Source organism: Sorex araneus, chromosome 10 (assembly GCF_027595985.1).
Source record: "Sorex araneus isolate mSorAra2 chromosome 10, mSorAra2.pri, whole genome shotgun sequence".
NCBI lineage: Eukaryota > Metazoa > Chordata > Mammalia > Eulipotyphla > Soricidae > Sorex > Sorex araneus.
The window spans coordinates 59,394,347-59,464,505 of NC_073311.1; the positions used below are offsets into that span (position 1 = coordinate 59,394,347).

Sequence of the window (70,159 nt, forward strand, 5' to 3'; positions counted from 1 at the left end):
AGGGGATCAAGCGTGGTGCTCTGAAAATTTTAAATTTAAATTCGGGGGAAAGAGGAGGGGATCAATAAAGGGGTCTTCAAGTATGGTTTTTTTTTTTTTCCCCCTTAGTACAAAGTTCCGAAGGGGATGTGGCACCAGGGTATTAAAAGCTGCGAGGTATTTCGAATTCATTGGCTGTGTTTGAAACAGTGAGAGAGGAAATACTGATCGCGGGCTGGTAAAAACTGTGACGCGTCCCTGGAAACTGCCACGATTTTCGCGGGATCGTTCCTTGGGCGGGCGCGGGAGCGGAGAAGTTTTGACAGGCGTGATGCTGGCTGGGAGGCGGTGATGCAACCTCCGGGGTCAGCTGAGCACCGGCGACTGGGCAGCAGGCGCCCGCGTGCGTGGCCGACAGCGCCCCGGAGCCCCGCCGCTGCCCGCGGGGCCGCCCGCCCGCCGCCCGCGCCGGAATGAATGAGCCGCGCGTGAGAACCCGGAGGGCGGCTGAAATCCCCGGGCCGCCGCGCGCGGCCGCTTCCGCCCGGGGAGGGGAAGGCGTGGGAAGGCCCGCAGGAAGCGGCGCGGGGCGGGGCCGCGGGGGCGGGGCGGGGCTGCAGGGGCGGGGCGGCGCAGGCGCGCCGCGTCCCGGCCGGCGCGCGCGCGCCCAGCGCCTGTCCCCGCGCGGGCTCCGTAGCGCGTGTGCGGCTGACGCAGCGCGCGGCCCTCCTCCTGCTGTGCGGCGGCGGCGGCCGCCGAGCGCGGGGCGTTCGCGAGGGGGCGCGGGAGCCGGAGCCCGAGCCGGAGCCCGAGCCGGAGCCGAGCGGCGGCGGCGGCGGCGGCGGCGGCGGCGGGGCGGGGGCCGAGGAGGAGGAGCGCGCGCCGCCATGGCCGCCGCTCTCGCCGACATGGCCGACCTGGAGGAGCTCTCCCGCCTGAGCCCTCCGCCCGCCGGCCGGCCCGAGCCCCCGCCGGAGGAGGAGGAGGAGGACGAGGAGGAGGCGGCGGCGGCGGCGGCCGAGGCCCAGGCGGTGGCGGCGCTGCTGCTGCAGGGCGGCGGGGGCGGCGGCGGCGGCGGCGGCGGCGCGGGGGGCGGCGAGGCGGAGACCATGTCGGAGCCGAGCCCCGAGAGCGCCAGCCAGGCCGGGCTGGACGAGGACGAGGACGAGGACGACGAGGAGGACGAGGAGGAGGAGGAGGAGGACGAGGAGGAGGAGGAGGAGGAGGAGGACGCGAGCAGCAGCAGCGGCGGCGCCGAGGAGGAGAGCAGCGCCGAGAGCCTGGTGGGCAGCAGCGGCGGCGGCAGCAGCGGCGACGAGACGCGCTCGCTGAGCCCCGGCGCCGCCAGCAGCAGCAGCGGCGATGGGGACGCCAAGGAGGGCCTGGAGGAGCCCAAGGGACCGCGGGGCGGCGGGGGCGGCGGCGGGGGCGGCAGCAGCAGCAGCAGCGTCGTCTCCAGCGGCGGCGACGAGGGCTACGGCACCGGGGGCGGCGGCGGCAGCGCGACCTCGGGCGGCCGGCGGGGCAGCCTGGAGATGTCGTCGGACGGGGAGCCGCTGAGCCGCATGGACTCGGAGGACAGGTCAGTGCCCGCCCGGGGGTCCGCGCGCCCCCCGCCCCGCGCCCCCCGCGCCCGCGCCCGCCCCCGGGCGGCGGCCGGCCCCCCGCGCCCCCTCCCCGCGCCTCTCTCCCCGCCCTCTCCCCGCACCCCACCCCACCCCGCGCCGCCGCGCTCCCCTCGGACCCCGGCCCCCGCCCCCCCAGTAGGCCCCGAGCCGCGGGCGGAGCAGGAGAGGGCCTGGATGCGCGCCCCCCGGGACCCGAGGTTAGCTGCGTGCAGCCGCGGGCCCGACACTTGTCACCGCCGTGATTGACAAGTGTTTCCCAACATGGCTGGGCCCCTTCGCCTGCGGTTTTTCTCTTTTTTTTCCTTCTTTTCCACAAACTTAGGCGTGCGCCCGGGGAGACCCACGGCCCTCACTTGGGCCGGCCTGGAGTTGGGGTGCGGGGTGTGTGTGTTTGGGGGGGGGACGGGGGCTGGAGGGAGGGAGGGACGGGGTGGGGGATGCAGGGAAGGGGGGTAAAAAAAAAACCGCAACCCCCCCCCCGAGCCCACCCCCGGGCTAGTCCCTGACCCCTCGTGGGCGCTGGCGAGGTGCCCCGCGTGCGGCCGTGCATGTGGTCCCCGGGCCCCGCGGGCCCGCGCCGTGCCTGCCGCTGCAGCCCGGGAGAGAGTTGGGAGCCCCGTGCCAGTCTGGGGGCCGCGGGCGAGGAGGAGGAGGAGGAGGAGGAGGAGGAGGAAGGGGGGTCCTGCAAAAGGGAACTTGGCGGAGGGAGCCGCGCGCCTTGGGGCGCCGCGGGCCCGGCACGAGGTGGCCCTGCGAGTCGTTAAGGCCGTGGCCCTGCGCGCGGCCCCGGGGTGGGGGCAGGGAGGCCCCCGAGGGAGTCGCTCTGGTGTTCCCGGGGAGCCTGACCCCCCCCCCCCCCAGATTTGCCCTCCTGCCTTCAGGACTCTGGAAGAACTTGTCATGGTCACGTTGTTGCCGCGATCGTGGCCCCCCCCCCAGCCCCCGACCTTTTATTTATTTATTTATTTATTTTGGATCCCTTTGGGAAGCCTCATATTTTAAGTGACTTTTTTAATGTACTTCTCCACCAGAACCCCGTCCTGCGTGTCGCTTACACTGCTTCTGCAGTGTGTCAGCTTTTATTTTGACCATCTGCTAATGTTTGGATGAGCAGGAGATTTGACTTGAATCTAAAAGTTTAAATATTCGACATTTCTAGGAATTGCAATTGTTCGCTGACGAAAAGGAACGCTGGTTTATATTTTAATGTTTTAAGGGATAAAGCTCCAAATATTTTGAAAGTGCAGCGTTAGATTGGATCTGGCATTTCCTTTAATGTCTAGTCAAGGCAGAATCTTAGAGGCACGGAAATAGTACGAGCTTTAAACAGAGTTTTGTGCTGTGTAGTCATGGACAGGAAGGAGAATGTCTTCGAGAAAAATTGGAAATTGATGTGAGTCACCCAGAATGAAGCATGTGCCGTCCCCCACCTTCTACCCACTTCCATCAGTACCGATAGAGGTTCGGAAGTTGGTTCTCCTTTATAGGAACTGGACCCACTGAAGTTACTTACTTACCTCGTGTGTGCCCGTGCTGTGGATCTTTAAGTTGTGCCCGGACCGCAGAACTTAAATACCGCCATCATTTCATTCTCCCAGCTCTGGGCAGGAAGCTTCACGCTCCAGCAGTAACTACAGACTGGAAGTGGGGGAAGCTTGAACAAAGGTGAAGTTTCTGCTATTTCAACTTCACAAAAGTTTCAAACTTTAAATAAGGCAAGCTGTGTGTCAGAATCCTTCATTTGTTTTTGTAAAGTTGATATCAAGACCACAAGGTCCCTTTGGAAGAAATTGATTCATTGCTTAATATTTTGGTAATTCAGGTTTTGTCTTTATTTCCTGTTCAGTATGTACTTGAATAGCTAATTTTTGCATCGGGTTTCACAATAAGGAGCCAGTAATATTGTTGCCACGATTTCGATTCAATAAGATTAAAATTTCCTAGCCCATCATACAGCTTTTCTTCATGTGTAAGCATTATTGACTACAAATGTTGTCGTTTTTTTCCATTTCAGAGTAATAGAATTGTCATTTGTGTGAAGCCTTGTTAGTGAAACTGGTTACGAGCTTGAAAGATCTTAATTTTGAAATGCTTTTTGGTTGCTTTTTTTTAAGTTATTTTCAAACTGGAAAATACTCCTCAGTCTTCTGTCCTATAGGTTTTCTGATTACAACAATCTAATTGAACTTCATAGATTGATTTCATGGTAGGAAGTCTTTATTTTGGTAACTGATGGAAGGATATTGTGGTTTTAAAGTGCTTTTAAGAAAACTTGAGGCGTTCTATCACAATGATTTTATCTTTAAAATTTACTCTGTTATAATGCCTATTATGCCTATTCAGTTTTTCTGACTTTGAAATTACATCATGCTTTTTTTTTTTAAAGAAAATATTAATTGTGAAGTTTCATAAAAGTTGTGATCTAGGGTGTCGCGTTAGAAACCTGTATTGGAAGAGTTGTGTGGTGAAAAGTGACTCATTTATAAAATAATTAGGTGACACGGTGCAAGAAATATTGATTTCCCCTAGGAGAAAGTTACTCAAAACCAGTATAAGGGTCCTGGAGAGGCAGTACAGCAGGTACTTACACAGGACTGACCTGGTGCAGTCCCTGCCCAACATACAAACCCTGAGCCCTTCTAGGAGTGATCCCTGAGCACTGCTCCGGGTGGCCCTCCCCCCCTCCAAAAAAAAAAGCAAACTAACTCACCAGGACAATGTAAGCACACTGTGGTGTTTATTTAGTAAAGTTAGAAAACTTACAAGTTGATAATGGAGTTTTCTTTAATGTTTAGTTGAGATAGGTCTCTAAAGAAGCTTTTCTAGAATAGACATTTACTTCTAAATAACATTTTAGAATTTAAAGCTTTTTAAGTTTGCGCGTTAGCTGTAGCTATATTGAATCTGCTTCTATATGAAAGCTGTTGTTCTACCTATGTAGATAAGTTGATTATACCATTCTTTGTGTTTTTGATTCATACATGTATTCCAACTAGAATATGTTGTTTCATTTTATGAAAGCCACAGCTGCTTCTGTAGGTTTTTCTGGGTGAATGCGGGTGTCAGGTGGAAAGTACATTTTGTGTAAGGAGAGAGGAGGGTGTGAGTGTAAGGGAGGAGGGTGTAGGAAGGGTGCAGAAATGGAAGTTCATGGTCAACCAGGGCCTTATTTTTTGTGAGTATTGTCAGGGATTGAACCCAGGACTTCTCACTTGCAAACTAAGTGCTCTGCCTGTAAGCTGTCTCCCTGGCCCGGCCTTAGGCCCTTAACATTGCGTGGGGGGCCAGAGCCGTAGTCCGGTGGCTGGATGCTCGCCTGCATGGGCATGCTCAGGCTTGGTCCCCGCACTCCCACTCGTGAGCCTGCCAGGAGTGGTCCCTGAGCCCATGTCCCTACCAGGGATGGTCCCTTACCGCTTAGGAGTAAGCCCTAAGCACATCTGGGTGCAACCCGGCTCCTCCCCCCCCCCAAAGGGAAAAAAAAAAAACAAAAGAAATTTTGTGGGTCAAACTTTGAACTCCCAAAGTGTCACTTTGAACTTTTAAAGGTGAGCTCAAGTTGCTCAGGCATCGGGGGGAAAAAGTGCTACAAACCTCCTTCCAAGCCGTGTGATTGGGAAGATCTTTTGGCACAGAGTTTGGACTTTCAGATTTCCTAGCTCGTGAAGTCTGCACGTCGAGGGTATTTCCTGTACGTGTTAGGGATCTGTGTGCTCGAGGCAGTGAGACGCCTTCTTTGAAGGAAGGGTCGGGTCTTCTTCACGCCCCGGCTCCCCTTCACCCGCGTCTCTGTCAGCTCTGGCGCAGCTGCTGAGTCTCTGCTACGTTCTGAGTTTGATTGAATTTAGACTGCTAAGAGGTCTGTTTCCACTGGTGACACGCTGTATTGTGATTTACTGAAGAAGGACACGACCATCTTAAAAACCATTAACAGGCCACGTCACAGAAAGCGCCACGGGCTTCAGGATGGACTAGGTGGTGAGAGCCGAAGGAATCAGCCTTTCCCTTGGAAACAGGCCGGGCTGCTTGGCTGGGGCCCTTGCGAAATCCCCGGTTCAGACTGGTCCGACCAAGTGCAGGTGTCTGCAGCGGAGGATTGTGGGTATCGTGGCCGCCAGGAGAGAAGACATTCCGCTTTGTCACCTCTGATTCCTCGGCGTTAGGCCTGGCCAGAGCTCCTTCCCGGCGCTGGTGTACAATCAGGCACCACTCCTGCCGCTTTGTACTTTTGTTGGTGTAGAACAAATTCCCCCAAATTTAGCAGCTCAAAGAACAAGCGTTTGTTAGGAAATAGGTTTTCTGAGAGGTGAAAACAGAGTTTCCGTGGTTGGTTTCAGCTGGTAGCTGTGCTGGGGGGGTGCTGTGTTAGAGAGGGGCAGGGCCGTGGTGGCCAGTGCTGACCGGGCCTGGAAAGCCGGGTCCCAGATGCTCAGAACTTTCTCGGGGCTGCAGCTCTGTTCTCGGGACCTGACAGCTACTTCCCCGGGCAGCTCGCTTGCGGGAGAGCTGGACAGAAGCCAGTGTTCCAGCTTAGGATCTTTCGAAGTTTTCCATCTTTTTCATTTTTCCCCCTTTTTTATTACTTGGTTTTGGGGTCCCACCAGGGGTGCTCAGGACTTACCCTCTCTGGCTCTGCACTCAGGGATCACTCCTGGTAGTTTTTTCAGTTTTTCTTTTTATGGATACTGTTTGTTCCACAAAATTGCTTCACATTTGTGTTCACCGAGCAGCCTTTCAAAATTCAAAAGGCTCGAGTGAGTCTTTACTGTGGGATGGTGCTGGAGGCTTTGGGAGTGTGGGGGTGGGTGTTGGGGCATGCACAGGGCCTGTTCCTGGCTCTGTGCTCAGGGAGCACTCCTGGTGGGGCCCAGAGTGGTGCTGGGAATCCAACCCGGGTCTGCCAAGAGCACGGCGAGCACGCACCGTGCTTGCTGGACCTTTCTCAGCACGCTTTCTAGTCTTGGGCGCCCGGGCTTTCGTTTTTTCCTTTTAATTGTCCTTTTTTTTCCTTGGGTGCAGGGCTATCGATTGCCTCTGTAAAGGGCACACTGGGGTCCCGGGGCAGCTGGCCCGTGTTCAGGTGCAGGGCCCTCTGCTGGTCCCTCCCCACGAGCCCTCTGGACCCGCGCAGCTGCTTGCCTCTGGGGTCACGCACTTCCCAGCTGGCATCTCCGTGGTGGGATTCCTCCCTCTGTGCCTCCCTTGCTGTTACTTCTGCAAGAAAATGATTTTATTTCAAAAAATAACAGTATTGCTTCGTAAGTGAGGGCCTTTTTCGGGAGGAGGGTGGTGCTGACGGAACCCAGAGCTCTCTCGTGCAGCAGGAGCCCTGAGCCCACTGCCTGCCCCCCTCCCGGTAGGAATTTCAGGAATCTTTGAACCACTGCTCCTTAGTCCTCAGTTGCAAAACAGGCTGAAGTACTACTTATGTGGGTTTTTGTTAGAAAGCCTATGTTATTTAAATGTTTGCAACTGCTTTCTTATAGAATGGGTTTTTGTTTTTTTTTTTTGGGGGGGGGCGCTTTGGGGCTACACCCTGTGGCACTCAGGGATTTCTCCCTTCTGAGTTCTGCTCAGGGGTCACTCCTGGTGGTGTTTGGGAATCAAACTGGAGTCTGTGTGACCCAGGCAGTGTCTTAATTACCGCCCCCCCCCCCATTTCTGTAACCCTAGGAAGATATTTTGTAAACAGGGACAGTTTTAGCTCATTTTGATGTTTGTAGTACTTAATGCAGTACCTTGGGTATGGGAAGCGCTCAGTTAACATTATGCAGTGCTGGGGGCCCAGCATGTAGCTCCATGCTAGAATATTTGCCTTGCAGGGTGGGAGCCTGGGTTGATACCCAGCACCGCCACGGTAAAGAGTTGAAAGGCAAGGCTAGCAGTAGAATTATGTATAAATAAAACAGACTAAACAGAGCAGAGCTGGACCTGTCGGGTGTATTTGAACGAGGTTGCCCGTGAGCATCGGCAGGCTTTGGGGTGGCGTTTCTCTGAGCAGATGTCTAAGAGTTAAAGCTGCTGATTTGGGGGCCGGGGAGCTCAGTAGGTCGTAGCTCATGCTCTGTGTGTCGGGGGTCTGGGTTTGGCCCCCCAGGGCACATACATAAGGGTTCCCAGAGCCCAGAGTAGCCTCAAGACCAAGGGGAGCAGAACTGATTTACAGGTGATCTAGAAGTATGTAGTAAGTGTTAAGTGATTGGCGAACCCGGAAATTGTGCGTTTTGGTAAGATGTATATTAAAAACCCTGGGGGACCTGAGAGCAGGCTCAGTGGGCAAGGGTGCGTGGGGCAGCTTTGTCCCTACCTTCGAGGTGGTCCCTGGAGCACTGCTGGGAGTGACCTGAGCACCCCTGATGCGTCCCAAAACAGAACAAAAAAGGGGTGGAAAATCTGCAGTGAGTAACCAGAGGTGTTTTTGGTGGTTGTTAGAAGCCGTTGGCCCCAGGTTCAGACCCCACCACCGGCTGCCCCTTTGCGTGGTGGGCGTGGCTCCGGGCCCCCAGTTCCACATCTGGGCCCAACCATTGGGCTGCCTGGCCTGCCTGGCTAAAACTGCTTGGAAGCCCCTTTCTGCCCCGAACTGCGTGTGAAAAGAGTCAGAAGGTTTCAAGCTTTGAATCCTCGTTCTCAGTCTGGGTGTCCATGGGGAGTTACGGAACTTACGTGGTAGCTATTCAGGTTTCTGCTGCGGGTGTGGGGCAGTATTCAATAATCGTTTCTGTCTTGTAAGATGGTTGGGGGGGATTTACATGTCACATTTGACTTACACATTTATTGAGCAATTACTAGGGGGTAGGCATTTACTCTAGAGATGTCCGCAGACTTCCCCATTGTGTGCCGGCTTCTGTTCTCAGAGCTGAGTGCCTGTGGGAGTGAGTAAGACAAAGCCCCTGACCTCATGGTGGGGAGGCTGACTTCACAGATAACCGCTGGTGGCCAGTCATCTGCGTGACTGGTACAAAGTTGAGTAAGATCTAAAATGCCCCAAATTACTCTACCAACTGTTAAGTGTCTGACAAGTAATCTGTAAGTCAGCGCAGGCAGCAGAAACTTGCAAAAAAAAAAATGTTAGACCAAAATATTTTATTACAAAATGGGTACTTTCAAGCAATTTAACATGCATCTCAGTACCTCCTATTACCTTTTTTGCTTTCCTTTTTCCTCTTGCTGGAGCTGCAGATGAGCCCCAGGCTCCCCGCTGCGAGGGATGTACTCTGCTGTCAGCCAGATCCCCAGCCCGAGGCCTTTGACTCTGTTTGGGGCCACACCGGTGATGTTCCGGGCATGCTCCTGGGGTGCTTGAGGGACCATGTGGGGAGCTGGGCATAGAACCTGGCTTGGCCGTGTGCAAGGCGAGCTCTCTGCCCACTGGACTGTGCTCCGGCCCTATGACGCCTGTTTACTTTGAATACCAAGTGAAGCTATTCATGTATTATTAGTACAGCGTTTCGTGTTATGTCTTGGTAATGGCAGTGGATTTCAGTGACAGATTTTTATGACTAGTAGACTGCGTTTGTGGAAAACAGAACTAAGTGGAAACTGAACAGTTTGGGGCATGGATTGAAGATCAGGTGGATGATTTGATGTTAAAATCCACTTTGCTCAGGCGTCATTCCTGGCAGGACCATGTGGGATGCCAGGGATTGAATCTAGGTTGACTCTGCAGAGCAGTGACCTAGCTGCTGTATTGTCATTCGGTATCCGCCCCCAGATTTACTTCCTGAGGATTTGCTGGTGGGTGGTCACTAAGCACTGCTGCTTGTTCAGTGATAGGAGTGTTGGTGCCTTCCCAGATGTTTATTTTTTTTAGAGAAAACCAAGATGAATGTGTTGGGGCTGGGAAATGGATGACTCAAAGGGCTAACGTGCATGCGTCCTTTGCGGGAACATCGCTGGTGTAATCCTGGTGCCCCAACACCATTGGGAGCAACCCCCAAGCCTGGAGTACCCTCAGCTGTGGCCTTGAAGCAAAAAGATGAATATATTATTTTCTAGTTTTCTTTTTAAGTATTTTTTAACAGTACATTAAAATTAAAACTGGTGGGCCAGAGAGATGGCTCAGAGGGCCGCAGTGAATTTCTTTTTTTTCTTTTTGGGTTACACCTGCCAATGCTCAGGGGTTCCTCCTGGCTCTGCACTCAGGAATTACTCCTGGCAGTGATTGGGGGACCATATGGGATGCCGGGGATCGAACCAGGGTCAGCCGCTGCGTTCGAGGCAAACGCTCTACCTGCTGTACTAACGCTCCGGCCCCTGCAGTGAATGTTTTGTATTTGGAGCTCAGGTCTGCTCTTGTGCAGGGTCCAGGAGTGCTCCTGGTGGTCTCCCCAGACAAGGACCCGGGAGCTAGCATTGTATTGTAGTGGGTATGCTCCCCCGTGCGTGGTGCCCTGGGTGTGCTCCAGGCACTGCATGCGTGCATACGGGCACTCCCAGAATGAAAACGGAACATTGTCCTAATTGTGACACAGTTTAGAGAAGGGAACATGTTTTTAGTATTAGGTGGACGATGAAGAGAGATTTGTAGAAAACCTAGAAGGCACACAGGAAGACAGATGCCTGGCACTGCTGTGGGAGGTCCGTTCCTGAGTCCACGTTAGAGCAGGGGAGAAGGGTGGAGGAGGGAGTTTTCATGCCCACGCAAACGCAGCGTCTCGGTGTCTGTCGACGTCGCACTCCTAGGACCGTCGCACCTCACCTTGGGCGCTTGGTCTGGCAGACCAGCTGTGCATCGTGTTCCGATGCGGCCAGCAGCCCTCCAGTTGTTTGCTCTTCGCACAGACTGGCGCTCCTGTGTGCGCCCTGCCTGGGGTAGGAGCCCTGCCAGGGTGACTCTCTCTACGCAGAGTTCCTGGCACGGTGCTCGGCCAGATATGTGGAATTCCCAAGTTAATTTTGGGGGGATGATGAAACCTGTGAGTTGCAGGAAAATTAGCCCTATGTAGTAGAAGGCACCTGGGGAGTTGAGCAATTAGGAGGCGGGAGGAGCGGTACAGGTGTGAGCTGGAGACACGAGGGGCCGCAGGGGTGGGGCGGTGATCCTGGGAGCCTGCACCGGCAGGGAAAGTTAATTTCCTGAGTGGGCTATAAGAAAAATATTACCCTTTCTGAGTCACAGGGTTTTTTTTTTTTTCTTGGGGTTTTTAATTGAACAGGAACTTAAAGTATTTTTCCAGACAGATTCATAGTAAGGTAATGCAGGGAACATTGGCTTGCGAAGAGGATGGGCCTTAAGTCCGAAAGACGTGCATTGTATAGTTAGAGTTTAACGTCAGAGGTGGTTTCCTTGCTGTAGACTAGAAATGCAGCTTTCTGATGAGGTCAGACGGAACGTGCCACGGGCTCGGGCTGTCTCGGAGTCAGTCATCTTGCTTGAGCAGTGCTCGGGAAACTCCTGGCTCTGCACTCAGAAGCTAACAGTACACCTATTGAAGCGCATGGGTATTTTTTTCTTACCCCTTCTCTAAGTCCCTGGTTTTTTTATTGATTATCTAACTCAAAGATACTTAGCTTTTCTGAGTTAAGACATATCCTTAATTTCTATTTCACGTTTATGGTATTATGTTGAAGTACCCATCAGTTTGTTTTCTCTAGGCTGTGACTTTTTATTTTTGTGATGCGAAGCTCGAACCCAGGATCCCCCCACCTGTGAGGCGTGCGCTCTGCCGCAGAGCCCCAGCCCTTTAAAGATTAAAATCGGTTTTTGTCTCTTTCCCCTTCCAGCACTTGCTCTTTGCTCTGCTGGTGTTCCTAGCTTGGCGACTGTTTGGCTGGGCTTCCCTGCGGCAGTGTCCTGCGTGGGACAGCCACTCTGCGCTCCTCCCAGACTTCTCTCTAAGAGCACCCAGGAACAGAGTTTGAGTGATGCAAGAAAGTAGATTTGTAAAAAATAAGATTTTGTTTCAAATCTATTTTTGCAATCAGTGTTTTGTTTCTCTACAAAAACCGTTTCATGCTGTGTTAGGAGAAAGTCTGGTATTGGCCCCGGACGCTGAGAGCCCGTGCTGCAGGGGCAAGCCCGTGCCCTCACCGAGGACACCTGCCCGAGTGGCCCTGGACTAACCCTGACGGGCGTGGCTGGCCAGAGCCTTAGTCCAGGGGGAAGGCTTGCGGACCCTGATTTCATCCCGCACCCCAAGAGCCTCCTGAGCCCCCGGGCAGTGGTTGCTGAGTGCAGTCGGGAAGCTGGGCGCAGCTGGGTGTGGCCCAGGGACCAAAAGGGGGGAGATTATTTTATTGACTACACCCGTCAATGCTCAGGGGCTCGTCCTGGCCCTGCACTCAGGACTTACCCCTGGCGGTGCTGGGGGGCCCGTATGGACGCCTGCGATGGAACCGGGGTGGACCTTGTGCCTCTCTCCAGCCCTAGTTGCTAATTTTCATTCCCACCCTGTTTGTTCCTGTCTCTAGGACTTCTTTCCTTTGCACTGCTGAAGGCAGCTTGGGAGGTCGGGCCCTCCTGGTGGTGCTTCCTGCCGGATGCTTGGGGCTCACTCCCTGAGTGGCTGGCTGGCTTCTTCCCACACTGCCGTCCCGGTGTTTCTGCTCGCTTGTTCCGGGCTACAGCAGCGGTGCTCTCCAGGCTTCCTCCTGGGGTGGGCCTCGTGCGGAGTACTTGGCCCCCTGCACGGTTCCCTGGCGATGACCTCAGGTTGCTTGGTGTCGGGCAGTACCCTGTGATACTCCGCTTACTCTGGGCTCTGCTCAGGGGTCACTTGTGGCCGTGCTTCTGGTACTGTATGTGGTCCCGGGGATTCACCCGGTGACGAGCACCTCCACCCTGTCCTAAGGGTCAAGTTTTAACTGTCGTAGTCATACTTATTAGGGGAATAGAGTTTTTATTAGAATTTCACTGCTTTAGGTGAAATCATTTGGTTTGTGTGCACACCCACCTGTGCTCGGGTCTTCCTCCTGGCTTGGTGCTTAGGGTCACTTCTGGTGAGGCTCAGGGGACTGTCAGCAGTGCTGGGAGCCGGCCTTGGCCCACTGTGTGCCAGGCAATGTCTTCATCTCTCCCTCACTGCTTTAGTGTTGGTCTTCTCCCTGAGTCTCTACTTTGCAATTTTCAGTTATATTCCAAGTTTCCAGAGAGATGAATGAACTGTAGAACACAGCTTGTAGAAAGGTTTTAGATTTCTTCTTACATACGTGTATCAGTTCCGTTTTTAGTCATATATTCTTAGCTTTTTCTAACTAGCTGTGAAGTTCAGTGCCCACCCGTGGTCAGCGGCAGACTTCCAGGGTCTCTAGGTCACGCGGCTAATCAGCTACTTGAACATGCCCTTTCAGGTGTGGAAACACGTGTATTCAGCGACCAGAACTGTGTGCGTGGAAATAAATCAGAATCAGCGATATGATTCAATGCTGACTTCAGGATCACACCAAATGTCTGAGGGCTTCGCTGTAAAATGTTTATTATTCTTCATAGCAGATTTCTTAGGTCCTCTTTACATAAAGACTTTTATGGGAAATCTCTTTAGGAAGTTAAACTAGGACTCCCTACAGTTCTGTTTTACACAGTTCAGAGGTTGGATACTCCAATGTCCTGTGGTCTTTCTGAAAGCCAGGGTCTGGTCTCCGCAGCTGGCTGACAGTGGGTAGAGGCGCGCTGGGGGCGGGAGGGGGCGCCAGCGAGCCTGCTGCGGCCGTGGGCGGTTTCATCAGTGTTGCAGGAAGTCCCTTTTGGCCAATTTAGTGACTGCTGCTGGGTCTTGGGAAAGGATCTTTTGTCTTTATTCAGAGAAATAATTGTGGGGATAGAGAGTAGTCTTTTTCTTGATTAGAAAAATCCATTTTGGCTTTTTAAATTATAGTGATAATAGCTTGTAATTACGGTAATAATAGTAATAATAATATCTTGGTTTTGGCTAATGATTTTTAGTATGCCTCCAATTAATTTTTATGATTATCACAGTGTGACAAAGCTACATATTTTACTTGCCTTCAAAATCTTACTTGAATTTGTCACTAAAAACTCACTGTTTGCAGTGCCGCGCGGGGCTGGCAGTTCCTCGGACAGCGAGTTACCAGGTGATTGAGGTTCCAGCCGGCCCCAGGCATGTGGATCATGTAAAACGGGCAGCTCTTGGCCGGAGCGACGTGCAGCGGGGAGGGCACTCGCCTTGCACACACCGACCTGGGTTCAAGCCAGGGCATCCCATAGGGTGACCCCTGAGCATCCCCGGGTGTCCTTCTCCCTCTTAGGAAAAGGCAGCAGTGCTCTTTAATTTTTTCTCCTGTGTTTGTTTTGTGGATGGGGCCACACCCATCTGCTCTGAGGGATCAGTCCTGGTGAGGCGCGGGAGCCACACGGGTGCCCTCCCTGGGTGCGTTCCCCTGTCACTCCCTGGACTCGGTTTAGAGATCCACCAGCCGGAACAGCACCACAGGAGTTTGGATGCAAAGCCAGGGTAGGGCAGTCTTGTTGTTAGCTGAAGTGAAGTTTTGGGAGGTGGGTGGGACGTTTATTTGTCCACACCTGGCTTACTCACGGATTGCTCCCAGCTCTGCACTCAGGAATTACTCCTGGCAGGCTTGGGGACCATACGGGGGTGCCAGGGGTTGAACCCGGGGCCGCTGTGTACAGAGCCCATGCCTTTGCCCGCTGTGCTATTGCTCCGGGCCTTGTCAAATTCTGTTTCTAAGGAGTTTAGATCCTTCAGATTTCTGTGAAGACCAGGGTTATTGCTTGCTATTTGTTCCTGATAAGTGAAAACTAAAGTGACTCCTCCTTCGTCCCTGGAATGAGTATTCGGAACTGGATTTGTGTTGCCATCATTAGAATCTGATCTGTTTGATTGGCCTCAGGTTTAAATTTGGAAAAAGTGCTACTTGTTGGTAGTGGTGTCGTTTTCTGTGACTGCTCGCGCTTGCTCTCTCCCTCCCCCTCCCCCTCCCCCTCTCCCTCTCCCTCTCCCTCTCCCTCCCCCTCTCCCCCTTCCCCTCCCCCTCTCCTCCTTCTCCTTCTCCTCTCTCTCCCTCTCTCTCCCTCCCTCCCTCTCTCTCTGTGGGTCACACCCAGCTGTGCACAGGCTAACTCCTGGCAGCTCATGGGGGCACAGGTGCTTGGATTACTCTGGGTCAGCCACGCTCGGGGACAGCGCCCTGCCCACTGTACTGTCACTCTGGCCTCATGACAGTTCTGTTGCCATGTGGGGCCACACTGGTGGGGCATCAGGAATCGCCCCTAGCAGACTCGGGGATGGAACCCGGCTGGGCCAGTGTACCCGCTGTACTGTTTTCTCTGGCTCCTGCACTTAATTTTTTTTTAATCTCCAGCCGAGACAGAATGGATGATTTATCGTGCGCACATTACAGTTGGTCAGCCAAGAGCGGAATTAGTCCCCGATGGCAGGTCCGGGGCGGAGGCCGAAAGGGGACTGAGCTGGAGGGTGTGTCCCTCTGAGCGGCGGACGAGATCGCATGTTCCGGACCCAGAGAGCGTGTGTGAGCACGCGTGTTAGTCGTTCCTGCCAGTGTCCACGCCTCCGCCGGACCCGGCTTCTGTGGGCTCCTCGGGTGCAGGCTCGAGGTTCCTTGGCCTCCGCCCCGTCTCTGCCGCGGTCTCCTTCCTCCACTCGGCCCCCGGGAAGATGCGCTACAGCCCAAGTGCTGGGCCGTGTTTAATGGCCGTTCTGCTAGTAAGACTGCCCGCGGCTTTCTGTGCGGACATAGACGCTGTTGTTCCGACGGGTGGAGACCAGTGTGCCCACACCGGCAGGAGCCTGCGGGTCTGCGAAAACAAGCTTCTCTTTTCTGTTTTTTTTTCAGTTTTTGTGTCACATCCAGCAACACTCAGGATTTGCTCCCGGGTGGCTGTGTGCAAGGCACACGCCCTGCCACCGCACTGTTGCTCCAGCCCCGGAGTTAGTATCTGGTGCAGGGGGGCACACCTCTCTGTGTGGGACCACGTGTGGGCCGGATTCAAATCATTGTCACAGCTGCAGCTGCATTCGTGGCAAGTGCCTACACACACACACACACACACATACACACACACACACACACACATCCCACACACCCCCCCCACCCCCCCCCCAGGTTTCTTCACTGTAGAAACAGGAAAATTACTGCCAGTACTGTTTTGCATTGGTGTGACTTTTGGAAAGTCACTGAATTTTTGTGTCTGTGTCTTTCCGGTGAGGACATTAGGAGTATCGACTCAGAGTTGTTCATAGTGCTAGTTTCAGTGGCCGCACAGTGCTGCGGTCTGGGCCCGGCGGCGAGCCCGCCTTACGGGCAGTGCTTCCCAGGACGGCTCTGCGGCCGGCTGGGACTGGAGCAGCACTGCCCTGGGGGTTCTGGCGAGCGCCCCAGCCAGCCCCGCCGCTTCCCAAAGGTCAATAAACAAAGCAGGAACAGATAAATGTGTGTTGGGAGCAGTAAGAAGCTTTGCTTAAAAAGCAGGAACCGAGCAGACCGTGGCTGGGCTGGGTCTCCCCGGCCCTGTGCCGTGTCAGCCTCGGGCCACACGGGGCTGAGGACGTCTCTGGGACACTCCCTCCTGCCTGCGCCGGGGACACTCAAGACAGCTGGGTCCTGCCTCAGCGACACTTCCGCTTGGGGTCTTTGAGGTACAGAGGTTTCTTTGCAGGGCTCGAGGCCCCCAAGCCCCGTGTTGCAGGGACTCCCGGGAGACTGGGGTCCGGTGCCTTTGGCGGCGCTGTTGGGAGAAGAGAAGGGAAGACGAGGTGGGTGTGGGCGTCTTGGCCAGGCTGAGGCCACACCCCAGATTCCAGCAGGAGGTGCACAGCCGCCCTCAGGAAGTCTCAGCTCTACGGGAAAGAGTGGGAAGTTGGGTGGAATAGCCTTTTGGGAGAGATGTTTGGTGGCAAATGAGATGATTCCTCCTAGAAAGCCAGAAACAGCTGAAGGTTATCTTGTAGCCCCTGTTTCCTTTCTTAGAGGACCCCTCCCCCCGCCCCGATTTACAGATCAGTGCTTTGTCATTGGAATGACCATTTTCCATTTTCGGGCAGCCCCGGCATTGTCCAGGGCTGAGGCTTCACTCCTGCCGCTGCTCCACGCAGGGCCAGGGAGTACACCTGGTCTTCACGTGGGAGCCCCTGGAACCCGCTCCCTGGCCCCGAGCTGGATCGCCCCCAGCTTTTAATCCTGTTCTGCGGGTGTCTAGAATGAAGAGCTGGGCGCAGTCCCAGCAAATCCAGGTGAAGGGTGGTATGGATGGCCAGGAGAGTTCAGGGGTGTGGTCCCATCCTCAGAAAGGCAGCTCTTAAACGCTGGCATTGTTTTGGGTTGCACCCTTTAATCATTTTGACCGTGTGTATGGGAAATGCTAATCTTTCTAGTAATGACTGGCAATTTCCTTGGAGATGAAAGGGCCTCACCTGTCGGCTGATACTAGATTCTCCTCTGAAATTGGATTAGGACCCTGTGTGGTCGTGTGATGTTTACCTCCAATTGGATAAATACTTTGAAGACCGTATATGCTTGCTTTATCTGTAGCTCGTTGCCATTACAGAGCTAAACTTGGACCGCTTGCCCCGGCCCCGTTTAGAGTTCTGGAGCGGGGAGGAAGGTGAAGGGCTCTGAGCGCAGGGTCCCATCCGTGTGGCCCGGACGCTCTCCTGCTGAACTACCCCCAACTCGATTTTGCCCTGCTTCCTCTCAGGCTACTTTCTTTAGCCGTTTTGATTCTGGGCACCGTGATTTCACAGTGCTGTCGGTGAGAGGGGCTCACGCCCCACACCTTCCGCTGGAGAGTCCGCATCACCACTGATGCCTCAGTGTCCTTCCCCGCAGCTCCTGCTTTCTCCGCTCCACAGCGAGGACCACGTTCCCTTCTTCAGCAGTGAGGGTTCTCGGGGCCGGGTCGATAGTTCTGGCAGCAGAAGCCCTTGGTTTCCGGGCACCTCCCTCCCGCTGCTTTCTCTGCCCTCAGCCTTGGCCTGCAACTGCCAGTGTGGCCCCTGTTAAAATCAAAACACTGGGGGGCGAGAGAGCACAGGGCTAAGGTGCTCGCCGTGCACCGTCCAGGGACACGTGTGCCCGCTGAGCCCCGAGTACCACTAATGTGGCCCCAACTGCCCCAATAAAAAGTCACTTATTTATGAAATGTTTTTTATAGGGATTAGATACAAGCTATAAACTGAAAAGCTTCCTAAAGAAACTTAAAATTTTTTTTCCATTATTTTTATTTTTTATTTTTTTATTAGTGAATCACCATGAGTTAGTTACAAACTTATGAACTTTCATGTTTGCATTTTGTTTATATCCCTCTACCAGTGCCCAGTCCCCTCCACCAATGTTCCCAGTACCCTCCCACCCTCCCACCCCATCATCGGTTTTTTTTTCGGGGGGGAAACTGGGGGGAAGCAGCAGGGGGAACACACCTGGAGATGCTCAGGGCTTTCTCCTGGCTCAGCACCTTCCTGGTGCTGCTCAGGGGACCGTGTGGTTGCCGGGGATCCAGGGCGAGGCCAGCGCCTCCTCCCTCACGCTGGAGCCTGTGGCGCCTGTGTTAGCAGGCCTAGCCCACGAGGCAGAATAGCGAAGCTTTTCATGGGAGTTTAAAGTTGAAGAGGGCTTTGTGTATTGTACAGGTTTATGGGATTTTATTTTTGGGCTGCATCTGGCGGTGCTCAGGGGTCACTCTGGCAGGCTTGGGGCACCATCCTGCTGGGGACCAGACCCGGGTGGGTGTGTGCACGGTAAGCTTCCAGCCCGCTGTCCCAGGGCTCTGGCCCCAGGCGTTCGGCAGTTCAGCGTCTTCCTTACTCTGCTGTGGTGCTTAGTCTCCAGGACTTACTTGCATGTACTTGTACATGGGAGCAGCTCGCCCTTTAGTCCCGTCTCTTGAGTTGAATTGTACTTTAGTTCTCCTGACCCAGAGCTGGGAAGGGCACTGAACACTGGTACAGAAATTTTATTTGAAGGGCACCATTAATTCCTTTGTCTCATTCATACCATAGATGCGAAAGTCACCAGACCCTCAGACTTAGCAGCAGAGCTCTGTTCATGCCGGCCCGTGAGGTTGATTGCCTGCAGCCTGGCTGCTCCGTGGGAGAGGGCAGTGGGGGACGGGCTGGCGAGCGCCAGTGTCGGCCCAGCCTCCCTCAGCGGTGCTCTGTCCGCAGGCAGCGCTGTTGGGCGGCGAGGACTCCAGCCTGTGTCCGTGTAGCCGGCCCCCGCCCCTCCGACAGGCGAGCACTGCTGCTTCCGAGGGCCCGGCAGGCTGAGCGCAGGGTGCTTCTCGGGAGGCTGGGTCCTGTCCCCGGCACCACCGGGGGTAGCCCCAAACCAGAATAAATGTCGTCACGCGTATCAGTGCCTTGGAGAGCTGGGAGGGGCGTTGGGGTGGGGTTTGGGCCACACTGCACTTCGAGTTACCCCTGACTTGGTGCTTGAGGTGCTGGGCACTGAGCCTGTGGCTCTCACACACGGAGGATGCACGGCAGCCCTCGGGCCCTCTCCCTGCCTTCCTCCCAGAGACGTTTGTTGGCAGGGCTATGTAGCACAGCATGCACGTGTGTCCGTCCTTGTATTTATGACTCCATGCTCTGAGACAGCTCCTTAATGGTTTGCCTTCTCAGCTGAGCAGTCATGGCGAATTGTCTGTAAGTTTTTACTGTTTAAACCATCATAGGTAAGTAGCTGTTTGTTTCGAGCACTCCAGCGTGGCCGGGGTGTGTGCCTGGCCTGCAGGAGGCTGCTTAGTTTAATTTTTTGTTTTTGGCCAAACATGGCAGTGCTCAGGGCATATTCCTGTCTCTGCTCAAGGATCATTGTGATGGCGTTCAGGGACTGGGTCCCTACGTGCTGCTGCCCCTCTGCAGGGCAGTTGCCTTTCCTCTTACACTGTCTCCAGCCGTGGCCAGAGAGTTAGCACAGTGGGTAAGGTGCTCGCATCACACACAGCCGACCTTGTTTCAATCCTTGGCACCACGTGTGGGTCCCTGAGTCTTGTCAGGAGTATGAGCGCAGCCAGGTGTGGCCCATAATTAAAAATATATAATATTTCAGGTTCCACCCCAAACGTACTTAATCAGAACCTGCTGTTAGGATGCTGGAGATGTATCCATAATAATGAGAAGCATAGATTAAATTTTTTTTTAATTTTTTCTTTTTGGGTCACACCTGGCGATGCTCAGGGGCTACTCCTGGCTTTGCACTCAGGAATAACTCCTGGTGGTGCTTGGGGGACCCTCTGGGATGCCGGGGATCGAACCCGGGTCAGCCTTGTGCAAGACAAACACCCTACCTGCTGTGCTATCACTATAGCACCCCCCCCTTTTAAATTAAAGTTTTGGGGCCACACCTGTCAATTCTTAGGGTTTCTCCTGACTCTGCACTCGGGAGTTACTCCTGGCAGTGCCCCAGGGACCACATGGGGGGGCTGGGTCGACTGTGCCAGGCGAGCGCTCTGCCCACTGGACTGTCCACCCCAGAGAAGCACTGCTTTCATTTCTTACTTAACTAAAAGGCCACATAGTTATGTAACTTTGTATTTTTGAGGTTTTGTGCCCTTTTTGGGGGGGTTGTTTTTGTGCCACACTTTGTGGTGTCCGAGCTTATTCCTAGCTCTGCGCTCAGGGGTCAGTTTGGGCAGGCTTGGGGGACCACATGGGGTGCCAGGGATTGAACCGGGCAAAGCCCGGGCCCTCCCCGCTGCACTGTTGCTCCAGCCCTTATGTATTACATTTTTACGAATTAAAGGAGCATGCAAACTTAAGTCAATAACTCCCAAGAAGAAAAAATGTGAAGTGTGTCACATTTAACATAGGATATTGGTCACAGCCATCAAAATGAAATATCACATCCATAATATCACATGTATTTTGCTGCATGACCCAGTAAGGAATGCCTCTTTAGACTTTGGAAATGGCCCGAAGAAGGACTGAAGCTAGGGGCTTTGCCTTGCACGTGGCCAACCTGGGTTCGATCCCCAGCACCTCACGGTCACCCGAACCCACCAGGAGTAAACCCCGAGGACTCTGGGTGTGGCCCCCGGAAGCCCCAGCCAAGCAGACAGCCAAGTACCTGGTGGCGTGTGCTATTCCGACGGGCTGCTTTTCTAAATGCTAGTGAGGTTCAGGCCGCAGAGAGCTGGCGAGTGTGAAAGGAGAGTCAGCGCCGTGACCGTGCAGGGTGGCACTTGCCCTGCGCCTTGGGTCTGATCTCTGACACCCCAGTTGGTCCTCTGAGCGCTGCCACCGTGATCCCCAAGCACAGAGTCAGAAGTGAGGAAGGAAGGAAGCAGGGAAGGACAGACAGACACAGCTTCCTGGGAAGTCCCCATTTGGGCTCTCGGGAATGAGCTGGAATCTGCCTTGTGTCAGCCTGTCGCCTTGGTCAGTGCCAAGAGCTGTGTAGGGCCAGGGTTCCGTCATGGACCCGGGACCACAGGGAGTCTGAGGCTGGGGCCCTTCATGGAGGCTAGGGGTGCGGGGAGCCCTTGGCCTCCGGCTGGGCCAGCAGGGGCGGGCTTTGGCTCGGCTTGCCTGCGCTTGCAGTTGGGCTCCCAGCGGCTGGTTTTTCTCTCTGCAGGCCTGACTGGTGTGCTCTGGAGGCCCTGGGGTCTGGCCCTGCGGTGTTCCCTCAGGGGTCACTCGCACCCGGAGACTTGCTCCGGCTACCCTGTGCTCTTCTCTGTTTCCTCAGTGCTGGGGATTGAGCTTGAGTCTCGCCCAGCGCGTGCTCTACCTCCGAACGACCTCTGGCCTCGGGCCCCTTGGGTGAATGAGCGATACTGCCCAGTGCCCTGGTCGTGGGTGCAGCAGTGTTTCCGTCCCCTTGCTCATCGTGGTGGAGATGGAGACTGTCGCCAGTGGGATTTGTTGACTTGTTTGACATTATTTTAAAGAAAACTTATTTGAGGGGCTGGAGCAATAGCATAGCGGGTAGGGCGTTTGCCTTGCACGCGGCCAACCCGGGTTCGATTCCCAGCATCCCATAGAGTCCCTTGAGCACTGCCAGGAGAAATTCCTGAGTGCAAAGCCAGGAGTAACCCCTGTGCATCGCCGGGTGTGACCCAAAAAGCAAAAAAAAAAAAAAAAAAAAAAAGAAAACTTATTTGGGGGCTGGGGGGCTAGAGGGCTGGAGCATGTCTTCACACATGCCCTGAGTTTGATCCTTACCACCTGTCATCGCCCGGGTGATGCTGGGAGTGCCCTGGACTCTGTAGGTGAAACTGGGCGCGGGCCTGGGAGTGGCGGGGAGGAGGGAGACAAAGTGTGAGCCTGACTCCGCCCCCCGGCACTGCAGACAGCAAGAAAGGGAGCTGTCCTTCCACTGGATCCCTCCTCACCGTCTGGCGTCTTGTGTGTTCTCTCTGAGGTATGCCTTGGGGGCTGGGGGAAGCTGCGTTTATGTGGATTTCCCTGCCCTCCTAAGTTGCAGGTTCCTGCCTCGGCCTGGTGGGGGTGGTACTTCACTTTCCCTTGAAGGTTGGGCCACCAGAGGCCTTTGAGGTTCGTTTGTCTCAGTTTGCCTATATATTTAATGTGATTAGTTTGGTTGTTTGCTCAAAACTTAATAAAATGGGCTTTTAAAGATAATTAGTGTGGCTGATGAAAATCTGAGCATTGCAGTTAAAACATTTAAAATGATATGAAGCAAATTGTTTGACAAGGCAACAGAAGTGACTCAAAACTGAGGGGCAGGAAAGAGAGTACAGCAGGGAGAATGTCTGCCTTGCTTGTGGCCAACCAGGTTCGATGTCTGGCACTCCCTGTAGTTCCCCAAGCCCGCCAGGAGTACAAGAAGTTAGCCCTGAACACAGCTGGGTGTGGCCCCAAAACAAATGGGGAAGGAAAGAGAGTCCTTGGAAAATACCCAGAGCACCAGTGAGCCACGTAAGCTCACCCCACGTTTCTGGGAGTGCCGCTGCCCTTAAGCACAGGGAGATTTGGGGCTGTGACCTGATGCATTTTAAGACTGGAAGCACCTTGAGGGGCCGCAGAGATACTACAGCGAGTAGGGAACTTCCTTGCATGCAGCCAGCCTGGGTTCAGTCCCCGGCACCCCATGTAGTCCCCTGAGCCCCGCCAGGAGTGATACCAAGTGCAGAGCCAAGACTAAGCCGAGAGCACTGCCAAGTGTGGTCCAAAACCAAAGCAAAGCAAAACTGAGAAACCATCTTTCTGGAAAGATGCTCAGAGACCTGCAGCCCGGGGCCCCACCTCCAGCACTGCGGGACCCACAGAGAAGTAGAAGCAAGGCTTGAGCACCGCCTGCTGGTGTGGCCAGCGGAACAAACAAAAAGAACAGAGGCCAGAGTGGTAAGACAGCCGGCAGGGCACTTGCCTTGCGGCCAACCTGGGTTCAATCCCTGGCATCCCAGACGGTCCTCGAGCACCGCCAGGAGTAATTTCTGAGTGCAGAGCCAGGATAACCCCTGAGTACTGCCGCTGTAACCCAAAAAAAAGAAACGGAAAAAAAAACAGCAATGGACTCCTTTCCCTAATGCTTCTAAGTGCCAGTGATTTCTCTAATGTCAATGGAATAAACCCCCTTAGCACAAAACAGAATGGCTGGCTGGATAAGGAAACACTTTCCGACCTGCTGCTGCTCTAAGGCATGGAGGGTACTCTCTTGCCTTGCACTATACCTAAGCATCACCAGGTATAGCACCCCCCAAAAAACAGCAAAAAAGGACAGAAAGAAAAGGACCAGGGAGAAATGGGGGGTGGCCATGCTTGTTTCAGACAGGAGAGGCAGTGGGGGGGTGGGGTGGATATTACACACTGATCAAGGGAAATTGAATACCGAACGGTGTCGACATGCAGGCACCCGAAGCAGAGGAAGCAGAGGAGCATTACAGCCGTGGCAGACAGCTCACTGTAGCCCTGAACAGATCGCCCAGAGGGGATCAACAGGGAGGCAAGAGCTCTCAGCCAGGGCTAGACGGGTAGCGTGGAAGAGGCTCCACCGGGCTCTCCTCCATCCCTCTCAGCAGATGGGACATTCTCCAGAACAGACGACAGGCTGGGCATGACATCACAGACATACAGATACATCCAGGACCTTTGCAGATGGCTTCATCACATCTGTGGTGTTTTTGTTTTTGTTTGGGACGTACCTGGTGGTGCTCAAAGATCACTCCTGGTGGGCTTGGGGGAACCGTATGGGATGTTGGGAAATGAACCTGTCTCAGCTGCAAGCTGGGCAAGTGTCCTGCCCACGTACTGTCACTGCAGCTCCACATCTAAGGCACTTTTTAAAATCCTGGATTTTTTCTAAGTATGATCTTTTCGGGGCAGAACCTGGCAAGCTACCCGTGGCGTATTTGATATGCCAAAAACAGTAACGATAGGTCTCATTCGCTGAAAAGAGCCTCCAATTGTTGGGCAAGACGAGTAAGGAGAGGCTGCTAAAATCTCAGGGCTGGGAGGAATAGAGACATTACTGGTGCCCGCTTGAGTAAATCGACAAACAACGGGATGACAGTGACAGTGATTCAGTGATAAATAAAAAAATATTTTAGTATGTAAAATCCACCATACCCACAAAGACAAACAGTAGGTAAGATTATTTGTGTCAGAAACTCAGGAACTGATAACATTTGAGAGTTTTAATTTTCCCTTTTTGGGGTCACACCGGCAGTGTTCAGGGGTTACTCCTGGCTCTGCACTCAGGCATTATTCTGGCGGTCCTTGGGGGACCATATGGGCTGCTGGGGATTGAACCCAGGTCGGCCGTGCACAAGGCAAACGCCCTACCCGCTGTACTATTGCTCTGCCCCTCATTGGAGAGTTTTATAAAAATCATGAAATTTTAGAATAAAATCTCAAGAGTCAGAGTTTAGAGGATACATTCACTGGTTAATAAACAGATGAATCAAACGTTTAGAATATTTTCAGTTTGTGTTTGGGCCATACCCAGCACTGACTCCATGCTTAGGAGAGATGAATGTTCAGGGGAGATTCCTGAGTCTGTGCCGGGCTGGAGAAGTGACCCCAGGCTGTGCTGGGGCAGGGATTGAGCTGGGCAGACACTTAGCAGGGTCGACCCCTGACTCATTTTGAAGAGTTACTTGCCTATAGCATTATAGAGGTCTTAGCATATGCTCCTAGAGTCTCTACCATTGATTTTCAAAGGGAACTTGGAGGCACTGATATCAAGCATTTTATACTTTAGCTGCCTTTTAATAAAAAATTGGGTGTATTTGATGTTCATTACGAATCACTATCAAGCTTAAATTAATGTTTTGTTTTAATTTAATAAAGCTTAAATGTTAGCGTTTCATATGAGTAAGCATGGTTTAGTGGTCCTTTTTGAAAGGGTGTACTGAAAGTTGTGGTTGAAGTATTTTCCATAGGTGGATGATTCTGAACAGGTTACTTTCACAATCCGATACTAATGATTGAATTTATTTTTAGATACGCTTGTCTGCATCTTTGAAAATTACCATAATGAAACTTGGAACTAGGGCTGCATACCTCTTTTCTTAGGCCACACCCGGTAATGCTCGGGGGTCACTGCTGGCATTTTTGGGAGACAATCTGGGTTGCTGGGGGTTGAACTTAAAGTACTTATTGGTGCTTATGTGCAAGCAGGCATATAGGCAAAAATGTTCCCTATGCAAACTTATGTTACTGTTGACCTTTATGTGATACTTCCGTTCTGGCAGAAGATGTTGAAGAAAAGGGAAGTAAAGTGGATTACTTTAAAAAAAAAGGGTGGGCAGTGGGTAGAATAATAGTATAGTGGGTAGTGCTGTTCCCCAGGTTTGATCCTTGGCACTCAGTATGGTCCCCTGAGGCCACCAGGAGAGATCCTTGAGCACAGAGTCAGAAATAACTCTCGGTGTGATCCAGAAATGGAAAAAAAAAAGTTGGGAGGTGTGGGAGTGGGGCGGTCACTCAGAAGACCACTTTCTAATGCTCTGGGTTTAGTCCCTGCCCTCCAGAACAACAGCTGGAAGGCAAAGGTGGTTATACTTTACATTACGGTTGAGAACATCCAGTTACTCAGGTTGTAGTAAATAGAGCGTTACTTGTATGTTACTTGTATGCGTGCTTTGTTTAATAAGCAGAAGCTGGCGGAGATCGGCATTGTCTTTTTTTAAAATTAAGAATTGAGATGCTAGACTTGCTATTACTACTGCTGCTGCTACTACTACTATTGGTTTTTGGGCCACACCTGATGGTACGTGGGCTTATTCTAACTCTTCCTCTCGGGTCTGCGCTCGGGAATCACTCCTGGTTGGCTGCATGCAAGGCAAGCACCCGGCACTCCAGCCACTGCACTATCTGGCCCGGGGGTAGTTTAAAGTAATTAACATTTCTTGAAGAAATAAGTGAGTTTCTAAAAAAAAAAAAATTGGAGCCCACGGAAGATCCTTTGTGCTTGGTAAATCAGGAAACAGTGCACTGAAGCCTCTCCTGGTCCCCTTCGGGGGAGCAGCCCGGCAGTCTCTGCTGGATTCTTTGAGACAGAAGCAAGTAGGAGCAACAGTTAGATTAGTCCTTAGTAGAAAGCGATTGCAGGTCAACAGGATTTCCAGGAGTAAGATATTTTGATAGTGAATTATTTATAGTTGGATCCTATTACGCTACTACTTTTCTTTTTGGACAACGGAGGGGATGAAATGTGATGAAAGAGAGAGTTGTTTTTCTGTAGGATCTAGCAGGAAATAGTTGAGTATTGGGAAACTCATGTCTGCCAAGAGTTGCTTAAATCATCCATATTGAGGTACTGTGATTCTACCCCTCACCATCCATACCCCCCATTTGTACTTGATTATCAACTGAAACATTTCAAAGCAGTGTATTTTTTTGTTTTTTAAAAATTAAATGGAGACTGGATCATATGCTTTGTATGAAGTAGAATGTCAAAGTGGTAATCTTAAATATTTATAAGATCATATTCATGTTAGTGAATTTCTAGGAATAACAGCCTTTTTTCTTCTTTTGTAGCATAAGCAGTACTATAATGGATGTAGACAGCACAATTTCCAGTGGGCGCTCAACTCCAGCAATGATGAACGGACAAGGAAGCACTACTTCTTCAAGCAAAAATATTGCCTATAATTGTTGTTGGGACCAGTGCCAGGCTTGCTTCACCTCTAGCCCAGATCTGGCAGATCACATCCGTTCCATACATGTAGATGGTCAGCGAGGAGGGGTTGGTTTTGTCATTTCTTTTTTCCATTCCTGTTCATTAGTTTTATTAATTTGTAATTGTTAGTTAGGCTTTTCTTCTCAAAGTAACTTGGGATTGTTTTTATATAGTTGTTCCCCCCTTCCCCCACCACCAAATGTCCCTCTAACCCCATATTTCCCATGTACTTGATGGGATCAGATTAAGTATGTAAAAGGTATGTGTTGCATTTTATTTTGATCATGTTAATTCTGAAGAGATCTGGCTTGTTAAATACAGTGAGCGTATCATAAATGAATGCAGTCGGTTTCCGGGTTCTCTGTGTTTTGAGGCTATCTAGGGGTCGGTGCTGTTTCAGTTCACCTGATAGAGGAGCCCCAGATTAGTGCTCCTCCCGCCCTCCTTCCCTTATGGAATCTCTTCCTTATTGTCGGGGCTGCCTCTTGTAAGCCAGTGCTTAATGAGGTCACGGGGACATACCGCAGATTGTCCTTTGAACCTTGGTATGGTACTTTTTAGTTGCTTAGAAACTTGACATAAGGCAAAACCCTCTTACACTCCAGCTCTGAGTACCCACCCTCTGGGTCATGGCTCTGGAGACCACTGCGCCTTCTTTCAGTAGGTAGGGGAGCGTCCACATGTCTTTGGTGGGTCCTGTAGCCCCACGAGAATGTTGTTACAGTGACAGGAAAAGTGCCACGTAGTCAGTACAACTCGAGGACCCCTGATTATTTAGTCACTTGGCATTTGTGTAAGTGTGGACTCCTTGACATGACCGGTCTCCCTCCTACCGTTTCCTTATTGCGGTTCTCTGGCTAATGTTCAGGATATCATTGTTTTGATCGCAGATGAGTTCCAATCTTGGTTTTGCCTTTCATTTTCCAAAGAGATGGAGCTGCCCAGTAGTCACATTTCCAGGCCCACGGTCTCCAGAAATGCGGATCTCTGGCCGTTCTAAGACCCATTTTATTCTTCTCTCCTTGTTTTTATTTTTATATTTTATTTATTTATTTATTTTTGCTTTTTTGGGTCACAGCTGGCGATGCACAGGGGTTACTCCTGGTTCTACACTCAGAAATTACTCCTGGCGGTGCTCAGGGGACCATATGGGATGCTGGGATTCAAACCCGGGTCGGCCGCATGCAAGGCAAACGCCCTACCAGCTGTGCTATCACTCCAGCCCGTTTTTTATATTTTATTTTTATTTTTTTATTCTCTCCTTGTTTTTAATTCCTAACTTTAGAAACACTTCTAGAGAGAAATTAGTTCTTGTTTCTTGATGATAGAGTTATTTTAAGTCTTTTTTACGTAACATTTTTGGTATCCTTGAGGGCAGGGGGGCAGAGAGATTTAGGGGCACAGTAGGTAGTAGGCAGGTTTGACCAAGGCCGGTTACCTTATCTCCATAAACCAGGATCTGTGGCTGATGCTTGGAAGAGTAGGGTCAAGGCCAGGAGCTTGCTCCAAATGTTAGTGGCCCATTTGGTAGTTCCTGAGTATAGCATAAAATTGATCATGTCGTTTGCCATGAAGTGATCGTATGTGTTTTCCTTGTAGTTTGAGTGTCAAATATTTTCAGTAGGGAAAAGTAAAGCTATTTCTAAAAATTAACACAAAATTGCAGTCATTTGATTTAATTGATTTATTTTGGTTTTTGGACTATACTTGGCATTGCTCAGAGCTTACTGCTGGCTCAGTGCTCAGGAATCACTCCTGGCTCTCTTGGGGGTACTGTGTGAAGTACTGGGGATTGAACCCGGGTTGGCTGCATGTAAGACAAATGCTTGCCTGCTGTGCCACCTCTTTGGCCCTGGAGTGGTCAGCTTAGGTATACATAAAAGGAAAACTTATTTAAGACAAGAAATAGGACATTATTTTGCTTTTTATGTTCACACTTTGTAAGTAGAAGAGTTGATCCTTCTCCTACCCCTCACCCCCCTGAAATACTAGAGCTTAATGCAACCATGAAATCAGTCAACTTCTTTCTGGCTTTTTAATATAAAATCTTTTTTATGGCACTTTATCACAAAAGGAATCTTACGCCTTATTAAAACTAGACTTTATAAGACGTGATGGGCATGTAAATTATACTGCTTATCAGCTCTTGAGTTAAAAATATATTTGACTGATTTTAATTTACTTTGCTAAGCACCTGATTTTTTTAATGCACGCGTTAGTCAGGCTTATTTTCCTTTGTGGTGAATTTTAAAAGTTATGGAGAATCTTAATGGTTATTTGCACACTTGAAGTGTGAAGTGTTAGGCGAGTGAGGGTGTATTTAAATTATCAGACAGTGTGCTTTCAGGTAAATACCTTGACATATTTGTTCAAGGAAGTGAACCAAATTGAAGGAGAATTAAGTACCTGTGGTTAACATTTTTTCACCAGTCTTTATGTTGGGACTTTGGAGGAGACCCTGAAGGGAAAGTTGAGCTAACAGTCAGCTGCCCGTAACAACCGGACGCCCAGGCGTCCCATTGACATTGAGCGTCTGCGTTTTAAAAATTAGATTTAAACTCCACCGCCCACCTCCATACATACTCTTTAAGTGACTGTATGATAGTTTCTGTTCTTTTTTTCCTTCTTTTCCTTTTTTCCCCTTGAGCATCTGATGACCAGTTAACCCAATTCTATTTCTTTAGTTTGGTCATGTTGTGTTTATGTATGTGGTCAGCGTTTTACCGTGAAGCAGTCTGGGGCCATGCCTAGCAATACTCCGGCTTACTCCTAGCTGTGCACTCAGGAGTCACCCCTGGCGTGGCTTGAGACCATTTGGGATGCTGGGGACTGAATCCAGGTTGGCCAGGGGCAAGGCAAGCGCCTGACCTGCTGCACTATCTCTCCAGCCCCAGGTTTTGGTGATAGTTTTGGCCCACACCCCGCAGTGGTCAGGTTACTCCTGGTTCTGCACCCAGGAATGGCTCTTTCCCATCGTACTATCGCTGCATCCCCTCCAGCCCCTTCTTCTTAATGGTGAAAGAAAATTCATAGACTTCTAGGATTTGAGGCCTTTAAGTGGGGAATTCACTTTAACCAGTAGAATTTTCAAAAGTCAGATTTTCAGCTTTTCTGTTGAGTTCCTGGTGTCTTTTTTTTTAAACTACCTGAGTACCACTTTTGGGCGGGGGGGAGTGAGGAGTATACCTCAGAGCTCAAGAGGCTGGGGTGGGTGCTTCTCTAGGAGTTTTTGCTGATTGGGTCAGGGCTTAGCGTGAGGCTCAGGGAACAGGATCGACCCAGTCCGTTACGTGCCCGCCACGTGCCTTAATCCCGTCATCATCTTCAGTGCTGCCCGAGGCTGTCTGAATTCATCAGCTCCTCTCAGCTCATCCACCCGCTTCCTCTGCTCTGACCCTATCGTCCAGGCTGGGGTCTCTTTACCCTGAAGGGTCCGTGTCCCTAGCCTAGAAGGTTATATGCACAGAAGGGAAATTGGGGCATCACAAGGAACCAACACCTTCTCAAGGTTTTGGCAAATACAACTCTTGGAAATCAGCATGGCTTTCTGGTTTCCGTGAGTGACCTCTGTAAACCAGCCGTCTGAGATAATTTCCGAGTGATGGGACAGCAGGCGCTTGGCTTGCCCGCAGCTGACCCCCATCAGTCTCCGGCATCCCATACGGTCCCTGAGTGCGGAGCCTGCAGTAAGCTCTGAGGACAGTCGGGTGTGGCCCCCCAAATAAAAAAATGAAAAATTCCAAGAAGTGGCAAACTTCCCCCTCCCCTCCCTGTTCCTCCCTCCCCTCTCCCCTTTTTGGGCCACACCCAGCTGTGTTGGCACATTCCTGGCAGGGCTCAGAGGGAAGTCTGTGGTGCCCGGCTGCTGTGTGCAAGCCACACTGTACTGCCGCCCCTGCCCAAGTGAGGATGTGCCTCCCCTCTGGGGAACGGAGACCCGCTCCGTGGTGCCCGGCGGGGATGCCCACTGCCGTCCTAGCGAACTGCCCGGTCGCCCTCCCGCTGTTTGCCCTGGGACCCACAGCGGTTGATGGTAAATGCATGTTTCTGCAGGGGCCTCTCGAGATGACCAGGGTTAGGTCCCCGTGCTCTGCGCTCTCTGCTCTCCCCTCCAGGCTCCCGATTTGACGGGGCGGCATCTTACACTTTCAGAGCGGTGTTTTGATGAAGAGGAGAGAGAGATGAGTGATTCTTCCAGGAGGCCGTAGGTGCAAAGTTTGGGACCCGGGGCTGGCCGGGTTGATTCTGTTGGGCTCTCGAGATGGTGCTCAGAGCCCTTCGCTGCTTCTGTACTCGGGGTTCTTTCCTGGCGAATCCGGGCCTTGCGGGGTTCTGGGAATCGAGCCCGGTTTATCCAAGTGCACGGCAAGCGCCTGCCCATGGTGGTTTCTGACCCCAGCCCCTCCCCAATCCCGTGTTTTGGGGCGGGGCACCCAGTGGTGCCGTGGGGCTGCTCTAGACTCGGGCCGTTCTCTGCTGGGGATCATGTGTGGGCTCGTGTGTAGGGCGCCTGCTGGGCTCCGGCCCGGCTAGTCCTGATCCATTTTAAGGTGGCACAGGGGCGCCCCGGCATACCTGGCTTATTTTTGGTGGCGCTTGGTTGGCATCCGAGGCCGTCCCTGCTGCCCTGGGGCCATTCCTTCTTAATTCATCCAAATTTGGGTTGAATTCTTCTGTTTCATTTTCAGGATTCAGTTTTTTTGCTGTTGATTTGTTTTTGTGTTTGGGCCACACCTGGCGATGCTCAGGGGCTACTCTGGGCTCTGCACCCAGGAATCACTCCTGGTGGTGCTCGGGGCGAGGCATGGGATGCCAGGATGGAACCAGGGCGGGCTGCCTGCAGGGCAAGCACCTTACCTGCCGCGCTCGCTCATGCTCTCCCCCCCTCTTCCTTCCCCTCTTCCTCTCCTCCTCTCTCCCTTTCTCTCCCCCCTTCTCTCTCTCTCCTCCTTCTCTCCCTCCCTCTCCCTTTCTGTCCCCCCCATCAGGGTTAATTTTTTCCAAGAAAAACTTCTTAAAATGGTAATTTTTTTTTTTTTTTTTACATTGTGCATCTAAAAGGTCTCATGTTTGAAGGAAAATCCTGTTAGATTTTGTACTGGTAAGAGTCTGCCTGATATAAATTAGGTTCTGTTGCTGGTTTTGTTTGGTTTTTGTGTATGCCTGCACAGTGAAATCAAACCTGCACTCCAGCTCCTTGAGCCATTTTCCTGGCCCCGGAAATCCCGGGTTTAGATGGTTTCCTGGAGCCTTGAAGTGGATTTTCACTGCTTGTTTTGTATGTCAGAACTACCCTGGGGCAGGAGCTTGTCCTCTCCCCCACTCCCAGAATTGTTTCCAGGTATTTCAGGAACAGCCTTCAGCGGCTTCAGTCTCTACACTCACTTCATTTCCTGTGTGGTTCATTAGGTTGAAGGGTAGGTACAGTTATTCTCTGAGCGGGAAGCTGTTGCCATAGTAATGTTTCTAGACATGATTCCATCTTGAGTCTAGACCCTCATTTCTTAAACTGGGGGTTATGCTTCCTCCCCCATGATGTAATGTTTTTAAAGTTTGTTTTAAAGTAGATTTCATGAGTTGCTATTGGTAGGTGTTTGATTTGTAGACCTAATTCATACATTAGTATACTTTATAGTACTAGTACTATATTTTAAGTATATACTAAGTATTCATATATTTTATACATTATAATAATGGATGTTCAATTTTATTCATCAACATATTTGCAGATGTCTGATTTGTGGGCCTGTTTATATCACCAGGGTCATGTAAAAGATATTTTGGGAGAAAAGGGTAGTGAGTAGGAAGATTTTCAGAAGCCCCGGCCCCGACTGGCTCCTCCTAATTCAGTCTGTCGGATGGACTTGGAGCCACTGACCCTGCCCAGAGTCCTCAGAGGGCAGGGGAGCGGGTCGTTTCTCCTGGGATTTGGGCAGAGGACAGCAGGTGGCACAGCTGGAGCACTTACGGGACTCTCCTGCGCATTCAGCGCCGAGGTCCCTTCCCAGTTAGTCAGGCCGGGTTGCGTCCAGAGGGCTAGTGTCTGTGCTGGGCCGTGGGTGCCATTCCGAGCACCCCAGGCCTTGGGAGGGGGTGTGGTTTGGTCTAAGGACCCCCCAGCCCCAAGTCAGCAGAATTTTCCACCGTTAGAATTATTTCATAAGTATTTTACTGTAGATGCTTATTCATTTTATAAGGTGTTTCAGTTATGTGGGTTATGAGCAAGACAATTTTGAAGCAACATAATTCATTTTACTACTTGGGCTAAAAGTTTTAATACTGAAAGTCTATTCACCGAGAGTTAGGGATTGATAATTTGCCTGTGGCTGTCAGTGAAGTTACACAGCGTAAGTTGCTGTAAATACCCTGCAGCGTGTTGTCCCTCTGGCCCCCCTTAGCCCCGGGACTCATTTAAAAGCTGGCTTTCCTGGGCTGGGAAGAAGGCTCCGGACTCGAGCATCCGTACTCTGTACTGGAGGGCAGGCTGCGTCCCAGGCTCTGCTGGGAACAGCCCGAGTACAGCTGGGTGTGGTGGAAAAAGCAGACGAGCAGAAAAGTAGGTGTTCTGGGAATTTAAAGAATAGTTTCATATTCATGTACTAGGAACAGAAATTTCAAGTATGAAGGAAATGTCAGAACTTCTATGTCTACTTGATTAAAAGAACTCAAATGTGCTGGGAAATATAGTGGTAACTTTGTCTGTAGTTTCATGCCATTTTCTGCCTCGTAGGGGCAAGTGTTGCCTTCTTAGACCTCTGATTTGAAATGATTCTGATTTGGGGCTGGAGGGAGAGGTAGTGTTTGCACGTGCCAGCCTGGGTTTGATCCCCGGCATCCCACATGCTCCCCCCGAGGCACCGTCAGGGGTGACTCCTGGGTGCAGAACCAGGAGTAAGTTCTGAGCATTGCTAGGTGTGGTCCCAAAGCAAAAACAAATGGTTTTGCTTCTGAGTGAAAATAAGTTATTTTAGACTGCTAGTTATTTTGACCCAATAAAATTTTTATTTTACATGTGATTTTGGTGCATGTTTCCTCTGTTCTGTGGATGCTTGCGTAGTTTCCAGTGTTTTTTTTTTTTTTTTTTTGTGATGGTTCCCCCACTTTTTTTGTTTGTTTGTTTGGCCTCCCCATGTTGAGCTTGAGGCCTCGTCCCTGGTCCATAGTTATTCTCGCCTTAGGGAGGAACACGGCAAGGAAGGGTCTTCTGAAGCAGGTGCTTGCGCTAGAGCCGGCTGCACTGCACGGGAGCAATTGTTAGTGCTGCATGGAATGGAACCAGTCGGAAACCAGCGTCCCCTTAACAGAAAGGGGAAAGACGGGACTGTCGGTTGTAGTTGGGACTTCTCATCCTCTGCTCGAGAATGCGGAGCTGTCGGGACGGACGAAGGCGTTGTTTTTGCTTGCTGCTTTCATATCTATTTAAATTTAACATTTCGTTATTAACATTTTGCTTCATAATCAAGATAATTGGATAGCATTTTTAATGAATGAAACACAGTATTAGTATGCCTGTGAGAATAGGAAATCAAAAATTGTAATTTGGTAATTTAATTGCTTTACCTATTCTTTCGCGATAAATGATCAGTACTAATTAGCGTTAGATCCTTTATTAGTGGAGGGACGGAGCAGTGCTCGGGGGCTCCCCGGGGCCACTCCTGGCAGTGCTGCTCTGGCACGGGCCACCAGCGCCGCTCGGGAGCCTTTGGCACGTGCCCCAGGGGCCTTGGAGCAGTGCTCCGGCCCCACGCTAGGCTTCCGTGACTGTGTTTCATTATATCTTTCTACATTTAGAGCTTCTTGGGCACTTGGAATTAATGCACGCTTGTTTTCTCGGGCAGTGGCTAGAGAGTGTAGACAAAGGCCCACAGTCGCGGTTCTCGGGGAATACAGTCAGTATTGTGGGGCTCCTGAATGGTGCTCTGTGCAGGGTCCTTAGTCCGGGGCGCAGTGCTAGCACACGGAGGAGGGTGTGGCCCACGGGGAGTTGAGGTTCCGTAGAGGGGGTCTTGTCTTTTGGCTCACACGTGTAAAGGGCTGCTGGGAAAGTCTTGAACTGTGTTCCTAGGGACTTACGAATGGAACTTTGCGGATAAGTGATGAAACTGTTGTGACTCTTCTTTCGACAGGTGTTTGTGTGCTTATGGAAGGGTTGCAAAGTCTATAACACTCCGTCCACCAGTCAGAGTTGGCTGCAGAGGCACATGCTGACGCACAGTGGAGACAAGCCTTTCAAGGTAAGGCCCCGGCCTGCAGCTCAAGCCCACTCTTCTCCGGCCACGCACGGCTCTCGGGGGACTGCGTGGTGGCCGGGATCAAGCCTGGTCTTCCTTTGGGAGGGGTGCGGGGGGTGGGGGTCCCCGGGGCTGCTGTGGGTTATTTCAGCAGCTCTGCTCACTGCAGCCTCTGAGTGTCCCTGTGTCTGTTTTCTGAAGTCGCTTTAGCTCCGGGCTGGGGCCGAGGCTGCAGGTAGGCCCTGGGCGGCTGGGTGGTGTGGCCCTGAGGTCGCAGCAATTGGGGGGAACCTCTCCCCTCCCCTCTGCCTGCCCCTCTCCTCCCTCCCTTCCCCCTCCCTCTCCTCCTCCTTTGCCCCTCCCATCCCTCTTCTCTCCTCTCTCTGTATTTATTAACATGGTAAACAAAAAATAAATGAGTTACATTGAGAAAATGCACTCCCTTCCTTGTTTCCTTACTCCCTCTCTCCCAGATGTGGAAGCACCATTGCTTCAGCAGATTCTTGGCGTATTTCTTGGTAAAACTAAGCAGATTAATATATAAGACTTACTCTCCCTTTGTTCTATAAAATTTTGAATTACATACTACTAATACCTTCCTTTTTTAAATGAACTTTTCATTTTAGAGCCATTTTAGACTTAAATTATTACAGGTCATAGTTTCCATTTACTTGGCACTTGTTTCCCATCTGTTCACATCTTAGGTGCACATGTACCTGTGTAAGTATTTTATACTAGAGTCTCCACACAGGCTCACAGGGAACAGTCTCTTTCTGACATGTCTCTTTCCCCCGAAGCTCGCTTGGCTGAGACTGTCTGGGGTTGCACACACATACACACACAGGGCTGTGGCACACGCATATACACACACAGGACTGTGGCACACACATACACACACAGGGCTGTGGCACACACAGGGCTGTGTGGTGCCCGCTGGCCGCCAGAGCCCTACCGGGTGCCTGGGGCGGCTTCAGCGTGTGCTCCCCGCCCCTCCCGCCGCCTCTCCACTTCCCCTGTGCTTCTCTGTCTGTGGAGTTGGGGGTGTTGAGCCATTTCCTACGTTTCTCCTGTAGTGCAGGGCCTCAGGGCCCTGTAGTGCTAGCAGCGCAGTTTGGATCCCTTCCTTTGTTTACTTAGCTCCCCGGGAGATGCGTTCCAGTCACACAGTGTCCTACCGTGGGCCTCCCGCCACCAGTGTCGCCCGTGGCCCTCTTGCCCCAGCTGCCCCGCTTCTCTCTCTCCTCTGTCAGGTGCTGTGTGTGCAGTACTGCCACTGACGGGCTCTCATCGCAGTCTACTCCTGTCAGCACTAGGCCTTGTGCAGAGTGAGCATTGCAGCTGTCACTGTCATCGTGGTCCCTTCTTGGCTCACGTGACCCATCCCACCTCCACCCACCTGTGGCAGGCTTCCTGCCAGGGACTCCTCCTGGCCCTGGTTTCTGCCGTCTCCGCGTGGTCATTTTCATACCACTTCTTTACATGTCCTGCACATGACTGTGACCTGCCTGTCCCTCCCTCTCTGGTGCATTTCACTCAGCGTGGCGGCCTCCGTGTCCTGTGTGGTCGACACTGCACGTGCACGGGTGAGCCTGCGGCACCTGTAGGCAGCGAGCATTGCCGTCGCCCTTCTTCCCGTGGCGGGAAAGCGTCAGAGATGGCTGCTGCGGTCTGAGCTCTGCGCTCGCCTGCTGCTCGTTGTATTGCTGCCGGGTCTTGGTCTCAGGCAGTCACTCTGCTGCTGGCTGTTGTGCACCTTAATTCTAGACCCCGTGCAAGTGGGCTTCTCCCCCGAACCCTCCCCAGGAGTGTGGGTGACATCCGTGGGGAAAGGAAGGAAGGGAAGTAGGGAAGTAGGAAGTGTTGTTCAGAAAGTCATGGAACTCTCTAAAATATTGTGTGTGTGTATGTGTGTGTGTGTGTGTGTGTGTGTCTGTCTGTCTGTGTCTGTCACGGAGAGGTGCTGTGGAGTGGGCCATGTGCCGGCCTGTGCCTGCCAGGTGTCGTTTCAGCCCCTCGGTCCCTTCCTGGAGAAGAAAGCTGATTCCAGAGTTCTTGGTGTCGTGGTGGGCGTTTGGGAGCGGGGTGGCCTGTGACAGGCAGCCTCTCCCCTCGGGCGTCCAGGTGGAAGGAGGTCTGCTTAAGGAAACGTGGCCGTGGCCTCAAGACGTTTGAAAGGCTCTAAGCGCACGCAAGTCTCCCTGAGCGTAAGGACGGGCGAGTCCCCTCAGCGAAGCGGGGCCCTGACCCAGCAGTGCTGTGGGGCGCTTCCCACCTGGCCCCCAAGCAGCTTTTCCGGTGCCCTTCAGTACTTGGGTTGGGCCACTTCTGTCTTCCCTGCTGTCCTGTTGCTCCAGCCCCGCCTCTCAGTCCCCTGCTGCTTCCCGTCACGCCGGGTGATGCTTGTCTGCCACCCTGGCCCGCCTGTGTGTTGGTTCACTCAGTGAGGTTGTGTGAGCTGGGCTCAGTGCCCGTAACACGGGTCCAGTCAGGGTGTGAGTCGGCGGCCCTGTGTGCACCCGTGGAGGTGCGTGTCCGTGCTCGGGGCCAGCTGCCAGGTGACAGACCAGGCCACGTTGTAGCAACTACCAGGTGCATTGGGCGTGTCTGATGTCCTGGGTACTAGTGTGTCCTTGTCGCCCTCCCGGGGACGCACAGAGGTGCACGCTGTGATGGGATCTTGATTCTCGCAGTGAGGAATAGGTCAAACACGTCCCCAGGTGCTTCGGCTCCCTGAGTATTGACTTCGGGTGCTGCTCTTCCCGCCTTCCGTAAGCCCCGTGGCTTTAGCACATTTTCTCCGTAATTCTTTTGTCAGGTGCGTGTGTCTTAAATTCCTTCTTCCAGCCTGCGCCTGGCTCTCCCTTTGACCTTTGTCGAGGCTCTCTGGAAGCATGGCTTTCCAGGCAGGCCTGCTGAGGCAGCGATCACGGGCCTCTCAGCCAGTGACGATGGGTCCGGTTTTCTCTGTCAGAGCTTTGCCTCCCCTCGGCATGTGAGAGTGAGGGCTGGGTCTCACAGAGGAGCTCGGCCTTGGCTTTAAGGTGATGGCAGTCGACACACCTGTGCATATGTGTTTAAGTCGTGATTTACATACCACGAGTCCACCGAGTGTACTGTTCATAGTTTCCAGTACTTTCACAGACTTGTGCAACCTCTGAAACTAAAGAAAGCCCGTGCTGCTTTGGGGAGCAGCGAAGGGGAGCTTTAAAGAACGGGTGGGCACTGCACCGTGTCGTGCCTCACTGCTCTAGCTGTTTCACTCGGGGGCTCCTGCAGGTGATCCTGGGTGTTGCTGTTATTTTGTTGATGAGGAAATGGAGGGACATAGTATGTAGTGTCTCTCTCTCTCTCTCCCCCCCCTCCCCTCCCACCTCCCCCTCCCCTCTCTCCCTTTACACCCCCCACCCCCATTTTTCACCCACACCCGGCAGTGCTCAGGGGTTGCTTCTGCTCTGCCCTGAGGGCTCTCTGGCAGTGCTTGGGGCTGAGCCTGGGTTGGCTGCGTGCGAGGCCAGCGCCCTCCCCGCTGTCCTGTCTCTAGCCCAGAGTAAAGAGCGTCGAGGCCCCGGGCATTCTGGTGGCTGGAAGGCTTCCCTCGGCGCCTTCGCCGGCGAGTGCTCTGTGTGCTAGAGGGAAAAGGATGTAGGTTAGTAAATTTGATAGCGTTTTGGGTTGCTGTCGTCTCTTACTCCCTGGGATTTAACTGTTCTAGGAATTTGAGATTTGCTTTTCCTGTTTGGCTTTTTACAATATTTTAAACTTCTCCCCAGAGTGTTTGATTTTTTTCTCATTGAAAAAATTATTTGTACTTAATTCATGGTTAGTGTGAAACACCTGGTCAGAACCTGTTGATAAATTTTATTTTGGGGCCACACCCAGCGATGCGCACATGTTATTACTGGCGGTGCTCAGGGGACCATATGGGATGCTGGGATTCGAACCCGGGTCGAATGCCGGGAGGCAAATGCCCTCCCCGCTGTGCCATTGCTCCAGCCCCTGTCTTTGACTTTTTAATGTGTACATTAAAGGAATAAAATAACTTTGCCACTTATGACTTGTTCTTGTTAAATTTTGGGCCACACTGGCTGAGCTCAGGGCTTACTGCGGTCTCTGCTCAGAGACCACTGCTGGCAGTGCTCGGGTGACTGTGTAGGGTGTCAGGGGTCGAACCCAGGTTATCCATGTGCAGAGCAAGCACCCTACCCTGCCAGGCTCTTTCCAGGAGCCCTGACTCAGACTTCTTGCTAAGAAAATAAAACGATTTTGCCGCTCAGCCTGCTCATTTTATTCTGTATCGGACATCCTTTTATATTAGCGTCTTGTTAGTGACTGCTGGTACCCTTGGACCGGCAGCTTGCCGTATTCTGTTCAGCTAGTCTTCTGGCTTGGCTTCTGTTCGTGGGGCCTGGGGTTGAGCTCACATGCAGAGCGCACGCCGTGTCTCCAGGCTGCTTCTTGGCCCCCCATCCTTTCTCCGTGCCTCACAGAATCATGCCTAGTTTCTCCAGCGTGAATGAAATTCTCTATAAATCACCTTCGTTAGCTTCTAGAGGGTTTTTATTTTATTTTCTAAGCCTAAAGGTGGAAGTGCAGTCTTGGTTTTGAATAATTGTGTTTTTCACTCCTGATACCCTGTCTTATGCTGTGTGTAGGGCGGAGTAGCACTAACTCCGCTTGAGCAGTTACTGTTTTGGCGCATTTGTTCCACTGATCAGTAGTTCTTCATCTCTTCATCATTTTCCTCTCTCCCCATTTTCCTTGTCTGCCTACCAGCTTACCTGCACACATTCTTTGGGAAGCATTTGAGAGGAGCAGTGCCCCCAAATAATAGTTCAGTGTGTGGAATGTTGGTTGTCGTAACCTTATTGTTCCAGTAATTGTCCTTTTCAGATTTTTTTTTTTTTAATGTAGGAGTAGCAGTGCACTGTAGCACTGGCATCGATTTTCTCGAGCAGGCACCAGTCATGTCTCCATTTTGAGATTTGTTACTGTTTTTGGCATATCAAATACGCCATGGGTGGCTTGCCAGGCTCTGTTGTGCGGGCGGGATACTCTCGGTAGCTTGCCAGGCTCTCTGAGAGGGACGGAGGAATCGAACCCAGGTGAGCCTCGTGCAAGGCAAGTATCCTAGTGCTGCTATTTATTTAGTCATTGGTTAACCTGATTGAATTGAGCATGAACTCCACATTACTTATTTAAAAAAAATTTTTTAATTGAATATCTGTGAGATAGACATTTGCAAAGCTGTTCGTAATTGGGTTTCAGTCATACAGTGACCCCGCACCCGTCCCTCCACAGTGTACCTTTCCCACCCCAATGTCCCGTTTCCCCACCACCATCCCCCAACACCCCACGTCCCACCCCCAGACTTCCTCTATGGGGGGGCACTTGCCTTCAGAGGCGATTTTGGTTTTCATTGAGGATCTAATTAAAAGTGGTTGCGTTTAATTTTCATATTCTTTGCTCTTTACTGTAACTTTTTTTTTTTTTTTTTTGCTTTTTGGGTCACACCCAGCGATGCTCAGGGGTTACTCCTGGCTTTGCACTCAGGAGTTACTCCTGGCGGTGCTTGGGGGACCATATGGGATGCCGGGGATCGAACCCGGGTCGGCCGCGTGCAAGGCAAACGCCCTACCCGCTGTGCTATCGCTCCGGCCCCTTACTGTAACTTAATAACACTGATAGTTTTGAAGTATGTAAGCATTTTATTTAGTATTATGTCCCTTTTTTGTGGCCTTGTGCTTCATAGTGGTTGGAGAAGGTGAAACTTAAAATTCTTACTATGTATTCCAGGGAGTGCTTATAGATTTGTTCCATCAAAGATGAGGCCAGCCTTTGTTCTGGCGGGGTTTTCCAAGTTACTGTAAACTTACTACTTACCTTCTTATGATTAATGTTTGGAGATATATATAGTTATATTTTGGGGGGTCACATCTAGTGATGCACAGGGGCTACTCCTGGCTCTGCTCTCAGGAATCACCCCTGGCGGTGCTCAGGGGACCATATGGGATGCTGGGAATCGAACCCGGGTCGGCCACGTGCAAGGCAAACGCCCTACCCGCTGTGCTATCTCTGGAGAGATTCTTTGGACTTCCACAAATAAATTGTTGCCCATTAGAATGAGGTTTACTGTGTATTGACGGTTCATGCCCAAATCAGTTATTGGGGTGTGTTACAAAATGAGTGCTGAGTATTTTTTCTGCCTCTCCATCCTAATTTATTAGTTGGTATTATACTTTTTCTTTTTCAATGGAATGGTTGGGTCACATCCTGCCTGGGGGCTGTGTTTGGGACTTTTTTCCTGGCTCTGGGCTCAGGGATCACTCCTGGCGGGCTCAGGGGTCCATGGGGTGTTGGGGATGGAACCCAAGTCTACCACATGCGAGTTAGAATTCACGTAGTTGAACTCTGCAGATACCGTCAGCGGTGGTACTGCCTTCAGCGCATGTTTCTCTCTAGTATTTCCTATTGGACCTGCGGATTCCCTCCCGGAGGTCTCACTTGCTGTAGGTTTGATACCTATGGTCAGCAGTGGTCCAAAAACAGCACGTTCAGTAAGCAGTTTCAGAGAGTCGACCCATTTGCGCAAGCGTGATGTTGCCATGTGCAGTTTTTATTCATTTTTTACTATGCCTCTCATAGTAACTCTCAGGCGACACGTCTGGGAAAGAAAACAGTATGTAACGGGCTTGGCAGTTGTAGGTTTTCTGTGGGGTCCTGGGAGTGTTCAGGTCAGGAGGGCCAACTGCAGGTCGTCACTAATCCTGATGGATTCGTGACGTTTCCCGGGGCAGCTAGTCTTCTCTGACTCAACCCGATGGGCTCTTCGTAATGACACCAGGGGATAACTTCTGTTGTGATAGTTTTTGAAGAAATCAGACTTTTAACTTTGATATATGAAATATCCCATCTTTGAAGGAATTAAAAAAATTCCTAGCTAAGTGGCTGGCAAAAATTAATTTTATCAAATCAGCTGTTCTGTTATTTTTGGGTTTGGGGTCACATTTGGTAGTGTTCAAGGCTTCCTCCCAGCCCCGTGCCCTGAGTTTACTCCTAGGGGCTCAGGGGACCACATGGGGTGCTGGGCACTGAACCCGCTGGGGCCAGTAGGCGGCCAGGGTCTTCCCTCCGTCCCTGTGAATCAGGATTTGGGACTCACGTCCTTCTCTCCAAGGGGGCTTCATACTCGTGCACGCTGGCAGATGATGCTCATTTGTTCCAGGCCAGAGGAGCGACAGTGTATTGATTCATTATCTTGCATCATTTCCTGTTGTGGGTGAGGAACCGGTTTCCTTCTTTGGTTCCTTTGAGGCCTTGCAGTCCCTGGGCATGACTGTCACTTGAAATTTTTATGTTTGCTTTTACCCCAGTATTAATGAGGCATAATGGACAGTTGTAAGGCATTTTGATTGGACATTGTGGTAGGAGGATGGACAGCGGCATTGTGGAAAGATTCCGTCTGTCTAGTCCAGAGACGTTCAGCGTGGCACACCACGGACTGTCACTCGGGGGACCACGGGTCTAATTGGTGGCTGTGTTTGGGGAGGGCTGTGGATCTGGGCCAAGGAGGATGAGACTGTTGCTCTCAGCAGACCTTCGGTCACCGCCGCTCGTATCTTTCTGTTTGGATCCGTCTTCCCTAACCTGTGCAGTTTGTTTTGGGCCACACCCAGCCTTACTCAGGGCTTCGTCCTGCTTCTGCACTCGGGAATTGCTCCTGGCAGGGCTCGTGGGACCCTATGCACGATCTAACCCTTTTCACCTGCTGGACTATGCTCTGGCCCATTTTTCTGTGCTCAGGGCTTATCCTGGTTCTCTACTCCGGGATCGCACCTGGCAGGCTTGGGGACCAGTTGGGGGCTGGCATTGAACTTGACTGGCTCTGCTGTCTCTCTGGCCTTAGGCTGTTTTGTTGTTGTTTGTTTGTTTCTTATTTTTTGTTTTTGAGTCATCCCCCGTGGTGTTTAGGGGGTTGGATTACTCATGGCTTGGTGCTCAAGGAGAGTTTGAACCTGGGTTCCCTGAATTGTCAGGCAGTTCCCACTTGGACAAAGATGGATTAGTTTTGTTCTTGTTTTTGGGCCAGTTGGCAGTGCTTAGGGGTTACTCCTGGCTCTGCACTCAGTAATTACTCCTGGTGGTACTTGGGAGACCTTATGGGATGCTAGGAATTGAACCCAGGTCAGCCACGCGCAAGGCAAGTGCTGTGTCCCTGTGCTATCACTCCAGCGCCCCTATATATGCATGTGCACGCATGTGAATATATAAATGAATATATTATAATTTTTTTTGAGCCATACCCTTGAAGCTCAGGGGTTACTTCTGGCTCTGTGCTCAGGAATCACTCCATCCCATTCACGGGGATCATATGGGATGCTGGGAGTCGAACCGGGGCCGGCTGCGTTCAAGGCAAACTCCCTACCCGCTGTACTGTCCCTCCGGCCCCCAGAATAAAAAGGTGCACACCAGTGTTCTCAACTTTCTTAACCTTTTTTTTTTTTTTTTTAAGAGTCCGCTGAATTTGAAAATCAGAGTGGGACTGTTTGATTTTGTGTCTGGGCCACACCCAGCAGTGCTCCTGGCTCTGTTACCCTGTGCTCGGGGGAACCTGGGTTGGCCGTGTTCAGAGTGAGTGCGCTACCCACTGCGCTCCCTCTTGTTCTATCTTTGGCCTTCCCTCCCTTCCCGTCCTCCCTTCTCTCCCGCCGGGCCTCCCCCTCCGGCCCCTGGGAAACTGCCCTGCAGTGTCTTTGCAGTGTGTCTGCTGCATACACAGGCTGGAGGCTGTTTCCTGCGCTGCCCCGGGGCCCGCCCCCCCCAGTGCGTGTGTCCCGGCCACCTGTCCTCCCGCTCACCCATCATACCCCTCACCGCTCTCGCCCCCCTGCAGTGTGTCGTCGGCGGCTGCAATGCCAGCTTCGCGTCTCAGGGAGGGCTCGCCCGCCACGTGCCCACACACTTCAGCCAGCAGAACTCCTCGAAAGTCTCCAGCCAGCCCAAGGCCAAAGAAGAGTCTCCGTCTAAAGCTGGGATGAACAAAAGGAGGAAATTAAAGAACAAACGGCGACGCTCATTGCGTAAGTGCTCCCCTCACCGCGAGGCCGTGTGTGTGGCAGAGGGCTTTGGCTATACCCCGAGCGGTGCTGAAGGGCCGAGTAACAGGTTCATCCAGAGAATCGCGGGGGAGGGCCGAGCCCCGGTGTAGGGGCTCTGCTCTCGGGGATGGTCAGAGGAGAGTTCAGTGTGCTGTGCTCAGTAGGTGGCCCTAGAGTGCAGACCGTATGGGGTTAGATCGGGTGCTTCTCAGCGAAGGAGCTTTAGAGTAAGGTAGGTCTTCCTGCAGGATTCTGCAACGTGCGAGCTTGTTTCAGGTGTGAGTCAGGCAAGTCAGTAACCTGTTTGCTCTAAGTTGGTGGCACCGAGCACCAGGTGCGCGGTGTCTGCGCAGTGCCAGATGGGCAGGCAGGCGCCTGTTAGCAGGGGGCTCTCGGGGCAGGGGGGATGATGTGGCACCGAGGGAGCACCCTGCCAGCAGCGAGGAGGGCGAGACCTTGCTGGGACTGTGCCCCAGAGGGCAGCCCGCCTCTCCGGCCCCCGGGCCCCCGTCCCGCAGCGCTCCGCTGGACAGATGAGCACATGGAAAGCCCTTCACCCTCCTGGTGCTTTCTGGGTTGGGCTGGGGGCCACACCCGGCAGGTGGCCCCTGGCGCTGCTCCCGGTTGGCTACTCCTGGCAGTGCTCGGGGGCCTCCCGGGATGCCGGCGTCTGGCCTGGAGGACGCGTGCCAGGCAAGCACCCAGCCTGCCGGTTCTGTTGGAGTAATCACGTTTATTTTGGGGGATGGTGGTGGGGAGACCCCTGGCTGTGCTCGGGGGCTGACTCCTGGTTCTGCACCCAGGGCTGGCGGTGCTGGGGAGCCGTGCCAGGGGCAGGGCTCGAACCCGGTGTGCGGGCAGGGCAAGTACTGTAGCTCCAGCCCCTGTTTCTTTCTTCTTCTGTTCTTTGGGCCACAGCTGGCTGTGCTCAGGGCTGACTCCTGGCTCTGTGTCAGGGGCCACTCCTGGCGGCCTTGGGGGACTCTGTGGGGTGCCGGGGATTGGCCCTGGGCCGGCTGTTCCCAGGAGACTGTCCTCCCTGTGGTTGCATTGCTCCAGCCCGAGCACTGTGCTTTTCACTGAGAGAAGCAGAGCAGCAGCATCGGTGGCATGAAAATTAAAATCAGAGAAATTTTGGGGCCGGAGCGATAGCACAGCGGGTAGGACATTTGCCTTGCACACGGCCGACCCGGGTTCGATCCCCGGCATCCCATATGGTCCCCCAAGCACCGCCAGGAGTAGTTCCTGAGTGCAAAGCCAGGAGTAACCCCTGAGCATCCCTGGGTGTGACCCAAAAAGAAAAAAAAAATCAGAGAAATTTTTTTGACAGAATTCAGTGTAGTGGGGGCTGATGGGATTGTGCGCACCCAAGACTCACCCACTCGAGTGCCCCTTCATAGCCCGGCTGCGTCAGCTCACGGAGTCCGCCACTCCCCTGGCTTCCCTTTCTCACAGGAAGCACGCTGCACGGTGATGAAGTGCTTGGCCCAAACTGGGAGCCTGGGGGATTTTCTGCTGCTGTTGTTTTGGGGCCACGCCTCCAGTATACTCAGGGTTTACTCCTGACGCAGTACTCAAGGATTCTGGGGAACTTGGGGGACTGACCGGGGGATGCTGGGGACTGAGGCAAGGCCCTGCCCAGTGTACTGTCTTTCTTGCCCCACTTCAGGAGAGTTTGCTGGACTCATTGACAGTTGGAAATGTGTTTCTATAACATTGCTGTAAACCACAATGCCTAGAAGGATGAAAATTAAAAAGGAATAAGGAGGGGGCTGGAGTGATAGCACAGCGGGTAGGGTGTTTGCCTTGCACGTGGCTGACTGGGGTTTGATTCCCAGCATCCCATATGGTCCCCTGAGCACCGTCAGGGGTGATTCCTGAGTGCAGAGCCAGGAGTCAGCCCTGAGCATTGCCGGGTGTGACCCAAAAAGCCAAAAAAAAAAAAAAAAGGAATAAGGAAAAAGACAAAGTGCATACCATAGAGGCAGACTGCGGGGAGAGGAGGGAAACTGGGAATGCTAGTGGAGGGAGGGAAGTGGACCCTGGTGAAGGGATTGGAGCTGTCCCCCTGACTGATGGAGATGCAGGGCTTAGAGGGGCTGGGGGCAGGAGAGGAGGTCTCTGGGAATTGAGGTGCCGAACGGACACCCCAAGGGCCACAACTGGCCCAGGTCCACTCAGTAGGTGAAATTTTGTGTTTTTTTTTTTTTTTTTTTTTCCATTTTGGGTCACACCTGGCGATGCACAGGGGTTACCTCCTGGCTTTGCACTCAGGAATTTCTCTTGGTGGTGCTCAGGAAACCATATGGGATGCTGGGAATCGAACCCCGGTCAGCCGCGTGCAAGGCAAGCGCCCTACCCACTGTGGTATTGCTCCAGCCCCGTGGGTGTAGTTCTGTACTTGCACCCTCGTCAGCTGGGTTCGGTGGACCACAGAGAGGCGCTTGCTTGTTGCAGTTCTTTAGCGTTGCACACCGTGTGGAAAATGGGCTGCTGACGTTCTCCTCTTTTGTCTCCTAGCACGGCCGCATGATTTCTTCGATGCACAGACACTGGATGCCATAAGACATCGAGCCATATGCTTTAACCTCTCAGCTCATATAGAAAGTTTAGGGAAGGGGCACAGTGTGGTTTTTCATAGTACTGTAAGTATTCGATTTCCCTTCAGCTTTATTTATAATGCATATATAGGTTTGGTGGAGCATGTTTTTTGACTTCAGTTCTGAGTTGCTTTAGGGTCTAAAAGACTCATGAACAGAATTCACAGAAACTGGCTGTTGATACTCAGTAATTTGGGGGTGTTGGGCAGTGAGACATTGCAGGTCAGAACTGTAAACCGTGGTTTCTCTTCTGACGTGGTTTCCTCACCCGTAAACTCCGGTGTCAGACTCCCCTCCCTGTGTGTGACCCCTCTCTGCCCACTGCACACACCGACATGACGAGCAGAGTGAGGAGGCGCCGTCAAACTAAAGGGTTAGGAAGCGTCATGAAGCCTTTGTGCGCTCGCCTCCGCCAGGGTGTCCCGAGTTAGACGGTGCCTGGCCGGGTAGCGGCCGGCACTGCCCCGAGGGACGCACCGCAGGCCCCGAAACCCCTGGGGCGTGGCTTGGGGCGCGCGTGCTGGCTTCGCGTGTGCTGCGGCCCCGAGCCAGAGGGAAGGAGGAGAAACTGTTGATTTTATTAGTTCATAAGTGCAGTTTACTTTTCATGGCTGACCAGGAGTTCACGGTTATTCTTTCCTTCCCTTGGTACTACTCACTCTTCTTCAGGCGGCATGGATTGCTGTAGGTAAGTTAGTCGGGTACATTTTAGATCGGACTCTTGATGACTTAAATTCCCTGAAAAAGTGACTGAATCATTTTCAGTGTTTAAATCTGAAGTATCTAAATTTGGCTTTTAGTTTGTGCAGAGGAGTCAGAGGCAGGAGAAGTCCTGATTGATCGATAGATTTTTGTGGTACCAGGGTTGATTGCATAACATATAGGACAGGTGCTGTGTTGCCGAGAACCTCCCAGGCCCCAGACCTGGAGGGCTGAAATGCCGGTGCTTCATGCTGGTGCCTGGCCGGTATCTGATTGGAATCTCAGATTTTTTCTTTTCTTTACGTTTCTCTTGTAGTTTTGCATTCCCTCTCTTGTATTACCACCTCCTGATTACGGTGTGTGGTAGAGGCGTTGAAAAAGCGTCTACCTGATTATTTAATGTGTAGACATATCTCCGCTATTTCAGTCCCCAGTTCCCGTCAGTTTCCTTTTATGTAGGGTGGGGGAGGCGCACACACCAGCCGTGCTCTGCACGCGGAGTCCTCCTGGCAGGGGTCCACCGGGTCAGCCATGTGCACGGGCAGTCACCTTTCTCACCGTCCCGTGTCCTGGCCCTTCTTTTTAAGACAGACAGGTGTAAAGAATTTATGAAGTGATCACCTGCATGCTTTCCTGACAGCGGAGACTGCCACTTGATGCCTTAAGAAAGGCTGTGCTCCGGGTATGTTGGGTATAGTAGATTGCTATTTAAAGATCAGGGTGATATTCCCATAGTGTGTTTTTTTTAAGAATGATTTTGAGGATTTAGATGGTAAAAATAGTATCATTCTCATTGGAAGGTTGGACAAAGTCTTTTATCTGTTTATACAGTATAATCTCAGTGGAGATTGGCCGCTTAGCCAATAAAACGGTCTGTAGTGGATTTTCTTTCTGGAACAAGTGGAGGCATGTGTGACATCACGGAAGACAAGTCACTTACTGTTGCATGGGAATGAGTCGTGAGCCTTCAGTCACTGCACAAACCATCACTGCCTCGGACTCATTTTTCCCGGTGGTGAGACCAGGACTGGAGAGGTTTCATGAGTACGTAGAGTGACTTGCAGTAGTTGTGGCGGTATTGCCGTTTCTTAGGGCCCTAGGGTTCACGGATCTCTGTCCCCAGCTTATCATTCATTGATTTTGGGACAGGAACTTCCCTGGCATTTACACTGAAACGTGTGATAATAGAAATGACAAAGTGAACTGGTCGGTGGGGGCTGGCCCCCTTGGAGTCTCAGGCCGACCTGAGCAGGCCCGGGGTGGGGGGGGAGCGAAGCAGAAAGATGTGGGAGAGAAATGCAGTTTGGGCTGTTGGAATCCAAAATACGCCGAATTGGGATCTTATATTTTAAATCCAGTCAAAACTCGTGAAAATTTACTCAGCTGGAACTCCCACCTTCCGCCAGGCTATTGGAAGGCTCTCGTCCTGCTCCGGCTCCTGCTAGCGAACCCTCTCAGCTCTGCCCGGGGAGGGTTAGGGCGCTCCCTCGGTCTCCGGAGAGTAGGTCTTAGGTGGGAATGGGAGAGAGCAGGGGCGGGGGCAGTCAGGTGGTTGCTGAGAAGTGACCTGGGTCGGGGGAGCCGGGGCCTTTGAAGGTAGATCCGGGGAGGAGCAGGGCCGGGTCGAGGCTGAAGAAGGGTGACTCTGCTCGCTCTGACCGGGCAGCCCAGTGAGCCATGAGGCCGCGGTGCTCGGGCTGGGGAGAGCAGCCAGCCAAGGGCTGGAATAGGACGTACTCACTACAGAGCGTGTGGTCGTAGAAGGCCCCAGACTCATTTGACGCCCCCTTCCCCTTTCTAAAGAGCTCAGCACCCCCTTGCAACCACCTTCATTTGCGCAAACAGCAACTGCCCTCAGCTGTGCCCGAGGCACCCGTGTCCCTCGCGGGAACTCTAGACTCCAGTGCTCTGTCTGAGCAGTGTGTTGGCCAGAGAGTGAGTTCAGGATCCCCGGGACCCCTGAGGGCCCCCCAGCCTATTGGGTGTGGCCCGAATCACAGCAAGCCAGAACGAGAGCCTTCGGACACATGCTGACGCTTCCAAGGCCAGCAGGCCAGAGCGTGTGCTCAGGCAGGACGCCTGGGTCTGACCCTGGCCACCGCAGGCCCTGAGCACTGAGCTGGGAGAACCTCCAACACTACTGGGTGTGGCCCCAAGGCTTGAAGAAAGGGCCAGAGCTTAGAGGGTGGCACGAGTGTCCACGCCGGAAAGCAGCTCCGCGCGTTTCCCAGCAGTGCTGGGGCAGGAGGGGGCAGAGCCCCGGGCAGGGAGTCTCCCCCTGCCTGCGAGAACCTCCGCAAAAGCTTTTTGAAATTGAAAAATACATAATAAATAAAGACATCAGAATATTTTCTCTCAGAACTAAGTATAAAGAGGTTTGGGCCTCAGCATCTTTTCAGGGGCAAAAGGCCCCTTAGAGCCAAGCACTGAGCCCCAGGCCACAGAGGGTCCCGGGCACTGCCAGGGCCGCCCCACGCCCCAGGAGAAGCACAGTGGGTAGAGGGACAAAAGCAGTGGTGTAGCGATGGAGCGAGGGCGTGCTCGCGGAACAGTGCCGATGGGGATGGCCGCGGAGATGGAATCCATTCTGGCTGTAGGAAAGCTCCCCATTCAAGAGCACCGGCCCCACTGTCCCAGGCAGACGTTTGCCGCACACAGGAAGGGCTTGGGGCGGGAGAGGCCCGAGGGCTCCTGGCTGAGGGGTGTCCGAGGAGGCCGCCTCCCTGGGCACAGTGGAGGGAGGGGCTAGGCTCCGCCTTCCTAGGCTGTGAGCCGGGAGCTGGCCGAGTGAGCAGTCCCAGCACCCTCTCAGCTCCGGGACCGCCGAGCACTTGGGCTGCAAGTCTGGCTTTCCGTGACGAGACAGCGTTGAGAGGGAGTGGCTGTGCTGGCACCGGGTGCTTAGCAGAGGGAGACCGGGACTGTGAGGTCTCCTGCCGGGCGCTGTGCTCTGTGCTGGGTTGAGTCGCAGCCTCCTTTCGCACTTCTCCAGGAGAGGTCAGCAGACGCCAGGCAGCGGCTGCCGGCCGTGCTCGGCGCTCTGCACCTTCCTCTTCGCTGCTTGCAGCGTCTGTCGGCGGCGTCAGGCGTGCCCTGGGGGTTTCAAAGTGGTCCTTACTGCGTAAGGAAATACGGTAGTTCAGTAAAGGCTTTAAACACCGGCGCACAGTATGTTTGGATTCCAGTGTCTGTCACTCAGTTCTTAGGTTTTGAAGAGGACAAAACTATTGGTCTGACTTGAAGTAAGGGAAACTATTAGAATTTAGGTTATTAAACATTAAACTGATAAATTATCAGTACGGAAGTTGTAAGAGTTAGGACATTTAACATTTTGATCTGTCTTTTTGGGTCATACCCGGTGATGCACAGGGGTTACTCCTGGCATACACTCAGGATTTACTCCTGGCGATGCTCAGGGGACCATATGGGATGCTGGGAATCGAACCCAGGTTGGTTGCATGCAAGGCATTTTTTTTTTTTAACTTAAAAAGACATTTTGATCTGTCTTTTTAAGTTAAACAGGAACACACACCAACAGACTAATACTTCATTTTAAATAAAATCAGTTAACAGGCAAAGACGTAAGCAAATAACAAATTATTCTTTATTAAATGCTCTGCTATTCTGACAATTTTTTGTTGTTTAAAAATATCCTAGCCAGTGTGGATTCTTAGTAGCTACTAAAATAATCAGCATTGCTAGCCCATTAATAAAGATAACGCAGGTTTAGTATTTGGCTCTGTAGAGCTTCTTCATTCCTTTCCCTCGTTTCTCTCTGTGTGAAATACACCTTCAGAGGTGACACCGCTGTGGAGGCGAGAAGCCTGAGGGCGATTCTGGTTCAGGGCATGACACTTGGCGTTTGTGATAGAGGGCAGATGTATCAAAACGATGTTTCAGAAACCATCTTTATGATTCCCCCCGTGTCATTACTAGGTAATAGCTAAGAGGAAAGAGGATTCTGGAAAGATAAAACTTTTGCTTCATTGGATGCCTGAAGACATGTAAGTATTTGGAATACTGTGTGATTAATAGCCTCGTGGGGAAGGGCTGGGCAAACAGCTCGGGGCTCCTGGGACTGTGGTGTTGTGCCCTGCCTCTGTCACAGTCTGACCCAGCCCCCTGCTGTGTGCCCTGCCTCTGTCTTACACTGAGAGATGACATTACTGATTGGGTGAACGTGTATCTCTCTCTTTCGCTTACTCCTTGACCACATGCAGTGCTGGTCTCAGGCTCACTCCAGGTGGGTTCCCAAATACACTGCTTAAGTCCAGCTGTTTAAGAAGTGTATCGAAGACAGCCTGTTGCTTGTGGCACCCACACCTCCACCGGGCCCTCTAACCGAGTGGCCCGCTCCCCAGTGCCAGGAGAGCCCGATGAGAAATACCCTCCAGATTAAATGCTAGAGAAGAGTAAAAGCATGCCATCAAATTCCTGAATTCAAAGAAATTTAATCCAAATGGGACATTGAGATGAAACCATTTTGTATTTGGCTTGATCTGTGTCTATAACACTGACAATACACATTGTACTCATGTCTTTTTAAAAGAATCTTACTTGGGGGTGGGTGGGGGCAACACAGAAGTGCTCAGGGATCACAGTCCCCGCAGGCTCAGGAGGCGGGGTCTGCCCGGAGCCTGGAGGAAAGGAGGGCGCTCAGCTCTGCTCTTCTCTGTCCGGGGTGCTCACGGGGCCCGGGGGACGTGGGGAGGCTGCTGGGGTCTGCCCAGGGCCAGCTGCTTCCACAGGAGGCGCCTCAATCCCCGACTACCTCTCCCAGCCCTCCTTTTTGAATGTCCAGTGTCTTTTATTCCTGTCAGGTTGGGCTAGCAGGAAGGACGGGCTCAAGGCAGGCTGAAGTACTGATGATTTGTTTCTCTGATTGTAGTTTGCCTGATGTGTGGGTGAATGAAAGTGAACGACACCAGTTAAAAACGAAAGTAGTTCATTTATCAAAGCTCCCCAAAGATACTGCCTTGCTTTTGGACCCAAACATATACAGGTAATCTCACGCTTGATGAATTTTAGTCTTCCCAAGTTTTATGATGTAAGGATGTATTTTGAAGTGTTGAATTCCATTGTCAAGCATATCTTTCTAGGGATTTGTATTTCATATCACCAGTTAAAATTTGTTTTATGTCAAATTCTAATTTGGAACTTACCAAAGAGATTTATAAATGAACTCCAGAAAGGTTTTGGTGAAGTTTAGATGTCCAGTTGAATTTCATGTTTGTAACTGTTAACTTGGTTATAGTATGTAGTTCTTTTGGGGGGTGGGGCACCTCTCAAGCTTAGGTTGAGGGGCTTTTTAAAGAAGTCTTCTAGGGGCTGGAGCGATAGCACAGAGGGTAGGGCGTTTGCCTTGCACGCAGCCGACCCGGGTTCGATCCCCGGCATCCCATATGGTCCCCCAAGCACCGGCAGGAGTAATTCCTGAGTGCAAAGCCAGGAGTAACCCCTGAGCATTGCTGGGGGTGACCCAAAAAGAAAAAAAAAAGAAGTCTTCTACATGCAACAGAAAGAGTTCTCAGACTGGAAATGCAGCGGTTCCCTAGAGGGCTGAGGGCTCCTTAGGTGAGGTGACTGCTGGGGCAGGTGGGAGTCGCACACACATGGAGTTCCCATGTTCATAGCGGGGTCAACCTAGTGAACAAAAGCTGATCGGAAATAGGTTTTTTTTTTTTTTTTTTTTTTTTTTAAGGAAACCAGTGTCTTTTTGGCGTTGGCCCTGTTGTGTAACACACGGGGCTCTGTGGGCCTGGGCTGTCTCGAGTACAGGTGCCCCGAGTGCCACAGATGGTGCGTTTCTGAACTTGGGCGTTTTCCAGACCCCTCCCAGAGCAGCTTCATAACGCTGCTGTGTTTGCGGCGCTCACTCAGAGTTCACATTCCTGGTGGTTCCTGAGGGCTCGAGAGAGCCGTGCTGAGGAAGTGTTAATTGGGGTGGGCGTGGCCGGAGAGGCCCACTTTCCTGAGCAGGGTCTGGGGCCCATGTGAGGCCTGTGCGTGAACGCCACGTGCATGCGTGTGCTCGTGTCTGAGGGGCCCTCTGTGGGAAGGAAAGCTCTGGGTTTTTTTGTTTGTATTTTTGCTTTTTGGGTCACCCCTGGCGATGCACAGGGTCCTCCCAGCCCTGCACTCAGGACTTACTCCTGGCAGTTCTCGGGGGACTATGTGGGATGCTGGGAATAAACCCGGGTCGGCTGTGTGCAAGGCAAACGCCCTACCCGCAGTCCCGGAAAGCTCTGCATTTTAAAAGAAAATTCCTGTGTAATTTCCACATGGAATAGGTTGGATACGAATATGGTGATGAATAATTGACAGTCCCGAGAGCAGAGTGATAAATAATTGACAGTCCCAAATGCGAGTTTCAGCTATCCCATGCCAAATGTTGAGGTCCTGGTTGTCCCAGAACTTTTTGGAAAGTATGTTGTGGAACATTGTCCTCGAAGGGGTCGGGGGATGAGGCGCACCCAGCGACGCCCAGGGGGACCACACGGGGTGCCTGGGCCAGCGCCCTGCCTGCTGGACTGTCGCTCCGACCCCTCATGTTCTTAGACCTTACGGGAGTGGGATTTTAGCCCGTGCCAGTGCGGGGAGCACTGAGGACCTTAGCTCCTCGCCAAACTTTTCTCTAGAACTATTTTTTGGTGAAGGTGCTAAGTACAGTTTGGAGAGGTGGGTAGAATAAGGCAGTGTCCAAAACTCAGCTGATGTCCATAGTGAAGTGACCTCAAGGCTGAGGGACCGCTTTCCCCACTGCCTCAGACACGGGGAAGCCAGCCTCCGCTTCTCTTGGCAGAAGGCAAAGCCGCAGTCCTTGGTGTGAGAGTGGGAACAGTGAGCAAGGAAACGGGGGACAGGCACGCCCGGGTTCAAGGGGGAACCTGGGCCGCCAGAGCCTGGGGAAGGCTCGTCTGTTCCCTCTCCGGTGAGGAGTTCCAAGCAGCGCTCGGGAGCTCGAGACTCAGGCACCGCCTGCTCTTACAGCTGGCTCTGAGCGGGCAGGTGAAGACTCACTTTCGTGGGCGCTGGAGCGATAGCCCAGCGGGGAGGGCGTTTGCCTTGCATGTGGCCAACCGGGTTCAATTCCCAGCATCCCATATGTTCCCCTGAGCACCGCCAGGAGTAATTCCAGAGTGCAAAGCCAGGAGTAACCCCTGAGCATCGCTGGGTGTGACCCGAAAAGCAAAAAAACAAAAACAAAAACCGACTCACTTCCGTGTTCCTGCCCTGTGTAGTCCCCCTCCCCCCCACCCTTGCAGATACCTTCGGGGTTTCACCCCCCTCCTTTCGGGGGTGGGGTGGGCCATCCCAGCGGTGCTCCAGGGAGTACTCTGCCCGAGATTGAACCAGGGCCTCGGGGTGCAGAGTACGAGATCAGCCCTTGCTCTGTTTCTCGGGCCTCGTGTTTGATTTTCTAGAGCTATGTGGGAAGCAGTTTCAATATTTTGGTTAAAATATCTTAATGAAATTTCATTCAGGCTTAGAGTCAGTGCCCCCAAATGCATGAAAATTGCAGTGCCTTTTCCCAAAGGGTCTTCTTTTGGGGGTGGGGCGGGGAAAGCTTGGGCCTCCCGACTGCCCAGGGCTCGTTCAGCCGTGAGGGGCTGTGAGCAGTGCTGGGCACTGCACGGCCACGGCGGCACGCACGGCAGTCTCTCCAGCCCCGTCCAGTCTCCAGCCTCTCCCCGGGACATTTTTCTGCTCTAAATTTTGATGCATCTATTTCTTCAGAAATGGAGTCTGTCCTAAAGACTTGTGGGGTAAAACCCAACCCGCCATATTTACTGGGATGTGTCATTATATTAGCAGAGTCTGAGCTTAGGCATGTTCTGAAACAGAAGCGGGGAGTTACTGTAACTTCATACGCTGCTGTCACAATGAAGGCACGACAGTGTTCCCAAAAACTTCAAAACGAGACTAAAAAGATCCTCCTTCCGTAGCATGCCTAGGCAGCATCAGCTCTGAGGGGCTGGTGGTTAAGGGGGTGTCAGGCACAAGCCTTTGCCTTCTTACTGGTCTCGGGGCCACCTCCCAGTGGTGCTCGGGGCTTAGGGCTCTATGCTCTGTGCTCCCTCCGGGCGGGGCTTGGGTGGGGACCAGCTGAGGTGCCAGGATGGAGCTGGGGTTGGCCATGTGCAAGGCAAGCCCCTTAGCTGACCCTCTGCTGTCCCTGTTGCCCCAGAAACAGAATTTTTCTGTCTTAAATTTTTATTTTGGGCACCGTGGTTTATAGTACCGTGAGTGGCTTCTGTTGCCTTTGGGCATTTGTTACTCCCTGCTTTGTCCCACACTTAGAGATTGTCATTACGCAGACACAGACTTTCTTTTTTTCTTTTTTTTTTTTTTGTTTGACTTTGGGTCACACCCTGTGATGTTCAGGGGTTCCTCCTGGCTCTGCACTCCTGGCAGTGCTCTGGGGACCTTATCAATGCTGGCGATCAAACCCAGGGTGGCCGCATTCAAGGCAAAGCCCTACCCACTGTACTATCCTTCAGCCCCAGACGAAGAATTTCTTGAGAGGTGCCATTAGGGGGAAGGTGGCAACGCCGAGAGGCGTTTGGGTACTGGAACATTGGGTTCCTGAAACACAGCTAAGGTGCCTCAATAAAGCATCTTTTAAAGGATAATCACATAAAAAGGTGCACCAGGAGGCCGTGCTGAAGATTCCGGGAGCACTGTTGTATCACTCCGTTAGTGCCCACCGGGTCTGAATGCTTCAAAATAAATCCTGAAGATCATGTCTCCTGTATCTTACGATTTTAATGTCTCATGTTGTGCTCAGTTGAATAAAAATGCTCCTTTTTCTCTCTTTCTAGAACAATGCCACAGAAGAGGTTGAAGAGGTAAAAACTAAATAAATACATTCAAAGCAAACAAGCGGGGAACCTGCAGTCTTAGTCACTGACAATGGGTCTAGTCCAAGTTGCACGTTAGCGCCGACCCTTCCTTTGTTTCAGTGCAGTCTGTAGAATACTCTTGATGCTTAGGGAAACATTCTGTGAATGAAGGAGGCTCTTGTGTGGAATATATTAATATATTACTGTAGATCCACATGTTCACGGCATGGCGCTGTGGGAGACGGAGCAAACACTCTTCCGGCAACTTAGTGGAACAGCTCTGGAAAGGCTTTGCATGCTTGCGGCTTCCCCGTAGTCACTGCAGTCTTTGGCCTTGCAAGGGAAACGGCTCCGACACGCGCCCGTAAGACGCCCAGAGCCCTGGGAGGCGCTTGGTCGTGACCGTGTCTATAGGGGCTACTTAGACAGTGACGAATATCACGAGATAATTTCCCTTTCAATTGCGATAAATAGATGTGATTGGTTGCCATTTGTGTTCTTTTGCAGAACTCTGATAAGAAAAGTGTTCAATTTGTATTTAAGCAAACAGTGAACGGCATTTGCAATCAACTAAAAATCCGTCTCTCGAATTAGGGCTGAACATTTCTGTTAAAGAGTGTTGCAGCCTGCCCGGTGCCCCTTGCAGGACTAGGCTTTCTCATGGAGTGCAGTATGTTAATATTGACCTAGAGAACTCACTTGCTAACGGTTTTCGAAAAACCTATTTCAAATCATTTGAATAATCCTCCTGTTTTGTTTTTTTATCCTCTATAAGACTCTATAATTTGTTTTTTTCTGAGGAAAGCGTTTGGTTTTTGAGGTTTTTTTTTTTCTTAATGTAAGAAAAATTGTATTTTTTTTAAAATATCTTCAAACTGAATCCTTTATGCACCAAAGTTGGTTTTGAAAGGAAAAAATAAAATCACTTTCTTGCTTGGTAAGCAAGGAGCCATATGGATTTTTTTTAACTTACAGAAATGGAAATATGTGTAACTTGTTAGTATTGTATCAAACAAATGTTGCATAGAGATAATAGAACATTGCTTGTAAATAATTCAGCAGATTTGTAATATATTTTTATATTATGAAATGTACTGTAGATGTTTTTCTAGAGGCATGAAAGTTAAATGTATATATTATGGGTAGAAATAATATTGAAGGATATTGTAATTCACTAGTGCTGCCAGAGGAATTGTTAATAAAGCACCTTCTTAACAATAAATGTCTTTTACAGACTTAAGGGACTATGTACTACTGTTAATATCTGTAAGAACAAAACACATTGAACATCCTTCCAGAAAGTCTTTTAGGGGAGGACCTATACCCATAATAGAATTATGGCACTCATTTCTGACAGTAACCGTGAAATGATTTCCTTACTGTTGGAAGTACATATTGTAAAGTATATGGTTATTTGCAGTCAAACTGCAGAAAATACTCCTGATTGAGGAGTTTTCACTTTACTACAGTGATAGAAAACCAGCAGTTTTTACACTAAATTTTTTAAGAAAATAATAGACAAAAATTAGAGAATTTAGCCTTTGGTTCCAAAATGGGAAAGGTTCCATGATACATAACCATTTGTCATTTACTTTGAAAAAAAAAATTATGGGAGACTTTTTATTCATTGACAATGGGGGTAAAGAGCTATATACATTAAATGAGTCATATAAAATTTAATGAAGTGCCAATAGGAGCACGGCTACTATAAGACATTCTGGAATGGTTGTTTAATAAGGGTATTATTCATATGATCTGTAGCAAATGTGACTTTATTTTTTACAAAAAGGTGTGTTTTCTTACCCTTTTTTTGTTTTCTTTTGCTTAAGCACTTCATCATTGCTTTATTCTGTATCTTCGAAGTAATCTGCAATCTCTTTTGTTCTTTACATTTTTTGATTTGTTATAAACTTGCCAAATAGAGGTGTTTCGGAGACATAGTTTGTACCTGTATTTTTTTATTTTGTTGCCTCATGTTCTTGTAAGTCATTCTTAATTGACCGATGATTGTAGACCTTGCCTGAGTATTTTTTCTAATAAAACAAAGCAAATCACACTTAGCTTCAAAACTGTAACAGTTCAATTATATTTTCTTAGGAGCACAAGAAAGAGGTGATTTTAATTGTGTAAAAATATTTAGCTCCTGAGACCAAGTTTTCATGGTTGTAGAATAACTCTGAACACTCAGTCACGTATCCTTGCCAGCGTATCTGACTTGGATCTGGTTCTTCTAGTAAAGAACACCGATAAGAATATGGACCGAGATAGCTCTGGAATTGGCCTACCGCATACCCACGTGCAGTTTATGGTTGGGAAAGAGGTGACTGGGGGTGGGTGGGCGGGGCCCAGGGCTGCGTGACTCTGGGCTCCCTGCTGGCTGGCACTGAGCCGCCCTGTCCTCCAGGCCCCCGTAACGCTGTCCGAGTCTAGTCCTCTTCCGGGGTGTCAGTCCACCACTGCTGCTTCCTAGGAAGTGCCCGCTCTGTTCCCTGATGCGGCACCGAGAGAGTCTGCCGCCTTCTGCGTGTCTCCAGCCGGGGTTCCCTTCCCTCCTGCCCTTCCTCCCGGCCACAAGCCTGAAACGTTCACTGTCTGACCTTTGAAGGGAAATTGGCCGTTCCCTGGGCGGACTCACGAAATTCGGGGGAAACAAACTTTAGACCACACAGTTTGCATTCTAGTACAGTATTATTGGTTTTGGTGATAAGCCAGGACATTAAATTGCAGTGGGCAGCAACTTGATACACTTGACAGTAAATATTGCCAGGTTAGGGACCTGCAGGAAATGGTGGTGTATTCTTTTTTCCTCCAAACTTTTACACTGAGTTTCTTAACAGTTACTAACATTTTATCATTTATGTTTTGTATTTTGTTTTACTAAGTAGGACTAAACGAGATTTTGTAAATCAGATCATGCTTAAACCGTAAGGCACAGATGCTCTATCTAAATCTTGGAAGTAGAAACTAGGGTAGAATTTAAAGTTGTTTATTTTTCTAATAAACATATAAATCTTCCTAAAGTAGATAATGCATTACTTTTGAATTTCAGATGAAAGGAGATGGCGAGGAGATGGATGATAGCTGATCTCTCAGTGCCTTTTTAATTTGTTCTACTCTCATTAAAAGCATTGATAATCATGTTGGTAAACTCGTGGCTGTAAAACTGTCCCTGACACACTTTAATAAACAATATTTTAAGTATGGAAGTTCTTCTGAAAGGTTAGAATTTGTTACCATTCTGTATAAACATCTTTGTTGATTAATGAAAGTGTTAAATGTTTGAGTGAATTATAAAAATAGGAGAGTATATTGAAGTATTGAGAATAGTTGGGGGATGGAGACTGCCATGTAGTTAGAGCTTTGGGGTGGGTGAAGGGAGGTCCCTACAGCAGTGCTCTCTACTCTGGTGGTCCTTAACGGGGCAGCATCAAATCCAGATGGACTCCGTGGCAGACAGGTGCCTTACCTGCTGTACCAGCTCACTGGCCCAGTTAGAACTTTATTTAAAATTGAAAGAAATACTTTTGCATAAGTACTCCAAAGGGTGAACGAACAGATTTTTAAGTAGCTTGTCAACACGAAAACTCTAATACAGAGACTATTTGTAGATCCTCCTGTGAATGTTGTGGGATTTGTGGGGAGTGCTACATGTACTGGGGGTGACTTCATTGAGGACTTTTGTATTAACCTGCAGGAAATGTGTGTGTGTGTGTGTGTGTGTGCGTGTGTGCGTGTGTGTGTGTGTGCGCGCGCGCGTGCGCGCGCCATGCCGGGCAGTGCTCAGGGGCTTCCTCCTAGCTCTGCACTCAGGGATTGCTCCTGGGGGGGGGGGGCGGGTGCATGGGGACCATACGGGGTGCTTGATTTGAACCTGGGTTGGCCACAAGCAAGGCAAGTGCCCCACCTGCTATACTATTGCTCCAGCCAGAAATTGAGTTTTGGCCATTCATGTCACACCCACTGATGCTTGGGTTACTCCTGGCTCTGCACTCAGGAATTGCTCCTGGCGGCCTTGGGGATTGAACCTGGGCCGCGTGCCGTGCAAGGCAGCCCCGTCCCCCACTGTACTACAGCTCCAGCCCCTAAAAATTTTAATATGTGAAGTGTTGAAAAATATTCCGCAGTTCCAACACTATACGCTTTAACATTTATAAAAATAATCTGTAACTTTTTTAGACTGATGGGGCTTTTTAAAAACTGGTTTTGATCATTTCTAATAGTAACTACGTAATGCAAACAACAATGAACTATGGCATTATTTTTTAATTAAAGAATTCAAACACTACTCGGTTTGTATGTTTCTACTGGACTTATAAGTGGATTTCAGCAGGAATTTCGAACTCCATTTCTCCTTGGTCAGTGTTTTTCCTGCTGACCCGTGTTTCATAGTGAGAGGGCAAATGCACGTCTGCTCCTGTAAGTTGCTTTCAGTGCTTTTACCATAGTCAGTGCTTTTCCCAGGGTATGGTTACTCTGGGCAGTCTCGATGGATGAGTGGGAGTCCTTTGAAGAGCGGAGTGAACCCCACTTTGTAAGTTTCTGGAACGACTTCACATGACCTACACAGCGAATCATACTGATGCTCGTCTAAACGTTCTCACTGTAAAGGATTATTCATGCCACAATTTTACACTCAATTGTAATCATTTCTAATCGTAGAGCTGTATTACCCATTATTTAACAAGACCTCAGCCATACATACAAATGTAACTTTTCTCATTTTGGTGGGGAGTTTGGAGACGGGGTTTAAACCTAGGACTTCAGCCTTGTGAGGCGTAAATAAACTCTACAAGTGAGGAACTTTTTCTTTTTCTTTTTGGGTCACACCTGGCGATGCACAGGGTTTACTCCTGGCTCTGCACTCAGGAATTACTCCTGGTGGTGCTCGGGGGACCATGTGGGATGCTGGGAATCAAACCCAGGGTTGGCCATGTGCAAGGCAAACGCCCTCCCTGCTGTGCTATCGCTCCAGTTCCGAAGTGAGGGACATTTTTAGTGACAGGATTTTGAAGGAGTTAGTACTTTGGTTTCTTTCATGTTTAGTGTCAGTTCCAGAGCATCCTCCTCCGAGGACCCTTTTTCCTCTTCAGTAATTTTGTGCCCCTCTAAAGCAAAGTGTAGGGGCCGGAGCGATAGCACAGCAGGTAGGGCGTTTGCCTTGCACACGGCCGACCCGGGTTCGATCCCCGGCATCCCATATGGTCCCCCAAGCACTGCCGGGAGCAATTCCTGAGTGCAAAGCCAGGAGTAACCCCTGAGCATCGCTGGGTGTGACCCAAAATGCAAAAAAAAAAAAAAAATCAAAGTGTACACGTTGCCAACCCCACCCATCTATTACTTGTCACAGGTTTCTGTTAAAGGTGCATCAGATCCATTTGCATGTGGTTGCCTCCTCAGTATCTTAGACGGTGTGTGTGTGTGTGGGGGGGGGTCGGCTTCTCTCTCGAAATGCCTACCCTGATGACGGGAGGGAGGTAGCTAGGGGAGAATACTGGATTGTGAGACGGGAGCCTTTCTCTCAACGCTGAGTCCAGCAGCTCCGTGGGAGCACCGAGAGCCGCAGACTCCGGGCTTCTCTCCAGTAGTGCCCTCAGTTGTGCCCCGTTGGCTTTCTCCTTGCTGCTTTACTGCCCGCTGAGTGCTGTTTGCATGGGAACAGAGTTCAGGGAAAGGCACTGCCTCGCATCCGGTTGGCTCCGGCTTCACCCCAGCACCACAAGTGATCCCTCATCATCAGATGTGACCGAGACTCCCGACCTCCGTCCTCCCTTTCCTGCCAGCCTTCCTAGCTGGGGGCACCTTACCTGCCGAGCCTGCCCTTTGCGTGGTCACTCAGGTTATTTCGGAAAATGGAACATCGAGTTCACCTTGTCTTAACGTCAGACCATACAGAGATCAGGTTTTGCCCATCGTGGTGTCGGGCATTGAACCGAGGATCTCTCCTGGGCAGGGCAAGTGCCCTTCCATAGAGCTTCGCCCCCCAGTCCCCTCCGTTTCTTGAGTCCAGTAGCTGGACCATTGTCACACAATAATACTAAAAACAAGAAGTCAGGGCCAAGGGCTTGTCAGCTGGCTGGAGCACATGCTTTGTGTTGAGGATCCCCAGGTTCCATCTGTGACACTTGAAAGTCTACACGCCATTGAGAGTGACCCTCGGCCACGAAAGGTCGTCACACCCCACCTATACTTCAAAGCCACTTTCAACTTCTGCTGTTCACCTTTTCCAGGTGGGTTTGGAGGGGGCTGGGCTGGGTTATATTCGACCATATGTGATGCCAGGAATTAAGTGTCAGCCACAGACAAGGCAAGTGCCCCAACTCCTGCACTTTTTTTTTTTAACACAGAAATGGGAGCACTGTGATTGGAGTAACCCAATCAACCTAAACTACCTGAGCCTATGTTATCCTACATATCCCCCTTTTTCCTTTTACAAAAACACAAAACTTGAAAATGAGGAACAGTTCCAAATCACAATACAATTTCAAATCGCAATAGTCTTATTCGTTTTACTAAAATTTCAGTCCAACCCTGGACCGAGAGCAGTGCTTGTAGTAAAGCGTCCAGTTGTCCTGCACTGTCCAGGGGTGATGAGAGTCACCAATGATAAGAGTCACTTAGTCCCATTTTGAAGAAATGAAGTGTCTGGATCAAAATCAAAGAGTTGTTCTGTAACAGCATCAGCAGTGGTTGCAGCAATGAGTCCCAAGGGAGCAGCTATTAAGAGTCCGATAAATTGCAGGAAGCACTGGATCAGTCAGGGAGCACTGGAACTGGAGCATCACAACTCCTGGCAGGAAAACTTAAGCAGAGGAATGTAGCCATTCTCTGGTCAGGTTGATCGGCAGTCATAGAGGTGCAACCTAGCTTTAGTTGGTAGTTCGTGCCCCGTCCAGGGATGCCAGCTGTAAAAAACATCCGGCAGGGAGTGCGGCCGGGGAGAGCCCCGAGCCCAGGTTTTCGGGGGGTGGTCCTGAGCCACTCATCCAGCCAGAGCGGCCTGGGCCATGGGGCAGACGAAGGAAACGAGAGCCAAGCCGGTTGATTGACCAGATGAGGTTTATTTCATTCTCTGCATGCGTCTGTTCTAGTCTCCCTGAGCTCCCCATTTCTCCTCTCCTCTCTCTCCCCCAGCACTCTTCCTCGCTCCTTATTCCTCCATCCCGCTCTCTCTCACTCCTGCACTGTTCCCCCTAGCCCCCAGATTGCTTTCATGGGCCCTTTCATTACGGAAAATGCACCTCTCCACCTGATCGTGGGACTGCTCGGGACACCCTTAGAGGGATTGTAATGGCCATATTCTGGTGATGTGTCACGAGTCATTCAAGCGTTCCACGTACGGTGATAATAGGGTGCGGACAGATTTCCCATTTAGCAGCATCCTTAAAACAATTTTGTTATTGAATATTCGTGAGGCAGACCATTACATGGCTGTTGATTGGGTTTCAGTCACACAATGATCCAGCACCCATCGCTCCTCCAGTGCTTACCTCCCACCACCATTTATGTCCCCCGTTTCCCTCCCACCATCTCCCAACAGCTGCCCCCGCCCCCAGCCTGCCTCTGTGTACCCCTCCTCCTCCTTTCTCTTTGTGCATTATGGTTTGCAATACAGCTACTAACCAAGTTCATCGTGTTTATTCAGGGTGTTCAGTATTTTTATCGGGAAGGTAAGGCTGGAGTAGCTTTTTGAACTGGGTGGCAGCTTTGGGGTGTGGATGTGTCTGCCGAGGCTTCGGAAGTACAGGGAGGTGGGGGGAGGTAGCCCATCCCAATTCCGAGAAAGCCTGAAGATTTCAGTCACAAAACCTGCGTAGCAGGATTTTCAACAAGTTAATATCTTGATGAGGTCCGTCCTGAGACCGTGGTCAGTGCCTTCCCTAGGAGCCGCACAGCGGGCTGGGGCCAGGATGGGGGTCACCCTTCACCTTTGACCCTTAGCATTGACGTCTGAAACATGGGCTTTACTATTTCTGTTTTACAGGTCAGCTGAGTTACTCAGGTGACACCCCCAGACTGGACTGGCTGGCCGGGAGGCTGCCGAGCCTGGAGTTTGCACCAATTCGGCTGATTCTAACCCCAGTGATCTTACCCATATGCCTTTTGATAAGTGGCTTATCTTTTGTAAACTGTGTTAAAAGGACAAACATTTTTGTTTTGTTTTTTTTGCTTTTTGAGTCACACCTGGCGATGCACAGGGGTGACTCCTGGCTTTTCACTCAGGAATTACTCCTGGTGTTGCTCAGGGGACCGTATGGGATGCTAGGAATTGAACCTGGATTGGCCACGTGCAAGGAAAACGCCCTACCCGCTGTGCTGTCACTCCGACCCCAAGAACAAGCATCTTTGGAAAAAAAAAAATACAAGCTTTGCTCATTTGCTCCCAAGCTGTTTCCCACTTGTTTATGTAACTCGGATTGCCTAGAAATTGAGATGACTTCACTTAGGACAAGCAGCAAGATGAGCTGGGGGTGAAGCTGTGGGCAGTATCTGACCTCCGTATTTCCTTTGCTAATGCTTTTTACTGGGGGTGGGGGCTTCCAAGCAGTGCTTCTGGCTGTACTTGGTGATGCTCTGGGGGCCGTGTGGTGTGAGGGATGGCGCTCAGGGCCGTGAACGTGCCAGGCACGCACCTCAGACATTTGAGCTCTCTCCCTAGCCCTTCTTTTCCTTTTCCTTTTTTTTTCCTTTTTGGGTCATACCCGGCAATGCACAAGGGTTACTCTTGGCTCTGCACTCTACTCCTGGTGGTGCTCAGGGGACCATATGGGATGCTGGGAATTGAACCCGGGTTGGCCACATGCAAGACAAACGCCCTCCCTGCTGTGCTATTGCTCCCTATCCCTTCTTAAGCTCTATTCTTCAGCGTTGATACATACCGTATGCATACATACATACATACACACATACATACATACATCAATGCATACTGTATTTTTTGTTTGTTTTGATTTTGGGCCACATCTGGCGATGCTCAGGGGTTCCTCCTGGTATGCACTCAGGAATTGGTCCTGGCTGTGCTCAGGGGACCATCTGGGGTGCCGGGGATGGAACACGGTAGGCTGTGTGCAAGGCAGACGCCCTCCCCGCTGGGCTATGGCTCCACCCCTGCCCTCCCCTCCTCCTGAGACTTCTCCAGCTCCACTGCAAAGCTGATCTGCTGGCAGCTCCCCCCCGCCCCCCGCCCCCCTTTGATTTTTGTCTGAGGAAAGCCCCTGTTTCTCCTTGACTTTGGGAGGGAGAGTTTCCAGGGTCCTGAGTTCCGGCTCGTGTCCCTTCCCGGCTTCCGATGTGTTCCCTCCGCTTTGCTCCTCTGCAGGGCAGGTGACTTTCTTCGCTCTGTTTTTCAGTGCCAGGGCTGGAGCCCAGGGCTCCACTGTCCCCTGCAGGGCCAGCGGGCTCCTGCTGAGCGTGATTGTGTGTGCCGCCTTGGCTGTCACTGTCCTGCCTTTCCTCCCGCTGCTCCCCACACTTCCTGTCACGGGCTCTGCTGGGTGACACGATCTGGAAAACGCTTCCTTGCCACCTGTGTTTCTCTGTTCCCGTCTCTCTGCTGGTCAGAACCCCCCCCCCCCCCCCCCCCCCGTCTCCACTCCCCTGGGAAGTGGTCCATGTTCTTGGCTCGTCCGTCCGTGCCCATCCGGGCCCATCTGTCCATGCCAGTTTGGGTCCATCTGTCCATGCCACTCTTGGTCCGCCTGCCCATGCCAGTCTTGGCCTTTACTTGCTGGCTCCTGGCTGTGACTCTTGGTGCGTCCTGGGGCTCCCAGCATCCCCGTCACGTTCCTTTCTCCGAGCTGTGCTCTGGCTCCAAGCTTTGCTCTCCCGATTCTCTTCCTTCCCCCTCTCTGCACTGCCATGGCCCGTGGGTGCCAGTCTCGGTCACGGTGTTGGTGTCTGGGGTCCCAATTCCTGGGCTGGGACTTCACCGGGCCTGGCAGCTCCAGTCTTGTCCTCGTGGTTTGGGAGGTCGGGGCCAGAGTCCCTGGTGACAGATTTTGATGCAGGAGCAATGCGGTTCCTTCACTGTTCCTGGGTTCTTCAGTATCTTCCAAAGTGAAAATATTGAGTCATAAGGATGCCCAGACTCAGAGATGGAAAGTGGAACAGTTCATTAGAAAGTAGAAGAGAAAAGGAAGTCCCATGTGGGAAGGGACTTAGTGTAGGACCAAGTTAACTCTGGCTCATTTTGTGGGGTTTTTACCCCCCACAAACTGGGGTAAAAACTGGGTCTTTGTGTCTTTGTGAATGCAGGAAGTTAAAGAGGAGGTTTTTTGTGTAGGCCCTTACAAATGAAAAGTGGGCTTTGCATTTCTTGCTGTTAACAAAAATGTTAGAATGCCAGAGGGTTACTCCTGGCTCATGCACTCAGGAATTACTCCTGGCGGTGCTCAGGGGGCCATATGGGATGCTGGGAATCCAACCTGGGTCGGCCTCATGCAAGGCAAACCTGCTGTGCTATCGCTCCAGCCGCGCCCCCCCCCCCCTTATTTTTGCTTCTTATGCAAATAGAACATCACGGAAGTAGAAAGTGCTGGTGGTACTCAGGTTCTTGTCTAAGCAGAAAGTGAGATAGAGGAGCCAGTGGCCAAGTTCAGTATAAACTTAATTTAGGGAAAGAAAGGAGGAAAAGGAAGGAATGCAGGGAAACTCCTGGATTGTGGGAGGGATCCCCCACAGCGGGATGCAGGAGAAAGGCCTTTTTAACGGAGGCGGGCAGCACTTCTACACGCCGGTCTGAGGATGTGGCCATTGAAACGGGAGAAACGGCCATTGAAACGCTGAGATGGTGCCGTTACCAGTAGCACTGTATCTCCGGAATTCTTTTCGATTTATTGTCTTCTAAGAAAAACAATAGGAGCATTAGTGTTAAAGAATGACACGTAACTCTCCAGCCCTACACGGTACTTGTTCATGTAGTAAAAAAAGAGAGAACAATGTGTAGTTAACATGTAAACCACGATCGATGTCGTTCTTTTACACTACATGAAAAAGTGGTGTATCGGGCTGGCGGAGGCACAGGCTTTGCATGCGGCTGACCCCGATCCTGTCCCCGGCCCCTCCTAGTGCCCCCAGGACCCCCGAATCCTGGGGCCTCACCCTGAGTTGCTGGTGCAGGTGCTGAGAATCCTGGAGAGGCCTTGGTCTCCTGAGCCCCGGGTGAGTGGCAGGAAAAAGGGAAAGATCAGGATGGGGGCCGGAGCCATGGCACAGTGGGAAGGGTGTTTGCCTTGCATGCAGCCGACCCGGGTTCGATTACCAGCATCCCATTTGGTCCCCCAACACCACCAGGGGTAATTCCCGAGTGCAGAGCCAGGAGTGATACCTGAGCAAAGCCGGGTATGACCCAAAAAGAAAAAAACAAAAAACAAAACAAAAACCAAGAAAACCAAGATAGGCTATCAACCCCATGTTTTAAGCAAAGCAGGCACAAAATAAAAAGAACAAATAAACTGAACATTATGTTCAATTTATCATTGTGAAATTTTTTAAAGAAAATATTTATTTATTTATTGCTTTTTGGGTCACAGCCGGCGATGCTCAGGGCTTACTCCTGGCTCTGCACTCAGGAATTACTCCTGATGGTGCTCGGGGGACCATATGGGATGCTAGGGACTGAACCCAGGTCAGCCATGTGCAAGGCAAACGCCCTCCCTGCTGTACTATTACTTTGACCTGAAATATATTTTTCTCCTAAGTTTTGGCAAGACAGGGCAGGTAAACTCTCCAGGTCCATCCAAGTAGAAGCAAATTTCATGACTTCATTTTTCATAAACATACATAATACGGCGTATCCTGGTGTCTCTCAACCCAGGCTCAAACGTCCCCCAGGCGGCTCTCAGGATGCTCCAAGGGACCGTGGGTGACCACTGTGGAGATGGGGCCCACGGGGCTAGAAGGCCGTGGTGGGACAGAGGCGCTACAGGAAGGAAACGCAGCCAGTAGGCTGAGGAACATGCCACAGACGATGGTGCTTGAACCCAGGAATACAGAACGTTGCCAAACTAGTTTAGAAGGTGCAGTGCTCTGACAGGCTCTTCCTATCTCCCTTTTGGTTTTATTTGTCAACATGTACAACAATTTTGTTGCCAGATCTTTTTCTTCTAAATATTCTAATACAAATTTATTTTATGTTTATTTTATTTTGGGGTAAGTTGCGATAGCGCAGCAGGTAGGGCGTTCACCTTGCACTTGGCCGACCCAGGTTTGATTCCTCTGCCCCTCTGGGAGAGCCTGGCAAGCTACCCATGGCGTATTCGATATGCCAAAAACAGTAACAACAAGTCTCACAACGGAGACGTTACTGGTGCCCACTCGAGCAAATGGATGAGCAACAGGATGACAGTGATACTGTAAGGGATACTTATTGGTAAGCTGTGATAGGGTGGTGGATAGGGCGTTCGCCTTGCACGCGACTGACCCAGGTTCAATTCCTCTGCCCCTCTCGGAGAGCCTGGCAAGTTACCGAGAGTATCTAGCCTGCATGGCAGAGCCTGGCAAGCTACCCGTGGTGTATTCGATATGCCAAAAACAGTAACAACAAATCTCACACTGGAGACATATTGGTGCCCGCTTGAGCAAATCGATGAGCAACGGGATGACAGTGACAGTGACAGTATTTTTTGGTGGTGGGGTGTTTGGGGTTTGGGCCACACCTGGCTGTGCTCAGGGCTGACTCCAGCTCTGCACCCAGGAATTACTTTTCATGATGGACCATATGGGATGCCGAGGATTGAACCTGGATGGGCCTTTTGCAAGGCTCGTAGTATCTTACCCGCTCTGCTTAGCTCCAGCCCCATAATTTAATCTTTAAACACAACAATGCCATTGTAAACAGTCTGAACACTGAGAGAGAGCTTAATGGGCGGGACGCGTGCTTTGCGTGCAGGAGGCCAGATTTGACCCGGATACCACACAACTCCCGTCCCTTCCCTTCTCTCAGACCCCAGCATCACCGCAAGTAACTCTTAGCATGGTGCCTGGAGTAGACCCTGAGCACCGCCAGCTGTGGGGCAATTACAAATGGTCACAAATGCTGTCGACGGTTTATGCTTCCAAAGATTAGGCTAGTTGTCAGAGAAATCCAAGGTGGGCAGATGAAGTCAGGTTTGTAAACTGGGCTTAGACAAGTCTCTGCTGCAGGTTCCTGCCAGGGGTAGAATGGTTTCCCGGGGCTCTTCACTAGGTAGTCTCACTCTGGATTGCTCTTTGTTGAGGGGAGGGTGGTGGGGCCACACCCCGTGATGTCCCGGAGTTACTCCTGCCTCTGCACCCCAGGATGACTCCTGACAAGTCATCCTGGAGTGGTTCAGATGGGATGTCATCCTGCGGGATCACAGGGGATGTCAGGGATCAAACCCAGCCATGTGCAAAGCAAATGCGGTCCCCACTGTACTGTCACTCCAAACCCCACGGCCCCTTTATAGACTTCTCTGTGAGTGCTCACACCTCAGGGACAGCATATGGTCTCCAGGCCTCTGTCGCCTAAAGAAATTACTGTGGAGAATGACCAGATCTTTCCTGTTCTCTACAGAAATAATTTTTCAATGAGCGGCTTTTCTTCTCCATCAACTTTGTGTCTTCTAAGGTTTTGTAGGAAGAGAGACAGTCTCTAAATCACTCGTCTGAATGAATGTTTCCAGAGTTCTCTCATCCATGCCACAGAGCTTTAGGAATATCTTCTCAGCAACCCTACACAGATGTCTAAGAAAACACTGTCCCTGTTCTTCAGAAGAGTGAAATCAGCCTTTATGCCACGATGGCAAATGATTCTGAAGCGTCACTGTTGTTTAAACAGCACAGACCGTTCAGTGGTTTTGCTTTATGTCTTCAACAGTTTGGCTGGGGAGGAGAGAAAGCTTTAGAAACGCCTCTTAGGAACTCTGGGTGAGGAATATGTGGATCCAAAAATAGATAATCTTACAGTTTTTTTTTTGGCTTTTTGGGTCACACCTGGCAATGCACAGGGGTTACTCCTGGCTCTGCACTCAGGAATTACTCCTGGTGTTGCTCAGGGGACCCTGTGGGATGCTGGGAATAGAACCCGGGTTGGCGGCATGC

General features: G+C 51.3%; 1 protein-coding gene across 1 annotated transcript; it reads left to right on the forward strand.

Annotated features, from left to right (window-relative positions):
* Positions 1-742: 742 nt before the first annotated feature.
* AEBP2 (AE binding protein 2) lies at positions 743-59,307 on the forward strand. The gene is made up of 9 exons (XM_055118145.1): positions 743-1,561; positions 26,489-26,696; positions 34,757-34,864; positions 43,752-43,938; positions 46,477-46,601; positions 51,195-51,262; positions 52,147-52,260; positions 56,081-56,107; positions 56,609-59,307. Exons 1-9 carry the CDS (start codon positions 867-869, stop codon positions 56,652-56,654), a joined length of 1,578 nt encoding a protein of 525 aa, XP_054974120.1. The 5' UTR covers positions 743-866; the 3' UTR covers positions 56,655-59,307.
* The last annotated feature ends 10,852 nt before the right edge of the window (positions 59,308-70,159 follow it).

What these genes read in the sequence shown, in the direction of transcription:
- AEBP2 (XM_055118145.1), top strand. Translation starts at nt 867, where the DNA reads ATGGCCGCCGCTCTCGCCGACATGGCCGACCTGGAGGAGCTCTCCCGC. An exon ending in GTGGAGACAAGCCTTTCAAG is followed by an intron (nt 34,865 to 43,751) that starts GTAAGGCCCCGG and finishes GCCCCCCTGCAG; the next exon opens with TGTGTCGTCGGCGGCTGCAA. An exon ending in TTGGACCCAAACATATACAG is followed by an intron (nt 52,261 to 56,080) that starts GTAATCTCACGC and finishes CTCTCTTTCTAG; the next exon opens with AACAATGCCACAGAAGAGGT.